At 36.7% G+C, this 72,089-nt stretch overlaps 1 protein-coding gene across 1 annotated transcript; it reads right to left on the bottom strand.

The window, feature by feature from the left end:
• Positions 1-33,427: 33,427 nt before the first annotated feature.
• Positions 33,428-71,696, bottom strand: LOC149153812 (small ribosomal subunit protein eS25x-like). Its single transcript, XM_089437805.1, has 4 exons — positions 71,475-71,696; positions 71,203-71,277; positions 70,847-70,981; positions 33,428-33,835 (listed from the first exon to the last, which is right to left on the bottom strand). Exons 1-4 carry the CDS (start codon positions 71,475-71,477, stop codon positions 33,722-33,724), a joined length of 327 nt encoding a protein of 108 aa, XP_089293931.1. The 5' UTR covers positions 71,478-71,696; the 3' UTR covers positions 33,428-33,721.
• Positions 71,697-72,089: the final 393 nt, after the last annotated feature.

The raw sequence follows: 72,089 nt of genomic DNA, 5'->3' as shown, positions 1-72,089 counted from the left end.
TAACATCCTCCAAATTTAACCAATAACTCGATTTTGATATTCCAAAAAAAATTCAAAACATCTTATAGTTAAACTAAGCGTAATAGAAATAACATCCTCCAAATTTAACCAATATTTAGAAAAAATAAATCTCCCAAAATGCAATTATTATTATTATTATTAATTAAATTTACATTTAAAAAGAATTAATCTATAATAAATATGAAATTGAGATAAACGGGGTTGGAGTATGCCCTAAAACTGTTTATGTTTGGCTAAGAGCTCGTATTCCTCGAACCTAAGGAAACACGTTAACCTCCCATGACCTAGAGGCATCTCAAGCAAGCCCCTTACGGACCACCAACGGGTTATTCCAGGTGGGTTTTCCTTAAATAATAGTGATGATTCCATGTGGGTTTTCCTTAAATAACAATCTGGGTTTTCCTTAAATAATAGTGATGACTCCATGTAGGTTTTCCTTAAATAACAATCTGCCCCTTACGGACCACTAGCCGGTTATTCCGAGTGGGTTTTCCTTAAATAATAGTGATGATTCCATATGGGTTTTCCTTAAATAACAATGACGAGTCAGCCTACATACACAGTTAGGAGCTAAAAATAATTATCCTGACTCCATGTAGGTTTTCCTTAAATAACAATCTGCCCCTTACGGACCACTAGCCGGTTATTCCGAGTGGGTTTTCCTTAAATAATAGTGATGATTCCATATGGGTTTTCCTTAAATAACAATGACGAGTCAGCCTACATACACAGTTAGGAGCTAAAAATAATTATCCTCACCGCTGATTTGACAATTAAATTATGATAAATTTTTCCCATTTACTAAAAAAATGAAATTAAAATAAAACTATACACCGATATATCTAATTATATATAGATCAACATAGACAATCTAGCTATTCCAGTACATACACTTTCGCATTTAAAAAACTCTTAAAATTGACCCATAAAAGTTTTCTTAAATTTATTCCTTTTTGGTCTTTGCGGACCTAGAATGGGCGGTTATATATCTTAGAATAAAGGGTTCCATCGGTGTGAATACGAAATAATGATGATTGACGGATATGAAATTTAAATGTTATAAAAATAGTTACGTGAAATTATAGTTAAGAAAAAGGAATTGTGTAACATTTTTAAAATCCGAAGTATAAAGTATAGGAATATATATGGAAATAAAGTCAATTTTTACGGAGATTCAATCTATTTATTGAGATGAAGTTATTAAAACTTAGTTGTTTTTAGTGTGATTTTTTTAAAGTTTTTCAGGTGGGTTTTTAGGATTTAATTTGTTTGCATACAATTATTGAAATCACAAGTTTAATGGGTAGCTCTTGCACAATCAAAGTGTGGGTTTTCCAAGTGCTGAATCCATATATACACTCAAAAAACCAGTTTAAATAACACAAATCAAGATTTCACCTCAAATTTTTCCGTCGGATCTTTGCACCAGAAAATCCAAAAAATCACACTAAACAACTCCTATTAAAACTATAGTTCACACTTCTATAAACTCTTTTCAGACGATTTGAATATAAATATTATGTATTTCATTTTTATAAATTTTTATGTATTCAACTTGATAATTTATATTAAAATAAATATAGTTATAAAATAATAAAAATATATATATATTATATATATATATATATACATTTTCATGATGTTTAATTGATGAGGAATTGAATTAATAATTTTATATCAAAAAATGTTTTAACAAAAACATCTCATCACAATTTATCCAAAACCCATAAACAATTATATCATTTTCTATTATAAAAATTCAGTGAATTTTATTTTGCCCAATTAAAAAAAATAAAAAGGAAACCATTTTTTGACATTACACTATTTCCTATCCATTTCAAAGGGTGTCGTTTATGGAGGTACTAGCGGAATCCAGGGAAAAAAATTCAAAAAATCTTGTATAGACACTATTTGAATGATGTTTTTAATGGTGGAAATAGATTCAGCACCATTAAAAACTTCCAAAACACATAAAATTATGAAATTTGACAACTTTTACTTAGATTTACAAAAATCCTTGCTAATTTTTTTAAAATATAACTGAAATTTCCATAACTTTCAAAGCAAAAAAACATAATTATTAAAAACAACATTTCAATTTTTTTTATAAAAAGTATTAATTGATGTACATCCCATTATTTTATTTTAACGTGAGAAAAAAATTAGTGTAAGAATTCTTTTATTATTATGTGTATAGCGTGTGAAAATTATGACGGGCTTTAGGTGACCTCATTATACACTCTAAATTGTTAAATCACCAAACTATCATTAATTAAATCATTGTTAATGCATTCACTCCATCACGTGGATGACGATGTCCTCAAATTTGGCTAATATTATTGTAAAATATATTAAGTAGTTTTGAGGTGGGTATTTTTTAAATATGTTTAAATTTTTTTTAAGAAAATAAGTTACTAACCATCCATTAACAACCAGCTCACAGCTCAATAATGTGTAGACTTACAAAGTTGTACATTCACATTAATTTATGTCTTTAAAAAACCATAAATATGCCAATATTAAAATAAAGCAAGGTGCATACCAAAAAATCATGATATTTAAAATTTAAGTGACATAACCACCATGTAACAAAGGAAATGTAACCACCTTATAAAATTTAAAACCTAGTTAGCTACACTTCCTTTATTATAGGGGATTATGTGACTTGAACTCTAAAGTCTATCATTTTTATCATGCAACCTGCTTTAATCTAACAATGACCTACTTAGTGTTTTAAACATATAAATCTATGTGAATGCCATAACTCTGTGAATCTCCACAAGTGTTTTTTTTTCATACTTTGGAATCATTTTCAAGGTAACATTTATTTATATGTGTCAATATTTTGGTTTATTTATATATTTTTTATTATATATTATAATAAAATATATAAGTGAATTAGGTATTTTATATGATAAATTTATATTATGTAAAATTATATGAGTGATGAGTTTTTTTTGTTTACATCTCTACTATTAAAGATAAAATCAATACTAAAAAAATAGTTATAAAAAATTATACATAGCAATAATACACATAAATTATGCACACCATTATTATCTTATGCCTTAAAATCAAGTATGCCTTGATTTAAAAGCAACCAAATCATCCAAATGCAAGAGAAATACATCATAAATAGATAAACAATAAAGCATGGACACATTATTTTTAACCTAGAAACCCTTGTAGTAAAACCAATTGAATGATCATTGGTGGCTCAAAGGCAAATTACAATGAAGTTCACACCTTTAAATATGTTACATTACATGAGGATACCATGAGAAAAACAACGGGTTATCAAAACCTGGAGCCCAAAAACTGCCAATGATAAATTGACTCTATGATTGAGTAAGTTTAAGCTAACTACCCTACCACTCACATTAATTAGGAGTTTCGAAAATGTACACATCATTTAAAAGTGAGTGGGCTACGAATGCCAGGATTAATGACATGGTTAGGCTGGGTGGGACTCTTACTCCCAATCACACAAATCTATTACGTTTCTTCCTATGAAGGTAAGATGGATTGTGGTTGGTTTTGTTATATATATATCTTAAATTTTAATTTAATTTTAATTTTAGTCAATTTGACCTAGTGAATAAAGTGTCAAAATGCTTTATTGATAATTATTATTATTCATTTTTTTATTTTAATTTTAGTTTTAATTTCATTTTGATTGAACAATTATATTACAACATCTCTACCGTAACAATACTTTTAAGTTTTTATTATTTTTTAATTTAGGCCATACGTAACATGTAAATGTTTATAAACATTTATATACAACATATCCTCATACACTTTTGCTTTTAGATATAATTTTAAAAATATTATAAAATAAAATTAAAACAAAATATTTATAAAATGTTTTGATTTTGAAATGGGTTATGGTTTTTGGGCAGGCATGTGGTATTGATAAGCCGTGATATTGACCCATGGTATTGTAACAAAGCCTATTTACAAGTTAATAATACCCTTGGTAAAATGGGTGAATATCCATGATTAATAATCTTGTTATATTGTAAGTATTAAGTTTTTATGTGTTTATTAATTAAATTTAAATATAGTTACCTAATCATTGTTGTAATTTATATGTTAAAATGGATCTTAATTTATAGATTAAGATACAGTTTTTCCTTGATTTAGAAATAGAAAAATAGATCTTAATTTATAATTATTATTTATATGTTATATATTTTAATATGATATGTATATTATGATTTTATTTTATTTAAAAAATTGTTTGTAATTTTATTAATAAAAATAAAATTACAATATAACAAATTGAATTTTATTATTTTTATTACTTTTAACTTTTTGTTGACACTACAACATCTCCCCTATACTAGGTTGTATATTACTTTTACCCTTTTATTATTTTTTAATTGAGTCCACATGTAAATGTTTACAAACATTTACACCACTACAACATCTCCCCCATACCTTTTTTGTTTTAGTTTTAATTTTAAAAATGTTATAAAATTAAATTAAAATAAATATTTATAAAATATTTTGATTTCGAAATGAGTTATGGTTTTTGGGCATGTGGGATTGATAAGCCATGATATTGGCCCACGGTATTGTAACAAAGCCTATTTAGAAGTTAATAACATCCATGGTAAAGTGAGGGCAAATGTTCACGGTTAAAAATCTTGTTATATTGTAAGTTTATTGTAATATTAAAATTTTATGTGCATATTAATTAACTTTAAATATGTTTACATAATCGTTATTTTAATTTATATGGTAAAATAAATCTTAATTTATAACTACTATTTATATGATATATATTTTAATGTGACATGTATATAATTTTATTAATAACCAACCTAGATCCATCTTAACTCTGGATCTACCAATCTCTGAGAGGAATTAAAAATCTCTTGATATACAAACCTCTTTTAGGCTATATTTCACATGAATACCATGGGTTCTAAATACCACGGGTCAATACCATGGGTTCTCAATACTATGGGTCAATACCATGAACTATTTTTATAGGGTTATTTCTATTTTCTTATTTTTAATTTTATTTTGACCAAGTTAAAATGTTTGCATTATATTATATTATATTAATCTTTTTATTTAATTTTAATTTTAATTTTATGTAATTTGACTTAGTCAAAATGTTAAACAATACATTAGAATATCACTCCCATACTCGTTAATCTTTTTTATTATATTTTTAATTTTAGTTTTGTATAAGTTGAGTGAGTCAAAATGTTGTATTGATAATAATAATTATTATTATTATTTTAATTTTAGTTTTAATTTATTTTATTTAGACTGAGACAAAATGCCAACATCTCCCCTATACATGTTTGCTTTCAGATTTAATTTAGAAGATACAAGATACAAATAAAATAAAATATATATAAAATATTTTGATTTTGAAATGAGTTATGATTTTTGGGCATGTGGTATTAATAAGCCATGGTATTGGCCCATGGTATTGTAAAAATACCTATTTGCAAGTTAATAATATAGATTCTAAAACAAGGGTGAATATACATGGTTATGTTTATGGTAGGAATTAAGTTTTTATGTGCTTAATAATTAAAATTAAATTTGACTACAAAGTCATTCATCTCCCTAATACTGGGTTGTAGAGTGTCTCTCACGCAAAAACAAAATTACAATATTTAAAAAATATTTACTTCTAATTTCTAACATCTAACATCTAACACCTACACCTTGTTACCAAAAAAACATCTAACACTTACACATTCCAACATCTCCCCTATACATGTTTGCTTTCAGATTTAATTTAGAAGATACAAGATACAAATAAAATAAAATATATATAAAATATTTTGATTTTGAAATGAGTTATGATTTTTGGGCATGTGGTATTAATAAGCCATGGTATTGTAAAAATACCTATTTGCAAGTTAATAATATAGATTGTAAAACAAGGGTGAATATACATGGTTATATTTATGGTAGGAATTAAGTTTTTATGTGCTTAATAATTAAAATTAAATTTGACTACAAAGTCATTCATCTCCCTAATACTGGGTTGTAGAGTGTCTCTCACGCAAAAACAAAATTACAATATTTAAAAAATATTTACTTCTAATTTCTAACATCTAACATCTAACACCTACACCTTGTTACCAAAAAAACATCTAACACTTACACAACTCCCCTATATTGGGTTGTAGAGTGCCTCTCAATGTAATAAATTGTGCCTCTAACTAGGATTTACATTTCTCTATTACAAGGAGTGAAAATGTTACATTCCCATGGAACTCCACAATATACTTCAAACACTAATAGAGCCATCACTTTTAACTACAAACTTCCCTTGCTACCTTGGCCTTAACAACAACAACAATAATGTGTCATGGAGGGGATGCCTTTAAAAACAAGAGATAGAGCACTAAAGCTATTTTGTCATTAAAACCTAAAGCGTTAATAGTTGAAGAAAGCAAGGAATGCATAAAAGAGCTAAGAGCCACAATTCTTAATATACAAGCCCCTACTAAAATTTAAGTTTGAGATATGTTAACAATTAATGCTAAAGACAATAATTAGGCTTCCCACATTTGGATTCAAATAGTATTAATATCATTTATTAACAATATTATGATAGGAATATTGAAGTAGAAGAAGCAGTGGGAGGATGTGTATATTTTTCTCCCCCCTCTCAAAAGTTTCAATGGGATGAGTAGGATGAATCTCGCCCCACTTCTCTTTTCCTTCTTCTTTATATTCATTATAGGATGATTTTGGAATTTAACATAATTTTGTTACATATCTAAAGTGAAAGTTCACCCTTTCCAAGAGAGACCCATACATTAGCCATAATGCTTGCCTCTACATTGAATAACTGTTTCACTTGGGATAAGTCAAATCCTATAGAATCATTAGGTCAATGCCATTATTTTGTTTTAAATTTTTGTAATTTTAAGCACTTCCATTCATATATTCCAATCAAATCAATGCTATTCATTAATTCTCTTGTGGTGTGGGTAATGAAATGAACGAGGCAATGGGAATGGGGACTTATTCCTCTTTTTCCTTTGAGAAGTTCTAATGTGAGAGATGGGTGGGATGAATACAACCCACCAAATCTCTTTATATTTTTCTTTTTTTCCTTCCTCTTTTTCATCATGAGATGGTTTTGGAGTCTTTCCTAATCCCATTACATACCTAAAGTGAAAGTTCACCCTTCATAAGAGTAGCCCTTACATTGGCCATAATGTCTACCTCTTTGTTAAGCAAGTCATTCACTTGGAATAGCGCAATTCTTTGCAATCATTGGGTCGTTGACATCATTCTATTTTTAATCATTTTGACACTAGGAAAGGAGGGTTCTTTACCTTGCTTCAATGTATTGAGTTTTTCCCCATGTTACCATGCATGGGAAACCCTTATAATTTTCACAATCATCGATAAGTGGTAATCAAGGTAAATCATCATTGTAGACTATGGTATGCAGCTTAACCCAACAATGACATCAATATAACATATTCATAAATCTGGTTCAATTGCTTGACCTGAAGACCTCTTATTTATATTCACAACATCCAACCACTTAAGCTAACCCACCTGGCTATAATGTCTTGATCATAAAATGGGGCCACTAATGATTTTTGAGTTCAACGTGGTCTACTTAGTAAACTATAGGAGGCATTGCTAAGCTATAGGGGCCTCCACCTTAGTATTTGAGGTGTTTCCTATTCCTTAATAAATCCCAATTCTTTTTGTCTTTTAGGACCAAGAATGACACACAAACCTCCCCACTCCTCACCCCTCCCTCGACCACCTACCACCCTTGATTAGATTTCTTCCATATTACTAGTGATGAGTGTACACTAATAATTTCTAAAGGAAATGAATACTTCTCATTTATCATTACTTGTTTATAATTTTATATCAACACATTTAATTCTTTTATCTGCACTTTTAAAGAAATGGAGAACTTGTATCTCAAGCACTTATTTTTTATAATTATTTTGTTTCACATTGTATATGTTCTCTTTGCAAAATCTCTTAATATCATAATGAAAACATGAAACACCAGCACATACAAATAAATTAGTTAAATTCATAATTTATGCACATGATTGCAAATAAAGCATGAAGAATTAACAAAAAATACTTATGATATATAGTAAGAAACACTCATAAGGAAGTGTTGCAGCCGGTACAATAACACCCAAAATTTCTAACTAGTATATCTAAATCTTGGGTCCCCCCTGTGCTTTTCAAGGTCTTAACGAATATCCTTGTTCATCATAACAACCAAAACCTTTGATAACTTGGCCATCAACAAAGCTACAATTGTTGTATGATTCATGGGGAACATTGTCTAAACTTACATGTCTTTCTTCATCTTCAATGCTAGGGTTTAGGGCATTTTGCATTCATTCAATGCCAAGGATATTGCATCAGTATTCCTCCATGTTTATTTATTTAATTGGAAAGTATCTCGTTTCGGTACTTATGTGTTCCTTTTGTATGTCTAGGGTTTTAAACAAAATTGCAATTAGAATACAAGGCTCATTACCATTATAAGAAACTCTTAAGGGGAAGAAAATATCATTATGTCAAGGTTTACAAGATGCAGCATAAGGCATCTATGCTTCAATGTCGGCATATTGTCACAGGGATCAACCGAGCTTCATCCACACTTGAGTCCACATGCAATAATGAATTTGAAATCCCCTCCATTTGGAAGATCCCCGTGCTCCTTTCTCTATGATCTCTTAGGGTGTGATTCCTCATTTGACCTATCTAGTGACTTACAATCTCCTCTAATCACCTCTTACATGAAGTTGCAAGTCGCATTTGGAGTTGGAATTAGTTTCTTGATGCGAAATGTAATCACAACCTGCGACCCCTAATTAGCCCATCATGTGCGATAAATTCAATGCGCGATTCCTAAGTGCGACCTCCTCACTCACAACTAAAATTGTGACTTGCGACTAGCCACTAAAATTGTGATTTACGACTTACTCTGGTTAGCTCATTACATCTAGTCACAAATCACATTTCTATTTCATAGTCATTTGACACTGTCAGCGAAAAGTGCGACCTGTGACTGAACTACCCCTAGTGCATGCGATAAACAATATGCACAAATTTAAATTGCGACTAGCCTATCTAGCCTCTATTGATGTGATTTTCCACTAGTCAGTAGATCTACGACCTACAACTAGTCACTATATTTGCGATTACAACCTCCCTATTCTTGCATCTTGCAATTTCGACATGTTTATGTGTCTCTTCTTATTATTTTGCCTCAACTTACGACTCTTTGTCTTCCCTAAAACTCAACTTTATATGCATATTACCCCTTTGTATTTTACACCTAGACTCTATCCTTCTTCATCCTTTGAATATCCCTTTTGAGCCCTCACTCTCCAAGGTGTCCTTTCCTCGCAATCACTACACCTTTAGTGCAAACTGCAATTGCTTCTCAGACTTGAACCTTCACCCTTTGCCATTACCAGGTGAGATAACGAATTACATTTTGAGCATGAAAAGGACTCTCTAGCCCCTAATTGTTCTTTCCATCACCATTAGTCATTGGCTTCCCTATATCATTGTGACATGTGATTAGACTTGACCTTCTTTCTCCCTCAAGTCGCAAGTCACACTTTTAGTCACCAACATAGTGACTTGAATATGTGACCAACTTTGTGAAGAGGAAATACGACTAACACTGCAAAGAGGAGATGCAATAAACACTGTGAAGAGGATTTGTGACCATCACTATGACTAGCCTCTGCTGATGTGATTTGCGACTAGCCTATGCTGCTATGATTTGAAACTTACTAATTTCCCTCTACAAATGTGACTTGTGACTAAGACTATTCTCATCACATGCAACAAAGCCAAGTCACACTTTGAAACTATGACTGACACTAGAAATTGCGACTGCGACTACAAGGCACCATTGTCACTAGAAATTGTGATTGTGACTACAAAGGTGACTATGACTAGGAAGTGTGACTACAACCACAAGGAATACAAAAGGTCACAAGGAATACGAAAAGTCATAGGGAAGGTGAAAAGACACCTCCCCATTTGTATAAATACACCTTCATGCCTCATTTAGTGGGGGACTTTAGCACTTAATCTAGGGTTAGCGTTAGATAGATGATATGTGCTTAAAGAGTAAGAGGCACTCAACTTTTGGCAGCTAGTAGGTTAAGTTGTGGTGAGGCTAGGGTTTTTCTTTGGAAGATGGTATGAGCAACCCATATTCCAATATCGAGCTTGATGGTTTGCAAGACATGTACTTGTATTTGCAGCAACATTAATAAGAAGTTCTTCACTTTCAACATTGATTCCCATTCTTCTTCATTATGGTTGTATTGGTTGTGCGGTATTTCCATTCCATTTGTATGTTTTATTTCATGTGGGTGATATGTTAACGAAATTATTTGTAGCTTATGGCTTGCATGTTTGCTTTGAATCTTTGATTTCTTATTCCATGCAACACCGGTAACTTATTATGAACTGATTTGAAATTAATCTTTGACACCTTCCTATTCATGTATGTCTGAGATGGTTTTATCTCACTAGCCATTTCTTGAGGGATAATTATTCTTATTGTTTGTTGTTACATTCTTGTATCTTGTTCTACAGGTTATCAATCGTGAGATGATCTCAACCCCATTGTCCGGGAATTTCATTCTCACTCTCGCTCTAACATCTCCACATCTAATAGCCAAGAGCGAAATCTACATGATGGGTGCCTGGAATACATATTGAATGGGGCTCCTATCCCAAACAATGTGAGTTATAATTGGGACTTCACACCGGGGAGACCCCCTAGCTGTTGGTGGGACATTTTCCCTCGTCAACCAATTTTTGGTGCTAAAAGGAGGGCCAAATGACAAGATGAGCCTGCAAAGCCTTTATTTTAATATCATATCTTGAAATGACTCCTTACCAAATATTTATTCCAGGTCGTTTTTCTGAAAGTATAAATCTTTCAATCCTTATGGAAATAATTCATGACTTATCACAGTTTAAGTTTGATGGCTACGGTCGAACAACTGTATTAGGACATATGTGCCAATTTATCCAATTATGTTATTATAATGGAATACATTGTAAATATATTATTGGTAGATTGTTCACCCTCACGATTAAAGGTTGTGTCAAGTAATAGTGCCACATGTTACCAACCACTTCTATCCATTCGTTCGAGCAACTCATTAAGGAATTGCGTCAAGATTTTGACAGGTACGATTATAAAGATGTGTTTAAAATGATACATCAAGCTAGAATGAAACTTGAAGAATCATTAGAGGATTTCGCTGATAGGTTTGTTCATATTTGTTATAAATTTCCTGAAAGAGATGTGGATTGGATGTATTTTGGAAAAATATTCGGACGATTGGTTTTTCTTTCTCTGCAACAATTTCAATCTGAAATAAATCCCGATTTTGCTAATAATCCTAGTAATCTACAATTTATATGTCAGCCGGATCTTAACCCTAATTTGGTCTTGCCAACTTGTGTGAGTTGGGAAAAGTCACAACCTTATGAGGAGGAAATTATTTCCTGTGAAATTCCTCATCCTCCTCCTGCTTCATTACCTAATGAAATTTTTGTCATTAATAATTTAGTTGATGAAAATTATTTGCAGAGAAAGGAACGAAATCGTCTTTCTTTCGAAACTCTTTTACATCCTACGGAAATTGGACAAATTGCAAGTCAAGATGATAAAACACCCCTCTATTGGACAACTTTCCAGAACCTATTCTTGAATCCCTTTATAATATGCTCCCTCATTCACCTGCTTGCAATGACCTTGGTCTTATCTCGAATAATATTGATTTTCCTATCAACTCCATGGAGCATAACATGCATGTTGTTCCGTTGCTTCCTCACATTGATACTAATGTGTAGGATTTGAGTTTTGGATTTGATTTAATTGAAATTGATGCCCCTTCACCCAAGTATTTTAATACACTATACCTAATTTATTTGATAAGTATACTACTCAACCGGTACCTTTAAACCCATTATATTTTCATCTATTTTCAATTTTCAATCCTTAATAGGTTAAGCGCTCGGTCACAATGCTAGAAATATGGTTTTAAATATGTGAGTTTGATGCTAAGGGATATCTATTTGGGAATTGCGCAAGTTTGTGAATTATATGTGGTCATGGGAAACATTAATCATGTTGTTTAAGTTTTAGAACCAATCTGTAGTCCTCACTGAGGGGATTATTAAAATCCCACACAGGTGAGATCAAAGCATGATCAAGGGGGTTTAATTGAATTCAATTTGGGACATCTAGTAATTTGGGCTAAGAGGATGCATTGGCATCACAAGGTGTGCATTCGATGAAGTAGGGCATGCATTCGCTAAGGCAAGGCGTGCATTTCTTCATATAGGGAGTGCATTAATTGATATAAGGCATGCATTTCCTAAGCCAAAACAAACCAGAAAATGGTGTGATCAAACCACATTACATTTGTGAGTATATTGTCTACATTTGTACATTACATTTGTGAGTATCTTGTCTACATGTAGATCTTTTGACTAAGTTTACTTTATCAATGTCATAAAGGTTATAGCCTTGCACCTCTTTCTTAGTTATTTTTTTCTAGACTCGTTGAACTGAGAATTTATCTTTGAAGTTGACCCGACCAAATTTTTGCAACACTCACTTTACACTTGAAGTATCGTAGCACTCATTACACAACACTAATTTTGGACTCCTTCAAATGAGAATTTACCTTCGAAGTATGCCTGCTCGAAGTTCCACAACACTTGCTTTACACCTAAAATCCCATAGCACTCATTTTGCACCACTTTGACACTTATTTATATTTCATATATGATAATAAAAAACCTCCTTCATGTCATCTCATAATTTCAAATTTCTAAAGCTCAACTAATGTATAGTACATATAGTATCAACAAAGATAGTTTCAAACAAATATCCATTTTTATGACGTCTGAGAATGTGCCCTACACATCATCAACCATGTGTCATCCATGTCATTCATCCACATGTCATTTTTTTCATTCATACATGTGCCATCCACATGTCATCCTTATGATTCATCCATGTGTCATCCACATATCATTCTTCTCAACTCAAACCCACCAAAAAGCACATTTTTCCCGAATCATTAAAGTCTCCATTCCATCATATGACATCAGACATTTTTCATTAAGTCTCCATTCCCTCATATCACTCATTGTATTTTTTTATCATAATCTCTTCACTTTCCTTATGATATCCAAGTGGTAGTACGAGTTAATAAAAGGCATGCTATTATATACACTATCAAGGCACGTTTAGTGATTGTGTTATACTCATTAGTCCCCTGATAAATGAAATGTCATTTTATAAACAGTGCAGCCTATTCATTAGGCTTGTAAGAACAAACACGTTGAGTAGACAGAGAAAGCCATACTACATTTACACAATCAACACATTGGGATAGGAAAAAATAACATTTTAGTGGTTGTAAACCTATAGGTGGTATTCCAATCTATCTTTGAGGAGAATATCAATAACCAAGTTTGAATGTCAAGAATTATACATGCGGGATGTATACCTAAATGGTTGGTGATTTAAAAGAATTAGTATCTTGGTGCACAAAGGATTTTAACAACAAACAAAGGAAAAGCTAGAAGAAGTTGGGAGGAAACCAGTTGCTCTTATGCTTCATATCTTCAAAAGCATGTTGTGTCTCCCTATACCAATGCGAACTTTTAAATTTTTTGAAGCCAACTCTTTTCTAGATGTGTAAAATGGATGAATTAATATTTTGAAGTTCTCACATACATCCATAATTGACATAAAGAGAAGGATTGAGGTGTGATCATTGGCCTACCCATATAAAGAGTTTGGTTTCTTATTTGATCAACTTGTTAGACAAGATTAAACTATTGATGGAGAGAAAAGTAAAGTAAGTGCATAGTAGAAACGAGGGAGGATCCGAGATCGACTCCGGAGATGGCCTCGATTGTTCGTGTTTCCTGTTCCTTGGGCTCTCTAGAGGGTTTGTTGGCGCATGGAGGAGCCAGAGCCAACGTCGATCGTCCGCCTCTGCAACCCCCTGTTCAAACGAACCCAGATCTAAACGAACCCCCTGTCCGCCAAGATCTGAAAAATAAGGGTAACACCCAGAAGACGAAGATCGTCGACAATCTTTGGGTTGAAATAAGCGGTTCGAACGGCCATCCGTCAGGCTGCCACCAGACCATAGCTGACAACGAGAACACGCTTGGCGGGGAAGCGGTCTTCAGCAATAATGGACCTCGCAGGATGGAAAATCGTAGACTCTGTCTAAGGTATGGAGGAAAAACTCTTTTCATTGAATATCAGAACGCTGATCTGTTTATTTTTGGTGTAGATCTGGCTTCCCTCCTACCATGGAGCTCTGAATGGGAGTCATTCCCATCGCTCCGCGGCACCCTGTTCAGATCGAGCCCTGGACTATCAGATCTAGACCTTTTTATGGTAAATCGACCCTATTTTATCCCGATCCAGGGGAATAAGCGCAGATCGAGACCTGGGCTCTTCGAACCAGATCCCCACATGGCAGATCGGACCCGTATGACAAATCGGACTCATCCCATGTCAGATCTGGTCGCCCATCCATTGATACGGGACATGCAAAAGCCACAGAACAAAATCTCTGCATCAGATCCATCGAATACAAGAGTTGGAACTCCGGCAAGAGGATTCCAAGTATTTATAAAACTACCTGAAGGAAAATCGAAATTTATCTGGGTAAAAGAATCGGATACTGTTAAGCAAGTGCAGGAAATGATCATGAAACAATTAGGATTCCCCATCAGATCACAAAATCTGATATATGAGGGCAGAGCTCTTCAAGATACAAAATATCTCTGGGAATACCAGATTGAACCCCTGTCAACAATCATACTCAATCTGAGAATGAGAGGGGGAGCATCTGTCAATGGCAGGAATAATAACAGAGCTGAAGGGAGTGGTACAAGCGCAGGGAAAAAACCAAGTAACACCTCCTTCAAAGACATCCTACAAGGGAAAAACAAAGAAGGAACAGCACCAAATCAAACAGGGATGGTCGCCAGGCCATATATTGTGGAACAGCTGGATCATACCCCAGTATATAACATAGACACACCAGAAACAGAGGAGTACTGTAATATCTATGAAAGGCAAGCAATAATATGCAGATTTAACAGCTTTTGGCCCAAACCAGTGGATTTATTCCGCTGGATCTTCACGAACTGGACCATGCAATGCGAAATACACCTCTGTTCCAAAGGATTTTTTATAGTAAATTTCTTATCAGCATCTGACAGGGACACAGTAATACAGGAAGGACCTTGGTTCTGGGGATCCACAGGACTTTTCATCACACCTTGGTTTCCAGAATTTGACGCAAATACAATGGTTGTTACCAAAATGCCAGTTTGGGTGCGACTACACAACCTCCCAATACATCTCTGGACTGATCAAATACTAGCTGGAATTGGAAATACCATCGGACGCTTCATCAAATGGGACACACAGCGGTTGGAGGAAAGAATTTACACATATGCTCGGATATGTGTGGAAGTAGACCTCAGCAAAGGCCTGCCAGACCAGATTCAGCTGAAGCATAGACAGAGGAGCTGGACTCAAGGTTTAGACTTCGAAAATACTGCCTTCAGATGTCGAATATGTAGACAAACAGGACACCTACAAAGCACATGTCCAACAGCCAAAAAAGACAATCGAAGAAAGAAGAAAACAGAAAAACAAGTGAAGGGATGGCAATTTCCCCCACCTGATTCAGATGACGAGGAGGAAGAAGAGATGGAGTTTACAAATCCCAAACAGCCCAGCCAGATGAACAAAGGACCAACAGCGGAAGACAAAATACCACAGGAACAATTAGAAACAACACAGGCAAATTCAACAGATACTATGGACATGGGCAGAAACAAACGACAACACATATCAGATTCGTCAGACTCTGATAAAGAAATTCCACAACCTGTGGCTGAAACTGCACTTGCACTGATAAGTCCAACAGAACCACAGGGGGTTTGGAAAAAAGTTGAGAAGAAAAAGGGGCGAAAACTATGATTTTCCCCCACATGTACATAATCATATCTGCATAACATGATATTTTCTTGTATTCGTACACCCTGCGCGGTGTTGACGGATCACTGCATCTTTTAAAAGCACCATTTTTGACATCTGTTTACAGCATATGCCGAAGGCATCTACAACATGTAATTTTTCAATATTAATGAAAGATTACGATTTTTCCAGTGGAAAAAAGATTAAACTATTGAAGTTCCCAAATGTATTTTATACATACTAGACTATCATGTTCGTGAAAATGTCATTTTTGAATGGGATGACATTATATCAAATGAGATATCATTTTAGTTAAGGAACTATCATAATACCAAGACATTATGCATGTCTTCCCATTTAGTTTATGAAATTGTATATTTTCATATATTTAAGGAATTACCAAGGTCGAAGAATGTCAATTTCAACAAATACCCAATGTATTTATGGTATCCCACCTCGAGGAAGCATAAGGATCCTTTCAATTTCTATTATATTCAAAAAGGATTCTTATGTGTTCTAAAGAATGGTCTTTGGACTGACAAAGGAAAGAATTTCGAAGGAAGCATCTGAATTCTTAAAGGAAAAAGGTGTTCTAGACATAAGAGGTATTTTCTCTTATGTGAGAATATCTGGGTTTCAAGGCAAATATTCCCCCATACCATGTTTTATTTGTGACAAAAAAATTGGTGAAAAAATATGCATACATTGAAAGTATTGGTTCCACTTCTTCATGTTGAATTGTGTAGCTTGAGAGGTACTCCACAAGCCTAGAATGGGGTTTGTGTGAGTTTGGTCACAAAAAGGGTTTGTGGAAAATAACCTAAGTGAAGGGTTTTTAGACCCTTGATGGGGTTTAAAATCCAAAGAAGAAACAAAAATAAAATTAAAAGGAGAAATTAAATTACTAAGTCTAAGAGGATCAAAACCCCTGAGTTCTAGAGCATTCCTAAGAGGCCTAGGAGAATCTATTTAAGAAGGCCTTAGGACAAGGCTAGAATAATCAAATGAGAGGGATCTCGCTTGAACATGGAGGTCTAAGATGTAGTCCTATAGTGCCCTAGTTTGAGGGTCGAGTAGGGCTACTAAAGAAAGGGTCATGAGTGCATTCATCTCAAGAAAAGCATAGCTAGAGAGGTTGAATATCTGTAGCCGAGTTGAACAGGAGCAGGAAGAAGGAAATGCCTTTATCTTTTTGTCTCATGGTTTGCTACAAGTTCAAGGAGGAGATTCGGACAAATTTATGAAGGCATATTCTGAGCAAAGATAAGAGGAGTCTCTCTGCAATAAGGGTCGATAATTTTATGGGTTATTTCAAGTAGATGGAAGCCCCTATTTTGGAGGTCGAGTAGCCTAGTAGGCCTTCCAGAATTGGGCCGCATTCATCTAAAGGAACAAGGCATGGAATTAGGGTCTTCGAGAGAGGTTTCTATGTAGTTTGAGGTTGTTCCAGGGTGCCCTAGACAGGGTCGAAGATCTTAGAGAAAGTATGCTCAGATCAGAAGATAAATAGCGGCCTAGCAGGGCGTCTTTAAGGAGATGAGAATGCAAGTATTGGATTTGTTATGAAGTATTTAGGACAAATATTTATAAGCCATAGATGAGGGCAGACTCGTGGTTATATTATGCCCTAGAAAATTCAAGTGATGGTTGTGTATGTGGGAATTCCTTGATGTCCTAGAACTAACCCATGTGATTGTTCCTATTCATCCTAGCTCGAAGAAAAAGAGACACTCAGATCTGGTGCAAAGTATGTGTAATAGGACTATGTATTAGGTAGAATGCAAATTCATCGAAAGCGTTGTTCATAAAGGTTATGAAAATCAACATTTGTACATCCTAGATTAGGGTCACTCCTAAGCATGATCAGTCCATGTAAAGTGCCATGAAGTCTGCTCTAGACTTATGTAGAAAATAAGGGTCAAGATCCTTAGATGGAGAGTTATCTCCACAACCAAGGCAGGAGATCCTGAAGTTACTTCAAGAGGCACGTGTGAGGATAGAAGATCTTGAAGTTGGCCAGAACCTGAGTAGAAGAAAAGTGTCAGAAGAAGTAAGGACATGATCATGAATGTTGGAATACTTTAGAGGGTTGTTAAGGATTTGAATAGCAGATCTGAAGTGTGTCCTAGATCTATGGTTTGAGGTTCAAACCACTAGTGTGAGGGCAGAGAATTGACATCGTGAAGAGCCTAGATGAGGGAAATTCCATGAATCCTTGATCTGTGCAGTAGAGTAGTATATTGCAGAATATAGGGCAGCTTGAAGTAGCTCTAGATCAGTCAAGGAAATGATTGTGTGAAGGCAGATCTGCAAGCCTTTAGTGAGGGAAATTCTTGTAGCCCTAGATCAATCAAGGAGATGACTATAGATGGGCAGATCTGAAGCAGTGTAGGATTGGAAGGAGTCCAGATTTGGGATAGATGTATGGAAACCTAAGTACAAGATGGAGGACTATTAGAAGGTTGATCATTGTTCCGTAAGTGAAGCACTTATAAAGGAGTGTAAGCTTGCTAGAAGTGCAAAAACTATTGAGCTCAAGGACTGCATCCAAGAGAGCCATATTGATAGCCCTAGTTCATTGTTTGAGAAGGACTTCTACAGTGAAAAGTGGGCAGCCTTCATGCCCTAGACTTGTCTTCGTATAGCAGTAGAGGAAGGAAAAAGTGGGAAAACCCAAGTGGTGTTCACAAACAGATTTGTGAACAACTAATAGAAGTACCTATGTGTTGATTCATTGATGGACTAATGATCATCTAGAGTGAAGACTTATTAGATCCATGTTCAGCAGACAAAAATAGTTGTCATCATTAATAGAGGCAGATTTGGATGTTTGAGATTGGAGGCCAAAGGACCAGTAGATGTGTTCAAGACACGTGGATTGAAAGGGTTGTGTGTGGCCACCATCAGCGAGTAGGTCAAGTGTTGTCTTGTTTAGGGTAGATTGGTAGTCAACGTGATTAACTCCAAGCCCTAGTTTGTATTCTTGTATCAATGATTGTATGAGGGCCATGATCCCGAGTACGAGAGCCCTAGACTATTGTATTATATATTGTTAATATAACAAAGAAGGGTTGAAAAAGACTAAGAATTGTCACATGCGCTAGTTGATTCACTGATGTGTATTATTTCGTTGTGCAAAGTAGGATGGTTGAGGCATTGTAGTGTGTTTGTGGCATAGATTTTAAGACCAAACCTAGATTCTCATGTACCATGGAAAAATCAACACTTCCATTAAAGTATGAAGAAGAAATTTATCTTGTTTCTTATTACAATAGTGGGATCATTGTCAGAAATAATTCCTAATTTGATGAATTCTTTGAATATTTTAACTACTCCCATAGGTAGGAAGCACCAGAGTATCATGGTTTTGACCTAGATGGTTTACTTTCTACACATTTGATCTCTATTGGATACCCCACAATATTGAATAGAGCACTAACACTTGATGAAGGAGAAGAGGATAATAAAAACTCCTAGAATAATGTCCTTGAATTTCATTAGCCAACTTTTCATGATGATAATCATACTTGTGAGCACTAATGATCCATATAAGAAGCAAGGATAGACAAGTAACTATAAGGAAAACATATCTCCTAATTTATCACAAAGAATTACTTTTATTTCAAGAAGTGTGACACATACTTTACTGGTAGTCTTGGGGATGGAGGAGATAATGATTTCCCTGAGAAACCCCTTGAGAAATCACATATGATATCTTTCCATTAGGGAAAAAAAGAGATATATAATTGAAAAGTCTAAATATGAAGCTGAGGTTCACAAAATTTGATTTCAATCTTAGGGGGGCGTATAATTTAAGTTTGAATGTATAAGTCATAAAATCATAATTTTATGTAAAAGGGAACTTGATAGATATGTTTTTTATGTAAAAGGGAACTTGATAGACATGTAACTAATGGAGTAAAACCTAATTAAATTTTACTACATCAACAAAACACCTTATAAGAAGGCAATAGGAAGAGACTAAAGGTTGGGAAGAAGAGGTCCAATAATCTCTCTCTTTGTGATGTATTCAGTTCTTGAATTTTATCAATGTTCTTGTGATTAGTTTCATGGCAGATGTGTATGTTTTCTCTCCTATTTAAGCATTCAACCACTCTGAATCTTTGCCCCTAAGATCCAGAGCATTAGTATCAAAGCAGGCTACCACTCTGTGGGAAACATGGTTTGAAGCACATTTTGGTTTCAAAGTTTTGCAAAAATATCCAACCCCTTTTTGGCATCTCATCACAGACCCCACATTACTCACTAAAGATGCCAAAAAAGAGGTTGGATATTTTTTCAAAACTTTGAAACCAAAATATTCTTCAAGCCATATGTCCCACGGAGTGGTAACCTGCTCTGATATGAATGATCTGGATCTTGGGGGAAAAGATTCAAAATGGTTGAATCCCCAAATAGGAGAGAAAGAAAAATAGAAAAATGAAAGATGATGAAAAAATGAAAAATTTCTTGGGCAAACGAATTTAATGAATTGAAGAAATTCCCAAAATAATAAATTGAAAAATGGATAGTCCACCTTGTGAATAAAAATGAAGAATACAATGAAATGGTGCAAATAATAGGATTTCAAATTAGAAATTTGGAGGATGAACTATTCCAACTCAAAATTTGACAAGAAATGACAATTGCATGCTTACAAGAATATATTGATGAATGGTTAAAGAAATCTCTAGTTATTATAATTGATCTAGATCATTAAGAAGTACAACCATAAAACTACACCAACTTGTGAAGCATAAAAAGCCTTCATCAACAAGTATCTAGGAGAGAAATCCCTTCAGCAATATTTATGAGCAGCGTTTTCCTACATCTTTCATTTTGTTGTTTTTTCCATCTTAGTCCTGCGTCATTTCATTCTTTTGCATTGCAAACTCCATCAATATTTTAGGTTGGATCCCAACTATTTCCCTCTTGTCTTCTAGGTCTTCTCATCTACATTATGGTCGATGAGAACCACAATACTAGCCATTTATTGGTAAGCACATTTTTCATACATTATAAACTATTATTTTTCCTAAAAATATCCCAAAGAACTATATGGTGCACTTAACTAGTGTTATCGCAAACTTTTAATTCAAAGTGAGGATTTCAAGTTGGTGTTCCATATCTCCTCTTTTGGTATAACTGAATCATCATTATAATTTCTCTACCAATGTGGTCCTATTGTGTTCTTCTTGCAAAATGACGTGCTTTAATTTATATTGTTGAAGTTGATGCACTCAAAAAATTCACTCTAACTTTTCTTCAAATGTTGATTTACGTCCATTTAAATTACCTAATCCTTTCTCAAATTGATGTACTATATAGTATATTTCCTTGAATTCGTAAATAAAATAGTTCACTAGTAATAATAGACAAAGGAGTACCACTCTTTAAAAAAGAAAGAGATTTTTCCCTTATCATGTTGTCTCCAAGACCTTGAACAATCTTAGAGATCAACAACATGCTCGCCTTGTGGATGAGGGTTGGAAATATTTTGTTCACAAATTCGAATTATCTCATCACATCCAAGTCAGAGCACCATCCATGCATGATTGATCTTCTTAATCATTCTCGACATACATTTTAAGGATATTTGCCAACTGATATTAGACTCAAACTATTTAGAGCTTATAATGACTAAAACATACAGAAAAATGTTGAGCTTAGGAGATGGAAAGGAATTGGTTTATCACCTCCAACTACCACTCATGGGCGATAAGGGCCAAGCATTATTCTTACAGATACCTTTAAAGACAACATTTTTATTGACCAGATTGCAAGGTGCACTAGGCCAAAAGCATACTTTGTGTTTACAAACTCTTGAGAAAACTTAGTCTCTCTTTTTTATTTGCCAAGATAACTATAAGGCACAAGGAAAAGAGCACACTCAATCAGACTTAGACAAGACTCTCGACTTTGTCCCTTCCAAAACAACCAAGAAGATCAATCACGCATGCATTTTTCAGGCATATTTAAATTATCTAGAAAATGCATATTTCAATCATAAATATAAATGATGACCTAGGAGTCTATGATTGCAAGGTATGTCATACATGGATGTGGTAAGGAGGCAATTAAAACCTTTAAACAAAAGGAACATTCCACCTCAAAACCAAAAAACACCATACTTTTCACTGTTCTCTCTACATATTACCACACAAACCTAATGGATGAGGGTTGCAAATATTTTGATCATATGAGTAAACCTTATAGCATTACACCTATATCGGAATACTATTATTGTATGGTTGACCTCATTGGATAAACAAGGTTCTTCGATGATGCAAAATAAGAAGTAAAGAGGAAGAGTTGTGCCATAAAAGAAAATGGAAGGGGATTTAAAGAAAATGTTATTAAATTTGACGTGCTTATATCTGCGTTTTGATTCAGTCTATTATTGATTATCACATTCCCTAGTATGGAACCCTTTCACCAGTAAAGATAGCTAGTGTTCTTATTTACAGAAAAATCATAAAGTCTTGCTACATATTAATGTTATTCCATTGAATATTAATAGTATATTTATAGTACCAAATCAACCAATGTGAGTTTGTAATAAGGGTATGAATTCAACAGCGGAGATGCCCTTCCTACCAATGTCTATAGGCAATTGTGATGGAAGAATTCTATGATGTGGATATAAGTGGAAACATTTTTTAGGCATGTTCAAACCATCATGTTAACCCAGGCCAACCACAGATCTAACCACCAAGTTCAAATGGCTTAGTGAATGATGGGTTTCCTAGCATTTGGTATAAATCAAATCAATCAACTACTTGTGTTGTTGCCATATCTGAGGCACTTCATCTTAGTTAGAAATATTTGGTTGTAGTAATTGGATTACAAGAACTTACTATAGGTCAAATCCCTAATTAAAGTTGTAATTTTGAAGCGATAAAAGAGAGTAAAATCAAGTGCTTCATTTGTTCCTAGAATGAGCACTATGCATCGTAGCATCTAGAGAATAAGGGGAAGGGGAAGCCATGCAGTATTAGCACAAGTTGATGAGTTTGCAGCCAAATTTGAGGACTTCTTGTTGGTCTCATGTTTTTCTACTAGCGCTACCACTAGGAGTGCATGGTACCTGAACAATGATGCATCATGCCACTTACCAATAGCATGAGAACATTTTAGTAGTTTGATAAAGACTCAGATCTACATGTGGAGCTTGGCAATGATGTCAGGTATACACTGAGGAGTGTTGGGACCATCATGTTCCAACTCGTGTCTAGAGGGTCATTGAAGGCTAAGGAGGTGCTATATGTGCTAGGGTTGAGGAAAAATTTCTCTCAATCTCAACTATGGAAGATTTGTTTTGTAATTTTAGAAGGGAGAGTTACTCATATGTCTATAGGAAGCTAGTCTTGACTCCATGAGAGTCATTGTGATTAGAGAGGGCACTGTCTACCAATTGCAAGGGAGGCCAGTGCACGGTACATAACAGTGACACCCTGTGTGAGTTATTGCACAAGAGGATGGGACACTTGCCCTACAGGGCGTCATCAATTCTGAGAGAGATTGTCACTAGTCTCTTGCAATTCAACATTGAACAATAAGGTAAGTGCAAAGGGTGTGCACTTGACAAGAATGCCAAGATTGCTTTTCCAAGCAGCGAGTAGATCCAAAGGGATCTTAGATCTTATTCATTCATATGTATGTGGACCAATATTAATGGAATCAATACAAGGGTCTCTATATTATGTCACATTCATAGATCATTTTTCCAGGAAAACGTAGATCCTCTTCATAAAGACCAAGGATAATGCCTTAAATCGGTTTAGGGACTTCAAGCACCTTGTGAAGAACAAACATAGAGGAGGATGAAGGACTTGAGGTCAAACAATGGGGGAGAGTACACCTTCAATGACTTCAATGAATTTTGTAAGGAGGCAAGGATTAAGAGGGAGATGGCAGTCTCATATGACCCTCATCAAAACAGTGTTGCCAAGAGGAAAACTCATTCCATTCTAGGAGTTGCCAAGGTGATTATTCATGACTAGGATCTACCTATGTTTATTCATGCAAAGGCATGCAACATGGAAATTTGTGTTTAAAACAAGAGTACTCACAAAATCTTGGTGGACAATACTCCTAATTCAAAAGGGTGAAGCCAAAGATAGGGCACTTTCATATCTTTGGTTGTCCGGTGTATATCCATGCTCCTATAGAGAAGAGGACAAAGTTGCAACCCATAGGAGAGGAGGACATATTTGTGGGATACAATGAGACTTCAAAGGCATATAGGTCATTTTGTCACAACGAAAGACACTTGTAAACGAGAATTTGAAATCCCTTGAACCTAGCATTCAATAAGTCTCATGAGCCACATTCAATGACAGAGGACAAGGAGCAAGAGGCACCAAAGGTTGTGCAATTCACCAGAGACCTCCAATTCAAGGGCTCAAATGTCAAGTGAGGAGGAGTCGGCAACACCTCCTACTAATTCTGTCAGGAGATGTCAATGGTTTAAGCAAACATTAAGTATGTAATGCCCTTAATAATAACAATAATAATAATAATAATAAATAAATAAAATAATACGAATATATAAATAAATAAATAATAAATAAGAAAGAAAAATTAATAATATTAAATAAATAATAAATAATGAAGAAAATATAATAATAGTAAACAAATAAATTGATAAATAATAAATTGGAGTTTTAAATAAATATATATAAAAGTAAACTATAAAAATAGTAAAAAATAAAGTTGACAAAACATAAAAAGGAATAAAATAAGAAAGTTAAATTAAAAGAAATATTGAATCAAGTAAAACTTAAAACAAATAAATAAAAGTTGCATGTTGACACATGGATTGTGTGCATGTGGATCCCTTTCCAATTCTATTCCATTTTTTGAACAATTGCTTATATTTAATGGACGAAGAGGTAATGATATGATCATTCTTCTGAAGAAGAGTGTTGAGAGACAAGAAAACTTGGCAATGGTACGTTGATTGAGAGCTTGGGGGTGGCCAAAGGTAGAAAGATTATGTGCAATTGAGCCTACAATTGGGTGGAGAGTTGTCCCTAAAACTTTGTTGCGGTTAACGAGATTCAAATAGTGTTCAACTCTAAAATCACAAGTAAGTAATATTATTGTTACAGGTAAATTGTCTTTGTTCATGTTTTTTTAATTCTATGCTAATTAGTTGAATGGTTGTGTGTTGATTGTAAAACGCATAATTGATCTAATTAGTTGTATATTTAATTTTGAGTTGTTACAGTGCTCATGAGCATGTGAAGGCTCCTAGAAACACATTCACAGTGAATAGGCCTCCGAGAAAATTTCCAAATTACATGGAACTTGTGAGCAACATTATTGATTTCAAGCCTACCAATTTTCAGGAGGCAACAGAGTAGCAAGTTTGGAGGAATGCCATGATGCAAAAGTATAACTCCATTATGAAGAACAATGTATAGGATATTGTCCTAGGACCATATGACAAGTCAGTGGTGAGTTCTAGATGGGTCTTCAAGATCAAGGATATTGCAGATAATGCATAGAGTACAAGGCGAGGTTTTTGGCGAGAGGGTTCTCCCTAAAAAAAAGGAGTGGACCATGAGGAGACATTTGCTTCAGTGACTAAATATATTTCCATTAGCCCTATTTTATCTATTGATTTAGTTATGAGGTGGACACATCAGATGGATGTCAAGACAACATTATTCAACAAGGTGATTAAGGAGAGTGTATATAAAGCACTCTAAGGGCTTTGAGGTACATGGGAGCAAGTCTCATTTGTGCATATTGAAGGCGACTTTATACAAACTCAAGAAAACACCTAGCGTGTAGTATTCTAAGATTGATGGGTATTTACTAAGCATGGACTTCACTCTTAGTGAAGTGAATCCCAACTTGTACTCCATATTTGTTGTAGATGATCCACTTATCTTGGTATTATATGTGGATGATTTGTTTCTCACAGGGTCAAAGGGCCTCATTGTAAGGTGCAAGGAAAACTTGGCTACAAAGTTCGAGATGAAAGAAAACAAGTTGATTATGCATTACTTCTTGGGGTTGGACGTATGACAAAGGTCAAGTGAAATATTTCTCCATTAGGGGAAGCATGTGATTAAGATCCTAACTAGATTTAGGATAGAGAATTGTATACCTATGGCTACACCTAAGATCAACACTCTAAAGGGTTTGACTTCAAATTCAGAGTTGGTGGATCCCACATTGTATAGATAGTTAAAAGGGTCCTTGATTTTGGTCAACACCAAGCCAAATATTTGTTTTGTTGTGAACACTTTAACCCAGTTCATGATGGAGCAAGGCAAGTGCATTGGATAGCACTGATGCATGTGTTGAGATACTTGAGAGGTACAATAGAGTATGGTTTGCAATACCTTAAAGGAGATGGAGTGAAGCCATTGGGCTATATAGACTTTTATTGGGTGAGTTTAACAGATAGGAAGAACACCTTGGGTTGTTGCTTCAATCTTGGATCAATGATGATTTCTTGGTTCACTAGAAGCAAACATCGATAACATGCAATTCAGTAAAGGCAAAGCATATGATCAAAAGATTACAGACATTCTCAATAAACCCTTGACGAAAGAGAAGTTTGATTTTTACAGGAACAAACAAGTAGTGACGCAAAATACCTTCCTCGCTAAGAGGGTGTTAATGTTTGTAGCTCAGGTAGGTACTTTTTTCACAAGCCTCGCTGCCAAGGCATGTGGAAATCGCCTCATTACCTCTTAACCTTGGTAATTACTTTATTTATTAAAGTAATTTGTTTATGAAAAAAGTGAGCTTAATCTAATGAAACACAAAGATTATGCATTAGTGAATTAGATAACTCACCACTGTTGATCTCAAATGAAGTCAAAATTTAATCTCAACCTTCAATCGCTTTGGAGATTAGAGTTGTTGATTTAATCGTAACTCAGACTTACAAATTATTGAACACTAGACATTGACATAGTGAAGATCTCCATGATTGGGTGGATGAAGAAATTAACTGAAATATGCAAATGTTATGAATAAAAGTTACATAAAAATAACATAAATAATCATAATCATAATTAATGATTATGAAGAGACATGTTCTAAGGACATGTTTGTTAGTGAAAGTGCACTTGCCTGGGTATATAAGCAGGTCTTTGCCCTCATTTATAATCATCTCACCAACTCTTTTATATAATATTCAATATACAATTACTTGTCCTACTATGGATGTTTACATTTTCCAAATCTTTTGAGGATTAATCCGCTACGTATACGAACTTTTTGTTAGATTGGTATCAAATCCACGTTATCTAATCCCAACTATTGGCCATTAAAAACTTTTGCCAACTTTGTTGTCATGTGATTCAAGCGTTTCTCTACATAGTTGGAGATTCTTCATTATGGTCATTTCGCCATTTAGGCCTTTGGCCATTTAAATTATATATATTTAAAAAATTGTTTAAAAAAATGAAGGAAAATATAAAATATGAAAAATAAAATAAATAGAAATTTAAAAAATTAAAATTAATAAACAAAAAAAAGAGTGATAAAAAAAAGCACATAAAAAAATAGAAATATAAAGTCAAAAAAAATCATATAAAAAAATTTATATACAAAACAAAAATAAAGAGTAAAGTGACTTACCTGAGCCTCCATCGTAGTAACACTTACATTGTCGTTGCTTAGACTAGACACCACACTGTTGTAATGATGCTCCTCCCCGCGTCCGCTGTTAATTCTGAAGCCACAATTGCCCGACAACAACCTTTGGTCATCCCTACTCTGGTGACCATACACTCACAACACTGACATACCCGTAACAAAGTCGTTTCAGTCACACGCCTTCGCTACAGCACCAATTGAGCTACTACCACGTTGCCTTCCGCCCCTCGCGCTGCCTTTCGCCCTCAAGCCAATCGTAGCCCCACCACTACCATTCCACCTTGCCACAAAACTCCTTTCCGCCACCACTACCACCAAACACAACCGACCACCGCCTTCTTCTCTAGTGACGATCATTTTCTCTGTCACCCATTGTTACTTCCAATCGCCCTTCCCCGGCTCCACCGCTTGACTCTTGCGTTGTATCCTGGCCATAGTATCGACATATTACCGCTCAACTGTTATGTCGTGCCGCCCACCATTCAACTCTACCATTCACCCTGTCACCTCCTTTCACCGCATCATTTCATCTTTTGGTTATACATATAAATCATAAGTTATACAATCACTATTGCATTGTTTAAAAATTATGATATAATTAAATTATTATATACTATAATATATATATATATATATATAACCCTAAGTTCATCGCCATAGGCCAAATGGAGTCCAATTCGAAAATAATAAAGGAAGTCAAGATGAGTTCCACACAACAATCATTATTTTGGACTAAATCTCCAAGTTGTTTAAACAAAATTGGATATATTCAAAAAAGTTGCAATTTGCGTTGTCTAGCATGTGAAAGACTATTTAATATCGACGAGCATCAAGATAATACATGAGCAGAAATAAAAATATTAGAGGTAGAATTTGTGGAACTTCAACAAAAAAAAACAAGGCTTCGGAAAAGAAATATAAAGATCTCAAAAACACATTTTACAATAAGTCAAATGAAAAGGACGACAAAATTTTGTGCCCAAGGGACCATAATCAAAGATTACTTGAACAGATCAAGAAGTCCAAGGTTAAGAAGCAAAAATTAAAGCAAGAAAATGAAAGTTCTAAGAAAAAATTCAACGAAAATTTATCAAAAAATGAAGAAAATTTGCATTTAAAAGCCCTTAATCAAAGGTCATTAGAACAAATCAAAAAGATAAAAGATAAAAAGAAAGATACTAAGGACAAAGTCAACGACTCAAAAAATGACAAACTTTTACGTCTAAAGAACCATAACCAAACTCTTCTTACGCAAATAAAAGAAGCTTAAAAGTGATGAGAAGTCACTAAATGACAAGTTAGAACAACTTACTCCAGCAAAAAAATATTGTTGTCTCCACTCACAACAGTCCAAGTTAAAGTTAAAGGAACAAATACCAATCCAGTGAATATCATAACTCAAGAAGATAAAAAACCAACAAAAGTTAAAACATATTCAGATGTTGTAGTTCAAACAATGGAAATTTCAAGTGATGATTTCATAATCAACTCAACAACATCAGTGTTTGAAGTGAATCAGGAAATTGCCACACATGATAAGAGAAAATCAAACTGCAAGAACTCTTTATCGACATCTGAATCACAAGATTAGGGAACTAAGTCAATTTACATATTTGAACCATTCAGAACAGAAATAACAGATTTATGTTCCAAGGAATACTGAAGTTTGCAAAATCCAATCCTATGATAACAATTCATTACAAATTTGCAGTGTGATTGGAAGATTCCGTAGAAGGTTAATCTAAGATGGTCTGATCCATTCTTAGTCCGACAATTTTGTTTATCACTCAAAGTATCGTATCATCTTGTACCAACGAGGATGAAAGTTCAAAGACGTGAAGATATTCGAAACAGGAAAAGAGGTCAATCTCTTTCATCAGTAAGTTTTGAGGACAACTTTTTGAAGGCGGCGGCAATATCATGAATAAAAATTGTATAAAAATAATGTAAATAACAAAAGTCATAACTAATGGTTAGCTAACTAATAGTTAGTATTGAAGAGACATGTTCTAAAAACATGTCTGTTAGTGAAGGGGCACCTGCCTATGGTATATAAGCAAGCCCTCACCCTCATTTGTAATCATCTCACCAACTCTTTTCTATAATATTCAATATTAAATTACTTGTCCTACTATGGATGTTTACATCTTCCAAAACTTTTAAAGATTACTCCGCTATGTATACGAACTTTGTTTGTTACAGCTAAGTGGCCAACGAAAAATAGCAAGCAAATTTTTGCAACAAGCATCAATCCTAAAGGTCATCCAACAAATTAGCAAAGCCGAGTCACACATGTAAGAGTAGGAGGGTTCAAAAAAATCCTTATTGTTGCGGTAGCAACTCAACAATACAGGAGGGTCGATCCAGCAATTTCATAGGGCCGTACAAGTGCCCGAAATTTCTGCCGTTATTTTCTGAATATTGATGTAGCTTGTATTTTCTAAGTAGGCAGATTTTTCCAAGTTGGGAAAGCCCCGTAAGCTTGGAAAACTTTCTGAATGAAACACTAAATTTTGAAAGGCAAATTTTATGTGTTTTGAACCAATGAAAATCAAAATTAATATTTAATTATAATCAATTAAAATCTCAGTACTTTTGTTCTACAAGCTGAAAATAAAAACTAAAATCAGCAATGAATTTTCACTACGAAATTATATATTATTTACTGGGGTTGGAAAATTAACATATTGCATCATCCATTATTCAAAAGAAAAAGCCATATCACGATTATGTACAATGTTCACAATTAATATTGATTCCACCCAAAATTAATATGTAATTTATCAATTAAAATCCCAGTAGTACGTTTTGTTCAACAAGCTGAATATAAAAAATAAATTCAGCAATGAATTTTCACTAAAAAATAATATAAATAATATGTAATTTACTGGGGTTAGAAAATTAACATATTGCATCATCCATTGTTCAAAAGAAAGAGCCATATCACGATTATGAACAATGTTCACTGGACATATCCGCATATATACTTAAATTTCACCAATAGAGAATCATTTACTCATGATGATCTTAGCAGCCAGCTCTCTCATAACCTTCACGTGATTCAAAGAAATAGAGAATGCTTCTATCATTTACTCCTATCTATATTTTAAGGGCCAGCTCTAGTGACCTTCACATAATCCAATGTTGATGAATATATCTACAGTTTTTGAATTGATGAACACCATTTTTCCTTTCACCAGCTATCACATGAAAAAGGACATCTACAGCCGCCACTAAAAAGCCTTCAAATTCGATATTATACATATAACAATATCTTTGGAGAGCAGATCAATCCATCTCGTCATGTTTTACATGTCTCAATGCACACATGCTTCTTTTGAAGGCCTTGTGAAGTTCGTGGATTATTGAACAAGGAGAGCAGATCAATCCATCTCGTCATGTTTTACATGTCTCAATGCACACATGCTTCTTTTGAAGGCCTTGTGAAGTTCGTGGATTATTGAACAATTGTTGCTGCTGATCTCTAAAGCCCGGCTGGTGGAAGATGTTCATTGCTTTACATAATACTTCCACCCACTCTATATATAAATCAGATTTTCACCTTGAATATTTTGATCCTTCACAATGCATGATAAATCCTTGGTTAAGAGGGATCTATCCTTCAGCAGAAGGCCTTATAATGCTTGTGGATGATTAAATCATTGTTGCTGTTACTCACGAAGGTTGTTGCTGTAACTCTATAATGCCCAGGTTGGGACGAGATGTTTGTTATTTTGGTTAACACTCCTACCCGCTATATACACACATACAGCTGAGATTCGCAACTTGAATCTTTTGATCCTTCTCAACACACATAACAGATCAGAGGTTAAGATGGATAAGTATAATATAACTTTGAAACCATACATTACATGAAAGCTCCCAGCACACAACTTTGGGGAAAAGAGAAGGCTATATTAACCGAAGTGCTGCTACAATTAGCATTTTTGTTAGCGTTGATAATACATTGCTAAAAGGTGCCCTTTACATATATGCAGAAATTATATTTTCAAGTCCTCCTGAATAGTGTCGAGAGGCTAACTCTTCAGATATGTTCAGAAAATCCACTCTAACCAGAATTTGTGCCAGTTAAATACTCAGCCAGGTTAGAACAGGAGGGATACACAGATGCCCATTAATAACAAAGTGATCAAACTGATTGACCACTACAGTTAACTGTGAATTAACTGTCTATGAGAACCATAATCGAAGAGGTTAAGATGGACCTATACTAGTATCCTAAAGCTTTAGAAGCCCTACCTTCCGTGATGGTTTATCCCACACAACTTTGGGCCAAATAGAAAGGCTACAGCAACGAAAGTGCAGCTACAAAATGGAATTTGTTAGCAATGAAAATTCACTCCTACCCACTATATACACACATACAACTGAGATTCGCACCTTGAATCTTTTTATCCTTCTCAACACATAACAGATCAGAGGTTAAGATGAATAAGTATAATATAACTTTGAAACCACATTACATGAAAGCTCCCAGCAGACAACTTTGGGGAAAAGAGAAGGCTATACTAACCAAAGTGCTGCTACAATTAGCATTTTTGTTGGGGTTGATAGTACATTGCTAAAAGGTGCCCTTAAAATGTATGCAGAAATTATATTTTCAAGTCCTGAATAGTGTTGAGAGGCTAACTCTTCAGATATGTTCAGAAAATCCACTCTAACCAGAATTTGTGCCAGTTAAATACTCAGCTAGGTTAGAACAGGAGGGATACACAGATGCTCATTAATAACAAAGTGATCAAACTGATTGACCTCTACAGTTAACTGTGAATTAACTGTTTATAACTGTTTATGAGAACCATAATCGAAGGTTAAGATGGACCTATACTAATATACTAAAACTTTGAAGCCCTACCTTCCATTAAAGTTTATCCCACACAATTTTGGGCAAAATAGAAAGGCTACAGCAACCAAAGTGCAGCTACAAATTGGAATTTGTTACCAATGAAAATACATTGCTGCCCATTTCATGTGCACTGAAGTGAAATTTCCCATTTCTTCTGATTTAAGTCGAGCTAACTCTCCAGATATAATTGGAAAATCTACTCCATTGTGCAAGTTAAGGTCTCACCCAGATTAGAACAAAAGGGATGCATAGATGCTCACTAACAACAAAGTGATCAAACTGATTGGCATCTGCACTTATCTGTGAATTAACTATTTATAGGAATCGCAATAGGACTATTCAATTCTTGGCCTCCACAATGCTTGATAAATCCCTGGTTACAATGGAACTATACCTGTCTACGGAGACTTTGAAGCCCTACATGACATAATAGTTTGTCCAACACAACTTTGGACAAAATATAAAGGTTATGGCAACTAAAGTACTGCTACAAATTATAATTTGTTGGAATGAAAAATGCATTGCTAAAAGTTGCCCTTCACATGTGCACAGAAATGAGATTTCCAAGTGCCTCCAATTAACATTCAAGGCTAACTCTGCAGGAGGAATGTACAGAAAAGCCACTCCAACCAGCATCGTGCCAGTTAGATTCTCACTCAAGTTACCGCAAGAGATGCAAAGATCCACACACATGACAAAGTGATCAACCCGATTAATATCTGTAGTTAACTGTAAATATCTGTTTATAACTGCATACAGGAAAGACAGTAGGACTGTTCTATTCTTGAAGAACAATAGCATTGTAAAACCATAAGAAAGGAGAATAAATAGAGATCATTATAAATATCATTCTCGCACTCGTATAATAAAACTAGCATGAATTTAAAAAAGAGAAAAAAAAACAGATGATGGAACATTGTACTGCCATCAATACAATAGAGCCGCGCAATAAAATCCTCAAATGTTAAAGGGCAAATTTATAAGATGTGATTAAACTGCCATGCTTAAATATTTTCTATTTTGTCCAACTGTTTAATAAATTAATTGGAGTTACCCACAAGGAAAGTACAGCATTTGTACATTCTCTTCTTAACTACCAAATATCCTCTACATACATCAAACTTTTCAGAATCCAGATCTGACAAAAATGTGCCAGTTCAGGTGTTCGTCGCTCTAGTGTAGATTTGCTGACTGGAGTGAGCAGAAATCATCCTGATCGAACCTTTCGCCATCAAATAATTGATAGCCTTTCGAGCAAGTGAGCCATTAATCTGGAAAAAAGAATCATGGCAATTGCTTATAGAGCATTAGAATGCACTGAGGAAACAAACAATTTAGAACATTCTAGACGCAAAAACTTGCCAAAAGCTTAAAACAGGGTAGCACCATTGCTCACTCGAAATATTTTTAGAGTGCATCGTAAAATAAGTATAAAATAAGGAAACCACAGAAGTAATTAATCATTGTTCATTTGCAAACATTTCACTTTCTAAAAGGATATGTTGCGCAAATTTCCAAGACAGATTGATTTTGGGGATGGCTGAAAGGTAACACAATTTCCAGGGAATGGGGCAACAAAAATAAATATTTAAAGAAAACAAAAATCCTCAGATATTCAAAAAAAATGTTCTGAACTCTCAAAATATAATACCCAGAAATTTAAAAAAATTTAAATGATACATGGTATGTACATGATAAAATTACCATAACCTGAATTATTGAACAAATTCCAGTACATGATACCATTCTTCATTCTATGAAAACCTAAAACTATATAGAAAGCTGTAAAATGATAAACAAACTACACCATTTTTGTTACATAAATAACTAAATATTGAACTATAAAATGATAAATTATAAAAATGAACTAGTACAGTTCAGAATGGCAAAATGCCCAAAACATGTAATCACCACTCAATATACATGCTAAATAGTAAATAGCATAAAGCTGCAGATAAATTACATCTTCTGGTTCAATGCTACCAAAAATAACTGGGCCTTGTTGAACATGCATCTTTGGAACCCCATATCTAATAATGTTCTTCTTAACACACTGTAGCCTAGTGTATAAATCTTGTCCCAGAAACTACAATTTCCTCACCATTACCTTGTAGAAGGTAAAATATATGACATTAAATACAGTCCATTAGCCCTGAGAAATTCAACAATTGCATCCTCTGGCTGCTCCCTCCGTTGCATATTGTACATTTGTATCAAATTTTGATTTAATCTCCCCTCAAATGTAAAAGAACCACTGAATATATGACATTCAATGCAATCCCTTAGCCCTGAGAAATTCAACAATTGCATCCTCTGCCTGCTCCCTATGTTGCACACTGCACATTTCTAGCAAATTTTGATTTACTACAAAGCTCCCCTCAAAGGTAAAAGATCCCCTGAAATCTAAATAGGTTGACAAAGTAGATTCACATCATTCTCATTCATTATACATCTCTGTCAAATTTTGATGTACTGCAAAGCCCCCCAACTAAAGTAAAATAAAGTTGAGAAACCCTGCGATCTCAATAGACTGACGAGGGAGATCCGCATTGTCCTCATTCTTTTGGGAGGATTGTCCATGTTTAAGTCTATAGTTGAAAAACAACTGAAATGACGGCTTCACATGGCTGTAACAGGTGCAACTATAGACTTAAGCATGGACAATCCTACAATCTAAGAAATTTAGACTTGATTTCAGCTGTTTTTTCAAGTGAACAAGTACATGCCTTCACTCAAATCCCAGGTATGTGCAAATGATTATGCTCTAGTGTAGCTACCCTTAAAAGGATAGCTACGAAGACTGCATAATTTATCATAGGAACCACCAGTTGAAAATTGTAACTAGGTTCAGTCTTCATTATGATGTAATTGTAATCATTACATTGTATATTTTCTTTATAAAGAAAGAAAGAGAGAAAAACCAATTATATTTTATTTTTTGAGTATGGGTTCCATACTAAAGTTTGAGTCAAAAGCATGTTCTTCGTGCTTTTAGGTCTTCTAGGTCTTTCCAGGATAAAGAATAATATCGGTCATGTCTCATAGTTCCATTTGGACTCATTGTAATGAAGAAAAATATTTATTTTATCGAGAAAAATCCATGGATAAGCCCAAGACCAAGTCAACCCAAGAGCAAGATCAAGTCAGCCTGAGGAGGGCTATTCCACCCTCAAGAAAGGCTATAAATACAAGGGAGTTCAACCTCATTTGGACACTCAATTCAAGCAAGTTCGATCTACAATAACGAAGGTGAAGAAGAGTAGCTTGGAGGACGAAGAAGAGTAAGTCAAAGTCTATCTCTCTATTGGATCGCTAGGGTTTGTTCAAACTCCCAATTGTAGGGAGCCGAAATTCTTAAGCAGTTACTGGAGGACGAATTGCAAGGCCTAAATTTTGAAGTAGTTGTAGGAGGCCGAGATTCTAGGACCAAAATTTTGTTGCAGGGGCCAAAGTTGCAGCATCAAGGAAGCAGTATCAAAGTTGTGAAGTTGTCTCAAGGAAGATCTTGCTAGGGGCTTGGAGGGTTTGTTGGCTTTAGTCTCTTTTGTAAGCAAATTATAAAAAAGAAGAAAAGCATTTTCAGGGTTTTTCCCTTGGAGCTAAGTCACCTGACACGGGGACACGAGGATTCGAGTGTCCGACACGGGCACGTTGACCCGCCGGAACAGGACACGTTATATGTGTGTGTGTGTGTGTGTGTGTGTGTGTGTGTGCGTGTGTGTGTATATATATATATATCTTAGAAATGCGGACGAATGGCAAGGCCGAAATTCTAAAGTAGTTGTAGGAGGCCGAGATTCTAGGACCAAAATTTTGTTGCAGGGGCCAAAGTTGCAGCATCAAGGAAGCACTGTTGAAGTTGTGAAGTTGTCTCAAGGAAGATCTTGCTAGGGGCAGACTAGGGGCTTGGAGGGTTTGTTGGCTTTAGTATCTTTTATAAGCAAATTATAAAAAAGAAGAAAATCATTTTCAGGGTTTTTCCCTTGGAACTAAGTCACCTGACACGGGGACACGAGGATTCGAGTGTCCGACACGGGCACGTTGACCCGCCGAAACAGGACACGTTATGTGTGTGTGTGTGTGTATCTTAGAAATGTCCACCGCACGCGCCACTGTTGTACTCATTGACGACCCGTCTTGCCTCTTCATGAGTTAGGCACTGGCGTAAAATGGTTCTGACCCCTAAACAGGATAGAACCAGCTTTTGGATAGGGATTAGTCACTTGCTGCTTTGAGTACTACAGCTTGAATCCTTGGAGATCCATCACTGCAAACCTTCCCCCATGAGGTTGGAATAATGGCATGATCTATTGACAGAGTTGGGCTTCGACCCGCCTCAAGAAGACCAGCGAATTCATTATATCCAGTTGCAGGAAGCTTATAAATATGCATCTACCGACCGATATCACGAGGGTTTATATTCTCCATCTTCGGCATGCACTTACAAGACAAGACAACAACAATAGCTACCACAACCACTTAGTCAGCAAGGTCCATTTCAGACTGATTAATTTCATCATCATTTTCTTCCAGCAACGGCTTGTTCAGCAGGAAGATGGTTTTTACAACCTCTATCCTTGGAATTAGGTCAGGATAGCAGGAATGGAATCGAATTCGAGTTTGAGGATGATCTAGAGAGAGTCTGAGTCTCCCTCTGAAATACTAGTGAACACATCCCTCATTCCCGTCATATGGCTAGATACTCCACTGTCCACAAACCATGCATCATTGTCCTCATACCAAGCACTCCTAGTGCTAGAAAGACAAGAAGCCAATGAGTACTGACAACAAGTCAGAGTCTCCCTCTGAAATTTAGGGAAATTCGGGGGTCAAGGACATTGGGGTGCCTCACATAGGGGTCTCCATCTCGAAAAGTATAAAAATGGAAGTAATAACAATAAAATCCCAATAGTAACGACTCATCCCATGCAAATTCATCATTATGCAATCTACTGGAAATGCTACAAACCTGCCAATCCTAAAATCCTAAAAATTGTTAAGTCCCTTAAACTCTAAATGGGATATGAAATTCTACTTTCTTTGTATAAAGTTTGATGAGATTGAAACCACTCTCAAACATCCTAAAACAATTAATGGTAATGTTAAAAATTTAAGTAGAAGGATAGAAAAGGTAAGATAACGAAGAATGTCAATTGGATAAAAAAAGTAAGATGAGAATGTTAACTTTTACTTTATAAATTAAATATTAACATTAATTATCAACGTCACAAACTCCTCAAAGCTCTATCCCCTATCTACATTCTCTCTTAAAGGGATGTTGGACAAAAAAATCAACAAGGTAGGGGGGAAACACACCTTTTTGGGGAAAGGATTCCCCATGCATATCCCAACATTTCCACAAAACAGGGCATGGAGAAACATGTTGGGTCCCTGGGTCCCTATAATACAATAGTAATGGGGTAATCGCTAGTATTATAGGGACCCAACAAAACATTTCCCCATGCACCCACGCTCCCTTTTGGGGAAAGGATTCCCCATGCATTTCTACGAGTTTCCACAAAATAGGGGAATGGAGAAACATTTCCCTAGGCACCCCCCCCCCCCACAAAGCATGGGAAATGTGGTGGGCACCCTAGGGGACACCTTCCCGTGGAACACTGCTAAATTTAGTAGGATACATAGAGCTCTTAAAGCCATTTCTATAAGCAATACCTATCTTTAGAAATTGGAACACCAAAAGGGGTCCTCAAGCAATTACATATAGGTTGATGTCATTTGGTCACTCCTTGTTGTTTATATGTTTTACAAATTCTCTTAAGAAAAGAAAAAGCATATCATCGCCACAATGAAACAAAGAAATCAAATCAAAATACAATAGATGGCCAAGACATAAAGATTAGCACGTGGCAAAAACCTAGCATGAGCTCTACCTACCTCATATGGCCATCACCCAATTCTTGAACACATGATGCTTCATTACATCAAAGAAGGAACCCTTGCATGTTCCAACCCAATGAGCAATAAATTGACTCATTCTAAACAGGAAAATAAAACTGCTACATCATACAAAGCAAGCTCTAACCCTTGAGCTATAAGTGGTAATACAAGGAATAATCAAGAAGAAGTAAAAGGTGCACAAGAGGGGTGGAAAAATTAGGCCAAGCTGGTAACTCATGCATCCACAAATGCTCCCTCCTCACATCTATACACTTAGGATGTAGACACCCCCATCCACTGGTCCCTTTGACCATGGCACTTGGCCATCAAGTCTTCTCCCCTCCATTACCACATTAGTACACTATTAATTTTAGGATAACAATGGTATGTTCTATGCTTAGAGCAATTTTACTTCAATTTTCTTTATTAGCCCAATATCATATCCAGTATAGCAATCACATCAACATGATAGTAAAATGCAGATAGAACATAAACAATAATAGTAGAAGACAAGCCAACACAAGAGGACACAAGATATGGCATCAGCGAGGGACAAACCCCAATGTGGGGAAACCCTTTGATCAATTCTTCTTATAATTCTTCAAAAGTTTAGCACAGAGAGAAAGTACAATTTACAATATTCACTTGCCCAAATTGATCAGTCAAAACAGCAGAAACAAAAAAGCCCTAACCAAAAAGTCAACGATGATCAACGGGGCTGAGATTGACCTCCAAAAAATCTCGTTCAACCTTGGTCAACTCGGTTCCCAACAGCAAGATAATGTAGCCCAAAACAATCCGAAAATAACCAATCAAACATGGTCAACAAAAGTCAATGAAGCAACCTGAATTAGGGTAGTCAACGTTGGTCAACACAGGGGTCAAACTGCCTCGATTTTTGTGCCCAAAACAGTCATCTGCCCAAACAGAAGTCTCCCTCACAAAACCGAAGTCAAACAGGGTCAACGCTAGTCAAAGTCAGCCTCCTGAAATTTCAGTCAAATCTGGTGAATGCAGCAGCTAGAAAAGACAGTCTTCCTTTTGCACATGTGGAGAGAGAGAGTCCCAAAACTCCGTACCCAATCAAGATGAGAGAGAGAAAGATGAATGAGATGAAATGCCAAACTGAGGAGGAGGCACCTTGTATTTATATGCAACATTGAACGCTGGAGGAGGCTAATTTGATGGCTAGTTGACCCTGACAATCCATTATCAAAATAAATTCGTAACTTCATTTGTACATGTCAGAATGGGATGATCTTTAGATCAAAATCCTACTCCTCTCAGAAAGAGGAATCCAAGAAAAATATCCGCTGCCTCAAAGAGTTGTCCAAAGTGATGTTTGGCCCTAGTTGCCAAATTTAACACGCCCTCTCAACTAGGGAGAACATCACCTGCCAAACTGTCTGACAATCTGTACCATCCCTGTAACTACACTTTTTGCTTTGTTGAACCATGAAGAAAGAAGAAAGAAGAAATGTTCAAATTTAAGCTTCAAACTAATTCAAAACAAACTAATTTAAATATTTTAAATTAATTAAAAATGTTTTATCAATTTAAAAATATATTCTTTCTTTGTTTTCCTCACCCAGTCAAATATAGTCGCTTTTATAACCGTTGCCTTTTAGCTGTTAGAAGGCCCATCTCCCTATTTAACTTATAGCTATGATCTGATTCTTCATCTTGCCCTGATGATGAACCACATAGGTTGGTTCGAAATGCATCGACCAAATTCTTCTGATGTGATTTCTTTCAAAAATGTTTCTATTAAATAAGAAATGATCAAGAATGTATACACCATTCTCCACTGACCCGAAGTCAGTCTCCAACAACATAGAGTGTGTCATACCACTCTTAATTGACCCGTAGTCAGTTTCCATTGATCCCAAATCAATATCAACATCCTAGCATAGGGAGTACAGTAGTACACGATGCGTCCAGCGGTAGTACTATGGTCCCTATCCTCATTTCCCTACTCATTGGCCAGATGAGAGGTACTTCACATGAGTTCCAGACTGCAATTGCCAAATTTAACACTCCCTCTCAACTAGGGAGAACATCACCTGCCAAACTATCTGACAATTTGTACCATCCTTGTAACTACGCTGCTTTGCTCTTTTAAACCATGAAGAAAGAAGAAATGATCGAGAATGTATCATACCATTCTCCACTGACCCGCAGTCAATTTCCATTGATCCCAGATCAATATCAACATCCTAGCATAAGGGAGTACGATAGTACACGATGCGTCCAACGGTAGTACTATGGTCCCTATCCTCATTTCCCTACTCATTGGCCAGATGAGAGGTACTTCACATGAGTCCCAGACTGCATGGGTAGGATGTGCCAGCAGGAGAAGGTGAACCATTCATCTTGCTCATATGCCATAGGGGAGGGTGAACCACTCAGCCTATGCATATGCCACCATGGGGTATCACAGGGGAGGGTAAGTCACCCTATGGTTGCTCATCGCTCCAAGAAGTACCCCAAGCCCCTCGGAGCTCCTAGAGCTCACTATCCATCCTATACAGGACCCTCATAAGAGGGTCTCTCCACGACCCCAAGTTGTACGAAAGGTCAAGAATTTGACCTTCCTGAGGGGCTTCGTAAGAATATCGACAACATGCTCATCGGTCCCAATATGATGGAACCTTATTGCTCCCCGTTGTATCGTATCCCAGATAAAGAGGTACCTAATATCGATATGCTTGGAGCGATCATGAAACACGGGATTCTCAGTAAGGCGAATCCCACTCTGGTTGTCACAGAAGATCGCGATGGTATCCAGCACATGTCCAAACAGCTCACTAAAGAGCTTCTTCAACAAGACAGCTTCACAAGAGGCCAAACTAGCAGCAATGTATTCAGCCTCAACGGTGCTTAAAGCAACCGACTTTTACTTCTTGCTCATCCATGATATTGAAGCATAACCTAGAGAGAAGCAACATCCTGATGTGGTTTTGCGATCCACCACACTATCAGCCCAGCCTGCATCAGAGTAACCATGAAGCCTCACACTCCCCACAGTGTATCTCAGTCCATAAGTGATTGTGCCCCGGAGATATCTCAAGAGATTCTTGGGAGCAATCCAATGTATATAATGAGGCTCGACCATAAACTAACTCAATATGTTCACTGCAAAACATATGTCCGAACGAGGGTTCACCAAGAACATCAGCGCCCCTATGAGTTGCCGATACTCAAAAGGATTTCCCAAATCGGGCCCAGCAGCACTTCCTCATAACTTCTTGAACTTAAATTCCATCGGAGTAGTCACAAAATTGCAGTCCACCATCCCAAATCTTTCAAATAGCTTCACGATATATTTTCCTTAAAAAAGGAAAATCTCACCTAGCTTTTGCCAGACCTCCAACCCTAGGAAGTAATGGATCAGTCCTAGGTCCTTCATGTCAAATTCAAAAGCCAACTCCCTCTTACATTGATGAATAAGAGGGTCTGCACCTGTCAAAAACAGATCGTCCACATAGAGTACCAAGATGAGAGATCTATCATTCTCAACCTTAAAGTAAAGGTTCGGATCAGCTTCACTTCTCGTAAATCCCAGCTTCATCAGATAGTTATCAATCCTCTCATACCAATCCCGAGGTGCTTGCTTCAATCCATAGAGGGCTTTCTTCAACCTGCATACATGTGTCTGACGATCTTGAACTTCGAACCCCTCAGGTTGTTCCACATAGACTTCCTCCCTAAGTGAACCATGCAAGAAGGCAATGTTAACATCCATCTGGTGTAGATTCCATCATTGCAAGGCCGCAAGGGCTATAATCGAACGGATGGTGGTGTAGCGAGCAACGGGTGCAAATATCTCATCGTAATCTACACCTTCCATTTGACAGAGGCCTCAAGCAACAAATCTGGCCTTGAACTTCTCAACACTTCCATCAGCACCATGCTTGACCTTGTAGAGCCATTTAGAGGAGACAACAAATTTGTCCTGGGGTCTAAGAACCACATCCCAAACATCATTCTTCATAATCGACTTGTACTCTTCGTTCATAGCATCCTTCCATACTTGTTGCTTCACAGCTTCTTCGAATGAGCAAGGTTTAGACTGAATAATGGTGCTCATAGCAATTGAGTACCCTTGGTACCTATTAGGCTTCTTGCTTTCACGAAATGTCCCCCTTGGTGCAACATGTCTCTCAGCATCTTTGAGAGTTTCCCTCAACCATGAAGGTCTCCTTTTGGAGGAGGAGGGCTCATGAGGAGGAGGATCAATGGGATCCATCGATTATTCAACATCGAGCATTAGCTCATCCTGCAAATCTCCCTGATTTCCTGCATCTGCTTCTTTGTCCTTCCTTGGAATAGGAAGATTGTTAATCTTCCTTAGGGTAGCATCCTCATCGAAGGTGGCATCATGACTCAACTCCACTTCTCTTTGACCCGACACATAGATTCTATATGCCTTAGAAGTTTCATCGTAGCCCTCCAATTTACTTTTCTTTTCTTTCGGCACATGAAAGTATACAGGACTACCAAAAATTCTAAAATGAAAAACATCAAGTTTCTTACCGGTGAAAACTTCTTCAAGAGTTTTGGAGTCCAATGCTTGATGAGGGCATCGATTTTGAACATACACAACAGTGTTGACAGCGTCTCCCCATAGGAACTTTGGAAGTCCTTGATCATGAAGCATGGCACGAGTGGCTTCTATAATGGAATGATTCTTCCTTTCAGCAACACCATTTTGCTCCGGAGTATATGCAACAGTAGTCTCCCTCTTAATGCCAGCTTCCCTGCAATAGTCATTGAATTCATTTGACTCATATCCAAGTTTTGTGAGAGAAGTCATCCACAAAGACAGCATAATATAAATATCCTCCTAATGATGTCACCGGCAACATACCAGATAGATCAAAATGAACCAATTGAAAAATGTTCGTGGTCTTGCTATCAATTGGGGGGAATGGTTCCCTTGTATGTTTTCCCTCGGCACATCCCTGACATACATCTTCACTGTCTATTTTAAATTCGGGCATACCTATAACCATCTTCCTTGCATCGATTAGAGCCTTATAGTGAAGATGAGCAAACCTTTGGTGCCATAGTTCGGATTGAAGAGATGTATCACAAGACATAGATCCCAGTGGACTTCCTCCAACTTGATATAAACTGTCAACCCTAAATCCAAGAGTAAATGCTTCTTTGAAATTTCTTTTCCATTCACGTACCTTTCCATCGATGAATGCCACTTTGAATCCTTTGTCTTCCATTACGAAGATAGACACTAGATTCTTCTTTAGATCAGTACATATAGTACTTCTTGAGGATGAAAGGTGTTACCTTGATTCAATTGAAGGGTAACATTCCCAACTCCCTTACAGGATAGGTGTCATTGTCTCCAAGGATAATTTCCAAATTTGTATCCTTCTCTATCGGATTTGAAACAGCTTCCTTATACCCGGTGAAGTGCCTTGAGGCACCACTATCAATCAACCAATTTTCCAAAGTATCTGAAGGAGATGTAGTAGAGAGGGCAGATATAAGATAAAATTCCTTTTGCTTAGAACTTACAACATTAGACTCATCATACCTGGAGTTTCTTGTTCTTTTAGAAGCTCGATCATTTCCAAGTTGAGTAGCAGAAGCATTTCTTTTCCCTTTGTTGTTGAACCTGCCATTCCTTTGATTATTGTTGTTGCCCCTGGAATGATTGTGATCATCATCATGAGATGTGTCCCTTCTATTTGGACACTCCCTGGCATAGTGACCAAACTTGTTGCAAATGAAGCATCTTCCCTTCGTTCCATTTTTGAATCCCAGTCTTCCTTCTTTGCTTCTTTGAACCTGCATTATTCTTCTTCTTGGCATGAGTAGAGAGTATGGTAGGATTATTCCTATTCGAAGGCATCTCCAATTCCATCATCCTCGTTTCTGCTTGAGAACATCTAGTCAGCAATTTTTCAAAACATGGAATTCTGTCGTTATTGAGAATAGTAGTGTTGAACACATGCCATTCGGGAGGAAGACCTCCAAGGGCAATGAGACTGAGCTCCCTGTCAGCAAAAGCTTCACCAATCAAAAGAAGATCATTTTTATCTCGGTAATCCTCATGAAGTAGGATTGAATATCCTCACCTTTTCCCTTCTTTATATCCTTCAGCTTGTTCTTGAGGAAAAGAATTTGATTTGCATTGCTAGATTTGAACATGCCAACCAACCTGTCATATATCTCCTTTGATGTATTCAAATCGGAGATGTAAGCAACTAAGTGCTTATGAATAGAATCCTTGATGATCTTCTTGGCTTTGACTTCACCCTTCTTGTACTTTGTCTTAGCAGCAGCCGGTGCATTTGAAGGAGGTTCTGGAATCTTTCCCTGCACATAATCCATGACATCTTGCTCTTCTAAAGTCAAATCAAGAGACATCTTCCATGCATGATAATCAGACTTATCATGAAGCTTATCATCAGACTTGAAGTAGGATGTGGAGGCCATTGAGACTTGTTCTTGATCAATGATTGCTCCTCTTAGTGATTGCTCTTCACTCTTGCTTGGGCTTTGTCTTCACCTTAGCTCTAATACCATGTTAATTTTAGGATAACAATGGTATGTTCTATGCTTAGAGCAATTTTACTTCAATTTTCTTTATTAGCCCAATATCATATCCAGTATAGCAATCACATCAACATGATAGTAAAATGCAGATAGAACATAAACAATAATAGGAGAAGACAAATCAACAAGGCTGAAATTGACCTCCAAAACAGCTCAGTCAACCTTCATCAACTCAATCTCCAACAGCGAGATAATGCAACCCAAAATAGTTTGAAAATAACCAGTCAAACCTAGTCAACTAAAGTCAACGCAGCAACCCGAATTAGGGCAGTCAATGCTAGTCAACGCAAAGGTCAAATTGCCTCAATTTTTGTGCCCAGAATAGTGGCCTGCCCAAACACAAGTCTCCCTCACAAAACCAAAGTCAAACAAGGTCATCGATGGTCAAAGTCAACATCCTGAAATTTCTGTCTCCTGAAATTTCAGCCTCCAAAAATTTCGGTCAAATCTGGTCAACCCAGCGGCAAGAAAAGACAGTCTTCTTTTCGCACGTGTGGAGAGAGAGAGGCCCAGAAATCCGTACCCAATCAAGATGAAAGAGAGAAAGATGAATGAGATGAGATGCCAAAATGAGGAGGAGGCACCTTGTATTTATATGCAACGTTGAAGGTTGGAGGAGGCTAATTTGATCGCTGGCCGACCTTGACAATTTGTCCATAATCAAAATAAATTCATAATTTCATTTGTACATGTCAAAATGGGATAATCTTTAGAGCAATCCTACACCTCTCGGAAAGAGGAATCCAAGAAAAATATCAGCTGCCTCATAAGAGTTGTCCAAAGTGATGTTTGGCCCTAGTTGCCAAATTTAACATATACACTAACACTTATCAATTAAAGGGTGGAACTGGGAAATGTTACTTCCCCTCAGTGGCTAGAAACACCTAATAGGGTTAACCGTTAGTCGCCCCTACCAATGGAGAAAACACCTTTGCACCTTGATTTTGGAAAGGGACCTTTATTTGAAGTATTTACTATTGATATGCCCTTAGCATTCAAGTTTGGGTCTTGGTCTTTGATGGATGGTTGCTTTCACTAGAATCCATGTTGTTTTTTCAAGTAGGTCTATTAATTTTAGGTAACAATGGTATGTTCTATGCTTTAGAGCAATTTTACTTCAATTTCTTTATTAGCCCAATATCAATATCTAGTTTAGTAATCACATCATGATAGTAAAACGCAGACAGAACATAAACATAAACAGTAGAAGACAAGCCAAGACAAGAGGACACAATATATGGCACCAGCCAGGGACAAACACCAATGTGGGGAAACCCTTGATCAATTCTTCTTATATTCTTCAATAGTTTAGCAGAGAGAGATGGTACAATTTACAAATCCGATAATTTATGATAGCAGCAAAAAGCCCTAACCAAAAAAGTCAACGTTGGTCAACAGGGAAGATTCCTTCCTCAATTCAGCTTGGTCAAACCCAGTCAACTTCAACCTCCAACAGCAAGTCTAATCAGTGCAAAATAGTCCAAAAAGTACAATCAAAACTGGTCAACAAAAGTCAACTTTGTGGCCAACCCTAGTGCAGTCAACGCCAGTGAAAGGAGAGGTCAGATTGCCTCAATTTTAGTGCCCAGATCTACGGTCTGCCAGCACAAAGATACCTCACCCAAACTGAAGTCAAAACAAGTCAACGCAATCAAACAGCGTCCAGCAACTTGGTCAACGTTGGTCAACGCAGTCAACAGAAATTTGTCCTCCTTTCCTTTGCACGTGTGAGAGAGAAGAATGCCCAGAAATTCATACCCAATCACAAGAGGAGAGAGAGAGAGAGATGTGAGATGAGATGATGGTGAAAATGACTTGAGGTTTCCTTTTATATGCAACGTTGAGGATGAGTTGGGGGTTTAAATGCATGTTTTGCTTGTTGGTCGACCTTCACAGTTTGTCCATAATATAAATAAATTCATATCTTCATTTGTACATGTCAGAATCGGATGATCTTTAGATCAATCCTACACCTCTCGGAGAGAGGAATCCAAGAAAAATATCAGTGGTCATAAATAAGATGACCCATGTGGAGTTTGGCCCTAGTTGCCAATTTTAACACTCCCTCTCAACTAGGGAGAACTCCATCTGCTAATCCATCTGCCAATCTGTACTATCTTTGCCATCAATGCACTACTCTGCTCTACTCTACTAAACTATGAAGAAGAAGTGATCAAGAATGTATCATACCATTCTCTACTGACCCGAAGTGAGTCCAGATAAAAGAGAGTGTCTCATACCACTCTTACTGACCCGAAGTCAGTTCCAATTGATCCCAGATCAATATCGATCATCCTAGCTTAGGGAGTACAGTAATACACAATGCGTCCATCAATAGTACTATGGTCCCTATCCTCATTTCCCTACTCATTATCCAGATGAGAGGTATTTCCCATGAGTCCCAGACTACATGGGTAGGATGTCTCAGCAGGAGAAAAATGAACCACTCATCCTGTCTACACGTTGCCACGAGGTATCATAGGGGAAGGTTGAACCACTCACCCTGTACACAACAAACCACTAGGGAAAGGTTGAACCACTCACCCTATGGTTGCTCATCGCTCCAAGAAGTACCCCAAGCCCCCCGAGCTCGCAGAACTCAATGTCCATATCATACAAGACCCTCATAAGAGGGTCTCTCCACGACTTAGTCATTCTCGGAAGGCCAAGAACTTGACCTTCCCCAGGGGCTTTGTTAGAATATCGGCGACCTGCTCATCAGTCCCAGATAAAGTGGTACACGATATCTATATGCTTGGAGCGATCATGAAATATGGGATTCTCTGATAATCGGATCCCACTCTGGTTGTCACAGAGGATCACAGTGGTATCCAGCACATGTCCAAACAGCTCACTGAAGAGCTTCCTCAACCAGACAGCTTCACAGGAGGCCATACTAGCAGCTATGTATTCGGCCTCAGTGATGCTCAAGGCAACTGATTTTTGCTTCTTGCTCATCCAGGATATCGAAGCAAAACCCAAAGAAAAACAGCATCCAGAAGTACTCTTGCAATCCACCACACTGCCAGCCCAATCAACATCAGAATAACCATGCAACCTCCCATCTCTAGCAGTGTATTTTAGTTTATGAGTGATTGTGCCCCGAAGATATCTCAGAAGATTCTTGGCACCAATCCAATGTATATGATGAGGCTCAACCATATATTGGCTCAGCGTGTTAACTGCAAAACATATGTCCGAACGAGAGTTCACCAAGAACATCAGTGCTCCTATGAGTTGACACTACTCAGAGGAATTTCCCAATTCAAGTCCGGCAGCACTACCACATAACTTCTTGAAGTTAAGTTCCATCAAGGTAGTCACAGGCTTGCAGTCCACCATCCCAAATCTTTCCATCTCAAATTCATAAGCCAGCTCCCTCTTACATTTGTGAATGAGAGGGTTTGGACCTGTCAGAAAGAGGTCGTCCACATAAAGTACCAATATGAGATGTTTATCATTTTCAGCCTTAAAGTAAAGGTTCGGATCGGCTTCACTTCTAGTGGATCTCAGCTTTCATCAAATAGCTATCAATCCTCTCATACCAAGCCCGGGGTGCTTGCTTCAAACCATAGAGAGCTTTCTTCAACCTGCATACATGAGATTCCTGATCATGAACCTCAAACACCTCGGGTTGTTCCACATAGACTTCCTCTTTGATCGAACCATGCAAGAAAGCGGTCTTGACATCCATCTGATGTAGGTTCCATCCTTGTGAGGCAGCAAGGGCTATGATCGAGCAGATGGTGGTGTATCGGGCAACAGGTGCAAATATCATAATCTACTCCTTCCTTTTGAGAGAAACCTCAAGCAACAAAGTGAGCCTTGAACTTTTTTGCACTTCCATCAGCTCCATGCTTGATTTCGTAGAGCCACTTAGAGGTAACAACCGATTTGTCCTATGGTCTAGGGGCCACATCCCAAACATCATTCTTCATAATTGACTCGTATTCTTCATTCATAGCATCCTTCCATACTTGTTGCTTCACGGCTTCTTCAAATGATGAAGGCTCATTTTGAATGATAGTGCTCATGACGGTCAAGTATCCTTGATACCTGTTCGGCTTCTTACTTTCACAGAAAGTCCCTCTTGGTGCAATATGTCTCTCGGCATTTTCGAGAGTCTCCCTAAGCCATGAGGGTCTCCTCTTGGAGGAGGAGGGCACTTGAGGAGGAGGATCAATAGGATCCATAGGTTCATCAATATCTGGCATTGTTGCATCTTCTTTTGCACCCTGTTTTCCAGTGTCGGCTTCTTTGTCCTTCCTTGGGATAGGAAGGTTGATGATCTTGTTGAGGGCTATATCTTCGTCGAAGGTGACATCATGACTTATCTCAACTTCCCTTTGACCAGCCACATAAATTCTATAACCCTTAGAATTTTCACTATATCCTACAAAGATTCCTTTCTTCCCAGATGGCCCAATTTGCTTCTTTTCTCTTTCGACACATGAAAATATACGGGACTTCCAAAAAATTCAAAAATGAGAGACATCGGGTTTCTTACCAGTGAACATTTCTTCAGGAGTCTTGGAGTCCAATGCTTGATGAAGGCATCAGTTTTGAACATACCCGGCGGTATTTGCAGCGTCAACCCATAGAAGCATGGCATGAACAGCTTCTACAATAGTGCGATTCTTCCTTTCAGCCACACCATTTTGCTTTGGGTTGTATGGCATTGTAGTCTCCCTCTTAATGCCAACTTCTCTACAATAGTCATGGAATTCATTTGATTTGTACTCGGTCCCATTATCACTCCTTAATATCTTGATTTTCTTCTCGAATTGGTTTTCAATCAAGGCTTTGAAGTGACAAAACCAAGTGAGCACTTCATCCTTCTTTTTCAAGAAGTAGATCCAGGTCTTGCGAGAATAATCATCTGTTAAGGTGAGATAATATAAGTATCCTCCCAAAGAGTTTACAGGGCATCATACCAGATATGTCGAAGTGGATCAATTGTAATATATCTGTGGTCTTGCTATTACTTAAAGGAAATGCTCCCCTTGTAAGCTTTCCTTCGACACATCCCGGACATACACCTTCATGCTCTACTTTGAACTCGGGCATACCTGTCACCATCTGTCTCACATCGAGTAGGGCGTTATAAAGAAGATGGGCAAACCTCCAGTGGCATAGTTCAGATTGTAGAGATGTGTCGCAAGACATGGCTCCCAATGGACTTCCTCCAACTTGACACAAAGTGTCAACCCTGAACCCAAGAGTAAAAGCATCTTTAAAATTTCTTTTCCAAACAAGTACCTTTCCATCGATGAATGCCACATTGAATCCTTTGTCTTCCATTGCCAAAATGGACACTAGGTTCTTCTTGAGATCAAGTACATATAGTACTTCTTGTAAATGAAAAGTGTTACCTTGATTAAATTGAAGGGTAACTTTCCCTACTCCCTTCACGGGATAGGTGGCATCATCTCCAAGGATAATCTCAAAGTTTGTCTCCTTCTCTATCAGATTAGAGAGAGCTTCCTTGTATGCAGTGAAGTGCCTTGAGGCACCACTATCAATTAGCCAATTCCCCAAAGTGTCCGGTGGAAAGGTAGTGGAGAGGGTCGATATAAGATAGTACTCCTTTTGCTTATTGTTAACAACATTTGATTATTCACACCTGGAGTTCCTTGCTTTCTTGGAGGGTCAACCATTTCCTTGATGTCCCGCATTCCTTTTTCCCTTGCCATAGGACCTGCCATTCCTTTGATCGTTGTTGTTGAAGTTGTGCCCCTGGAATGATTATGATCATCATCATGCAATGTGTCCCTTCTATTTGGACACTCCCTTGCATAGTGGCCAAACTTCTTGCAAACAAAGCATCTGCCCTTCCTTCCTCCCTTAGATCCAGGCTTTCCATTGAAATGACCTTCAAACCCTGCATTATTTCTCCTTTTGGCATTAAGCAGAGAATGTAGTGGGGTTGCTTCTATTTGAAGGCATTTCTTGCTCCACCATTCTTGTTTCTTCTTAAATGCATCTCGACATCAATTCTTCAAACCTTGGAATTCGATCATTGTTGAGTATAGTGGTTCTAAATATATACCACTCAAGTGGGAGTCCTCCAAGGGTAGTGATAGTAAGTTCCCTGTCAAGAATGACCTCTCCAATCAAAAGTAGATCATTCTTGATCTCAATGATCATTAAGAAGTAGGATTGAATATCCTCGTCCTTGCCCTTCTTAATATCTTTCAACTTACTTTTGAGAAATAAAATTTGATTGGCATCACTAACCTTGAACATGTTGATCAGCCTATCATAGATCTCCTTGGAGGTCTTCAATTCGGATATGTAGTCCACCAGACACTTGTCAATGGAATCTCTAATAATCTTCTTTGCTTTGACTTCAGCCCTATTGTACTTGGTCTTCGCAGCAGCGGATGCATTTGAAGGAGGCCTCAGGGATTTTACCCGTCACATAATCCAACACTTCTTGTTCTTCCAAGGTCAAATCAAGGGACATCTTCCATCCATGAGAGTCAACTTTTTCACGGACCTTGTCTTCAACCAGGAAGTGGGATGAGGAACCCATTGAGCCTTTTGTCCTTGTCCAACTGTCTTTGGTGATTGCTCTTTCACTCTTGCTTGGGTTTTGTCTTCACCTCACCTCTGATACCATGTTAATTTTAGGTAACAATGGTATGTTCTATGCTTTAGAGCAATTTTACTTCAATTTCTTTATTAGCCCAATATCAATATCCAGTTTAGCAATCACATCAACATGATAGTAAAATGCAAATAGAACATAAACATAAATAGTAGAAGACAAGCCAAGACAAGAGGACACAAGATGTGGCACCAACCAAGGACAAACCCCAATGTGGGGAAACCCTTGATCAATTCTTCTTATATTCTTCAATAGTTCAGCAGAGAGAGAGAGATAGTACAATTTACAAATCTGATAATTTATGACAGCAACAAAAAGCACTAACCAAAAAAGTCAACGCTGGTCAACAGGGCAGATTCCTTCCTCAATTCAACTCAGTCAAACCCAGTCAACTTCAGCCTCCAACAGCGAATCTAATCAGCCCAAAACAATCTTAAAAAGTCCAGTCAAAGTTGGTCAATGAAAGTCAACTCTACAGCTAGCCCTAGGATAGTCAACACTAGTCAAAGGAGAGATCAAATTGCCTCAATTTTAGTGCCCAGATCTACGGCCTGCTAAGACAGAGATACCTCACCCAAACTGAAGTCAAAATAGGTCAATGCTTCAAGTCAATGCAGTCAAACAACCTCCCTGCGACTCGGTCAATGCTAATCAATGCAATGAAAGAAATTTGTCCTCCTTTCCTTCGCACGTGTGAAAGAGAAGAATGCCCAGAAATGCATACCTAATCACAAGAGGAGAGAGAGAGACGTGAGATGAGATGATGGTGAAAATGACTTGAGGTCTCCTTCTTTTATATGCGACATTGAGGATGAGTTGGGGTTTGAATGCATGTTTTGCTTACTGGTCGACCTTGACAATTTGTCCATAATATAAATAAATTCATATCTTCATTTGTACATGTCGAAATCGGATGATCTTTAGGATCAATCTTACACCTCTCAGAGAGAGGAATCCAAGAAAAATATCAGTGGTCATAAATAAGATGACCCATGTGGAGTTTGGCCCTAGTTGCAAATTTTAACAAGGTCACTGCATCCCAGACCTTGTGCACTCACTCCATAGGTACCCAGGCCCTTTGATAGAAGTACATTGGCCTAAGCAGGTGCGGTGTTGACAAACTACAGCCTCTTGATAGCACTAGCAAATGGCACATATCCCAGAGTACCTTCAGGACCTAAGACATTGGTCAACTTTGAACTAGTTTTGGGGATTCTTCGTGATGACACCATTAGACTCATTGTGCCCCCAGGCTAGCCTTAACACAACCTAATGGTCAAGAGTTGATTCAGATCCCAACTTGGGATGGTCTCCAATTAGGAGACTAGGGAGGGCTTGTTGCACCAAAGGAAGCCCTAACACTAGAAAGGAGGAGGCCTTATTTCACAGTTGGAGAACCATGAAGACCACTTGATGGCACCCCAACTGTATCTTGGGACCCCATAGGAGATATTGAGGTGGATTTGAGGGCCAACCCTCAAAATTTGGATCACCCAAGCATCTACACACATTTGGATACATCATCACACTTTGGCATGACATTTGGAGCCTCAATTAGGCATGACATCAACTATTTAGGAAGCTAAAACTCACATGTGTGGGCTATTATGTCTACTTTCTCATTGGCTAATGGGTTGTCTTGTAACCCAAGTGCATTTAATGATCAAACTTGTTTCTAGAGGGTTTCTCAGGCTAAATTAAGAGACCTAAACCTCATATATATAGAGGATAGGTTCATTTCATTATCATCATCATTTGTGATCTAATTTGGCCTTCTTAGAGAATTCAGACTAGCTAACTTTGAACCTTGTACCTTGTGGAGATGTGATATGTTGAGGAATTTTGCTTATGGAGCTATTCTTTGGCTTTGGAGATGTCATTTTGGCGCAATAGTTCATGCATTTTATCTTGTAAGTGTACCTTGTATTTGATAAATCTTTGTATTTTGTGGCTATTGTATGGAATGGTTAGTTATCTAGGGTTTCTAGGTGCTAGTTATTGTTGAAAATTATTCTATGGAATCTTAGTAATGTTATTGCATGCATTACCCACTTAAAGAATTTGTATGACAATCCCCAGGGTGAATCTTTCAACTAGCTCTCCCCTTTGACTTTTCTCCCTCACAAAAGTGATTGCTAGGGTTTGAAACCTAGGGTTTCTTAATTCCCTTACTCCTTGATATAATTTAGTTGTTTTCTCCTAAGTTAATCATCCCATAGACTCCATCACCCAAGGTCAAGGCACTGGCCTTGGTCACATTGTTGATCACCTTGAAAACTCACATTAAATCTCATTCTTCTTCTCCTAAACCTAAATTCAGCCTCTTAAGGGAAGTCGCTAGCTAGGGCTAGGGCATTTAAATTCTACTAGGGTTTCAACACTTGGTTGTGAGGTCATTACCTCAAAATCAACCTCTTCCCATGGTTATTTCTCCATCTTAGCACTAAAGTCCTTTGCCCTAGGTAACTTTTACCTTAGTTAAGCCCTAGTCTTGCCCTAGACTTCAACTTGGGGCTTGTTGAAGGCTTCCTAAGCCATAAATTGAGAATATACATTGTAAACTTTTTCTTAGCCTTGTGATCCTAAATGAGCCTATTACCCTTTCTTGTTCTCAAACCCTAGGCCAAGTTGTGCCCTATTTATGCATTTTGGAGGATGTGAATTGCCTTATTTTGCTAGTTAAGCCATGTTCATAAGAAGAGCAACCCTCCTTGGCCTATCTTTGTCACCTTTATCCCTAGTACTTAATAAATCCTTTAGGTAAACCTAATATAAGGAAGCCTCCCTTGTTGTGAAAGTCCACTAAACCTTAAAGCGCAGGAGGTAGTGGTTGTGGTGACAATGGGCCACACCTCGTATTGTTGTCCCTTGGTCTAGTTCTTGTCTTATGAGCTACCCTCACAAGACCTGCTAGATTTTGAGGCAACGGAAACTTCCAAAAAGGATTAAATGTGTAAGAGAAAAACAGGAGTTAAGATAGTGTGAAAAGGGAGATTATTATTAACGTAGATTTGGGGTGGGGGGGGGGGTTTATTTTTCAACAACAACTCCTAATGAAAGGAAAAACATGTTAATACAACAATATATGGGCTTATGTGGGAAGTAGACAATTTGTATCAAGAGGGTCCTATGAGTTTTTATAAGAAAGGGAAAATTTTCATTAGAAGGAGCATTGAAAACGCTATGGAACAATGGGATATATGACCCAAGACTTTATCCTTTCATCATTGATGATCAAAGCCCCAATCTTACTCACATAAGCCACACAACCTTTTTATGATCAATGAGATTTACCACATTAATGAGCTTAGGTGGGGAAGAGAAATCTTATCACAGAATCAGAGTATTATGAGTTTTCAAAAGAAAAGAAATATTCTCATTATTAAGGTCACAAAAAGGCTATGGAACAATGGGATATGACCTAATATTTAAGCCTTTTATCATTGATGATCAAAGTCACAATATTGATCCATAAGATGTTGGAAAATGCAATATGGCAGTTATTAATTCAGATTCTCCTTAACCTTAATAATTGCTTGTGATCTTTATTTATCTTCTTGAGTTTTCTTTATTAGTTCTTCTTCATCAAACAACTATTAAGAACAAAATAGTAAAAGTAGAGGACACAGAAATTAAATCCAAGCCCGAGCAAAACCCCCCTAGGGAAAAACCCAAAAAAAAATCTTCTCTTCTTGTAGAATCTGCTTCAAATGAGACAACCAAGACCCTAACCCTAGACCAAGACCTTCCCCATGTACCAAGTCAACCCTTCAAGAAACCTTTAAAATAGGATTAGATCAACAAGACTCAATCCTGCATCAGCTAGCTTCAAACTACAACTTCGATCGCCAGCTTCAACCTTGCAACTTCGACTTTGTAGTTGCTTCAAAAACCCTAGGACAATTCTTCAAGAGATCCTCCTTTGAGCAAGACAATACTTCCCAAGGTCAACAAAGTCAAATCAAGGTATTCGCTCTTCCAGCAACTTAATCTCCTGCAATTCCGACCTTCCTGGAAGCTGCAAAAACCCTATATTTCGCATGTGTGAGAGAGATAGAGCCCAAAAGCAGACTTTCCTTCTTCTTCTTGGATTCTTCTTGCCTTCTAGACCTTCGCTCTTCCTTTCTTGATTCTTCCATCTTCAAATCAAACTTGTTCTTGAGAGAACAAACTTGTGTGAGTGAGTGTGTCAAATGAGATTGAAGCCGCCTATTTTTATAGCCTTTCCAAGGGGTCGAATTTCCTCCTTTAGGCCGACTTGTACTTTGGAGGTTTCTAGGGCATTCTAGACTAAAAAATATATATTTTACAAGGTACATCTTGCCTAGAAGGGTCTTATAATCATGATGTTGACTCTCTTGACTCGTGACAATATATCCTATGACTTAACAAACCCTATAAACATGAAGGAAATGCTTTTACCTAGAAGACCATCAATAAGAAGCATGAAACCCATGCTTTAAAATAATAACTTTTCTTTCTTCTTTAGTTTGTTACATAAGATATACATATTGAAATGAGTGAAATAACAATTATGAAGACCAAAACTAGTCACATTTCCAACACTCCCTCTTAACTAGGGAGGTATTCATAATTGTACAACTAGTACACCATCATTCTCAAACTGAAGAGTTATCATAAAAAGAGTTGAATTGATAAGCCCATTGTAAGCATCAACATTATAACCAGCATTGTCTTTGAGGCCTAACTAGGCAAGCTCAACTTTATTCGAAAGCATTATGTTGGGAGGCTTTACATGTGATACCGCACTACCTCTAAGGCACATGCCCCATTTGGATGTTCACTAGGTATGTCCTTTTAGGACTATTCTTATCTTGGATTCCCAATCCTCAGAATATCGATTCTCTTCGACCCCTTTTATCTTGGATACTTGTCTACCCTCAAAGACTGTCGGTACCTTTCCTTTCTTGGATTATCTATCCTCAAGGAAACCACAGATGATTATTCAATCCTTCACCATTCTCTCTTTATGGCCTTCACTTAGACTTGCATCTATTAGTCCTGGTCAATTGCATGACACATGAAAAAGGGAATGCACATGTGATGTTCACCATCACTCCCTCTCAACCAGAGAGGATATCCCTATTCCCTCTTGATTAGGGAATAGATCCTTACTCTTGTTCAAGGAGACTCCTTTGCTCCCTCTCAAATATAGAGGAGATCCTTGACTTCTTTCTAATATGAGAAGTCATAACCACAAGCTCTCTAGCTTGTTTCCATAAGAATATCAACTACATGTTCTTCTTGAAGATAGTTGCATGGCTCCCTCTTTCCTTCGTATCTCATTATATCAAGCTTTCTTCTTTCCTGGGTATCATGGAGCCATCTTCTTCCTTTAATCTTGTGACAGGGTCAATATTGCACATCACTTTCATCTTGTCATTATCAATGAAGGCATTATATTGAGCCTTATCGATCTTCAAGCTAATCATAGCTTCCTCATGAAAGTGATCTTCTTGTACTTCAGGTTATCTTTTTTCACTGCTACATTTTACTTTAAAAACATCTTGACTTCATAATTGCCAAAATCATATGTTGAGCTTGTCTCAACATTCTTCATGTATTCCTACAATATCCTTCCAGGTAGCAAAACAATATGTTAACCAGATAACCAACAAAAAATATTAATATTAGACTTACCTCATCATGATGACCTTCTCATCAAAACATCAACATCCTCATGGTCCATCTTCACAAGAATCTTCCTTCATGTATCAGAGTGCCCAAGGATCGAAATTGATTACCAAGTTACAATATTCTTTCGAAGACTATACTAGATGTTGATTACCATTCTCTATATTCTAGTGAGAAAGTCTTAATCCTTTTATCCATTCTAGAGTAAGTCAAATTCATCTTTTAAGCATCATACAACCAAATGAAAGATTCACCAGGCATATTTTATGACTGACTTCTTTTACAGGGTATTGTACATATGAATCCTATCATATGAATCCTTCCAAGAGGAAAGTTACTTCAAACATGCATTCTTTACTTTCGTACAATCATCTAGCTATTTGTTCTTCAACTTGACCAACTGCATTCCTTCATCCTTCAAGAGTATTGTTTCCACACTATATGGAATATATACTAACCTTGTCATAATGCTTCTTCCAAGAACCTTCCAAAATGATGGTTCTTATAGGATCATGATGATCCACCTTAGCAAAATGACTACCTCTAACATTATGTTAGAAAATGCCTGGATGAGCTATAATATGCAAAATGGTCCAATCTTCTCAATTTTGAAAGACTAGATGATTCCTACAAAGCAACTCAATCAAGTAGACTCTAAATCTTCTACTATCACATGCTACTATCTATGATGCCATGCTTTTACAATAAAACTCTTCTAGAGTAAACAACAATGCATGTTATTCTAAATGAAAGACAATCTTCATAAAGAACCTGACAGAGAGGATGCCTTCTTCAATAGTAAAGATCTTTGACATCTTCTTTCCTCGACTTCTTCTCAGGTTCTCCTATCTCCTCAGTTGTGTGAGCTTCGCTTCTTTCTTTTCTTTTGTTCTTCTGCTTGTTTGGACAGTCCCCCTTAAAGTGTCCAAATTCATTGCATCCAAAGCATTGAACCTTGGACATATCTAGCTTCTCCTTGGACTTTCCAAACTTTCCCTTCTTCAGCTTCTTGGTTCTTGCAATAAAGGCTAGAGATTGTTCATTTGATTCAATATCATCCTTCGCCTTGCTCCTAATATCTTCCAAGAAGCATTGAGCCAAAGGAGTAGAGTCCTTAGAGTAGAAGCTAGTTGCAAAACTACTCCATTCTGGTGGCAAGGCATTTAGTACACAAATGGTCATTTCAGAGTCAGAAATTGCCTCCCCAAGTCCATGCAACTAATCTCTTATATGTGAAATCTTCATCAGGTAGGAAGCCATGTCTTCATTCTTTGATTTCTTTATTTTGTATAGTTGGTTTCTCAAAGAAATCTTTTGACTTGATGTGCTTATAGAGTACAGATTTACTAGCTTGTCATACATAGCCTTAGAAGTCTTCAAATTAGCAACAAATGGAACAAGATGATCCTTAATGGATTCCACAATGATCCTTTGTGCCCTTACTTCTCCTTTCTTGTATTTTGCTAGCTCTTGAGTCTTGTCTTTGCTAGGTTCAGCAACTTCACCGGGACATATTCCATTACTTAATGTTTTGTCAACTAAGAGTCTTTTCCTTCTTTGATGATGTCTCCAATTATCATGATGCTTTCAAGATCTTCAAAGAGACGTTAATAATGTCCTACTTTTCCTTCTTTGATGATGTCTCCAATTATCATGATGCTTTCAAGATCTTCAAAGAGACTTTAATGATGTCCTATAAAGATGTCTTTTAGGATCCCTTCAACAACAACTTCAAAAAGTAATGGGTGATTCCTTGATGCTCCCTTCAAAAATGACTTCCAATGAGCCTTCTTGTTATCTTCCTTCTCAAGCCTTCCTTTGATGAGAGCTTGATGTAGTTTTTTTTTTTTGCAAGTGATTTCCCCTTGGCAAATCCTTCTTTGTGTCCACAAGGTGATCTTCTCAGTTGCCTTCTCTTGGTCACCTTAGCTCTGATATCATGTTGGAAAATTCAATATGGCAGCTATTAATTCAGATTTTCCTTAACCTTTATAATTGCTTGTGAACTTGTCTCACTGGGGTAGCTCAAGTGGCAATGGCCAGGGAAATGAAGTCTCACCAAACCGGAAGTCTTGGGTTCAAATCTTGTGCTACCCTCCCCCCGTAGTGGGGTGAATAACGAACGTGTAAACACGAAAATCGAAGTCCTACCAAGCTTACAAAAAAAAAAATGCTTGTGAACTTTATTTATCTGCCTGAGTTTTCTTTATTAGTTCTTCTTCATCAAACAACTATCAAGAATAAAACAGAAAAAACAGTGGACACAAAAATTAAATCCAAGCCAAGGCAAAACCCTTCCAAGGGGAAAACCTGGAAAAAATCTCCTCTTTTTATAGAATCTGCTTCAAATGAGAGAACCAAGACCCAAACTCTAGACCAAGTCCTTCCTCCAAGTACCAAGTCAGCCCTTCAAGAAACCCTTCCAATAGGATTAGATCAACAAGGCTCATTCCTGCATCAACCAACTTCAAACTGCAACTTTGATCTCAAACTTCGACTCTGCAACTTTGACTTTGTAGCTGCTGCAGAAACCGTAGGACAATTCTTCAAGAGATCCTCCTTTGAGCAAGACAATACTTCTCAAGGTCAATAAAGTCAAACCAAAGTATTCGCTCTTCCAACAACTCGGTCCAGAAACTTAATCTCCTGCAATTTCGACCTTTCTAGAAGCTGTAGAAACCCTATATTTCGCACGTGTGAGAGAGATAGAGCCCAAAAACAGACTTTCCTTCTTCTTCGATTCTTCTTGCCTTCCAGAGCTTTGCTCTTCCTTTCTTGCTTCTTCTAGCTTCAGCTCAATCTTATTCTTGAGAGATCGAACTTGTGCGAGTAAGTGTGTCATATGAAGTTGAAGCTGCCTGTATTTATAGCCTTTCTAGGGGGTCGAATTCCCTCCTTTAGGTTGACTTGTAGCTGCCAGGGCTAACTTGTACTTTGGAGGTTTCTAGGACTTTCTAGACAAAATCAATTCTTTTACAAGGTACATTTTGCCCAGAAGGGTCTTATAATCATGATGTTGACTCTCTTGACTCATAACAATAAATCTTATGACCTAAAAAACCCTAGAAGCATGAAGAACATGCTTTTACCTAGAAGACCATCAATAAGAAGCATGAAACCCATGCCTTTAAAATAATAACTTTTCTTTTTTCTTTTGTTTGTTACATAAGATATACATATTGAAATGAGTATAATAACAATTATGAAGATCAAAACTAGTCACATTCCCAACATAAGACACATAACCTTTTATTGTTAATGATCAAAAGCAGAAGATTTACACATGGGACATACAATCCAAGAAAAAATTCATAGGGCTAAATAAATGTAGCAACTAGTGATCAAAGGATATAGTGTCCAAAATGTTGAAGTATAGCATGACAATTTTGTAAAAGGAAAATTAGATTATCAAATATTGGCAAAAAGCTCCTTTCATGTCAAACTATTTTCAAAAATGTTTGGGTGATCAACCTAATTTTTGCATGCAAGAACCTCTGGTTGGAATGAAACAAGAGGTCCTTCAAAAGAAAGTAAACAAAATAACAAGCCAAATACAGCTAGCAGTTATGACAGCGATAAAAGAAGCAATGTCTTCAAGAAGAGTAGAGAGAAAAGATGCAACATATGGAGAAATGCTTTGGGTGATGATGATGTTTGTGAAGGAAAAGACACAAGTAGTCTAGACTCTAAATTGCAATAAAGTGAAAGATACCAACAATTTAGTTATGGTGTAGATTGAAGACAGCGAGATTGAGTTCCGATGTAGAACACGTACTTGCAAGGTTGGGTGGCAATGCAACTAGAGGATCGTGAGGTTGATTTCAGTCCTCTGTGTTGAAAATGTGACTAGTGTCGGTCTTCATAATGTAAATTTTCATATTTAATAAATTGATTATTTTTACTAGCATGCTCTTTTTCATGCTAAGATTTAATTATTTCTCAAGCATGGGTTTCATGTTCAAGTCAAATTATTATTTTAGTCAATCATGTTCTTCATGCTCCTTATTATTTGGATTGGTCAAAGTCAAAGGCTTATTCATAACCTAGAAAGAGAATTTTTCAAAGATGTAATTTGGGTCAAATTCACCCCGAGAAGCCAAGTCGGCCCTGCTCATTTGGAGACATGAATTCGCATCATTTGATCATTTATTCCTTTGCAACAAAGCGAAAAAGGAGAGTGAATTCAAGGAAAGAAAGGGGAGGTCGTGACTCGTAATCTGATTTGTGCTCGCACATGAGGAAATTCTGCTATGACAATTCTCTTGTTGAATTTTTGTTCTTGTTGTTGTACATGTTGTTGGTCTTGTTATTGTTGATGGACTTGTTGTTGAAAGAATATTTGGAAGGAGAGTTTAACTTGGCATCTTCGAGGTTGGAGCCTTGTCTCGGTCTTGGGTCCTGGATATCTCACTTTGATCTGATTCTATAAGAGGAGGATTTTTTCTAGGTTTTCCCCCTTGTGGGGTTTTTGCCCTGGCTTGGAGCCTACATCTTTGTGTCCTTTGTTTCTTGTGATCTTCATGTATTATATATTTTGATAAATGCTAGATGAAGATAACATAATAAAAAGAATAAGAAGCCAACAAACATTCACAAGTAATTATCATGCAACAGAAATCAACCCTAATATGAAATCAACATGATTTCTCAATAAGGAATTATAGCTCATGTTAAAGGATGGCATTTTGAAGATCACATTTTGTTGGCATTTTTGAAGCAGACTCATCATCGATGTAGTAGCCATCACTCTCTTTAAACAAGAACATTATCATGTCTAAGATCCAAAGTCTACAACATCATAATAGTTCGAAACTTATATTGCTCGTAGGTCTATTCCGTGTTTGGAATCTGAGCTCAAGAAAAAGGATGACATATGCACTCGCTCTAGTATATATGCACTCACTAGTATGAAAAGAAGGACAAAACTCTAAAAACAATGATATGTGAAGTATCCAAAAAGACTCTATGGTAACCCTAGACAAAAGATACGAACCTGTTGAAGCCTACTTTTGAAAGATACGAACCTAAGCAAAAATAGTTGTGATAGAGAACAACATTCAGTACATTTCCTTCTTGTTGGTCGTTTGAAGATCAACTCCTTGAGAGATTACACTATATTCAAATCATTTGGGTTTTAAGGCTACACACACAAAAACAAATTTCAAGGGCATCTTCTATCTATATGATTCAAGTGACTAAGATACATATCTCTCTGTAATAAGAGCTACAGCATAAGGACCTGTAACAGTGTCTCTATGTAATGCGAACTCGTGATGTACCTATGTTAAATGAGTTATAACCAAACAAGAAACATGATATGCGAGGATCCTAGCATATTGTGACATTATTCTTCTGCCACCCGAATCAAGATCAAAAATACTTTTCTAGGTCAATACAAGTTAAGAAACAAGCATCTATACCTTACTATGACATTATATTGCCTTCTGTGGCACTATGATTCTAAGGTTATAAACCTTAGGGACAAAAAGGACCGAAAAATTGAGGTACATAATAATCAAAAGGCATATCCTTGTGAACTCGGAGAAACAAATTATCAATGCTATATCTCTTTGTAGAAGAAATCTATATTCAAAGTTTGTTGAAGCCTACCTCTGTGATATGAAGCAGCCATACTTTTGAGTCCTTCTCCTATAAATTAAGAAAGGAAGCAATGCAAATGTTGATGTGATTTCCGCTGATACATCTTCCTACAATAAAGTATATTCTTAATGGCACCTATATCTCTGTGATGTGGCAAACTATCTCTTTGGACAAATTTATGATGACAAAAATCTCTATGGCAAACACTTCTCTAAGGCATTGTATACGAGGACGTGAGGGATAGTATAAAGACATCATTGTGTGATCCAAGATATCTTTATTGATGCAAAGTCTTGAGCTATGAGTTTAGCTTGACTACCACATAGTAGAAGGGATCAAGACCATAGAAGTTGTAATCTTAAGAACTACTAGGGAAAGAGCTATGAAGCAACCATATTATACAGGGACATTGCAGAGTTTGTCATATTGCTGGACAACACTTTAAGACATGCATAAAGGCTTGATGCCCAGTGAGAACCAAAAACAACCTTGCAGAAGATAGACATAAGACCTATTACATTCTTGAACGCCGAAACTGGAAGAATTGTGACAAGTATGTGTAGTGGCCATGAGACTTCTTTCCTATACATAAAACAAGGATGAATTTCACCATAAAGTCGACCTGTTTGATTATGAAGCATGAAAGACAAGAGACTTTATCTTTGTAGTTCGATAGTTGAAGGTCTAAGATATCTTTGTTGAAGGAATGACAATTGAAGAAATATCAAAAGATCAGATTCTTGCAAAGGACTAGGTAAGATCAAAAGAGTAACAAGATCTATGAAGATATGTTAAGAGTCTGTCAATATAGTATTAGAAGGAATAGAGTCTACTTGGGATTCTAGAAGGAACACTCTTTACAAAAGAGTTGAAAGCAGTCACCATATCATCTAGCAAATTTGGATTGTTCATAAAATGTTCTATAGTCACTTTAACAAGAATATTTAGAAGCAATCCTTTAGTAAGAAAGGACTTAAAGGATTTTCAATGGACACAGAACCATAGCAGAGTCTCCAACATGATATTCCATTTCAAGAATCAACCTAGCAGAATCTAGCATTTGAAGAATCAAAGGAAAATAGAAAAAGTCTAATGTACAAAAGAGCAAGCAGCCTATCAATATGCATTGAAAAGCAGTCAAGGAGCAACATGGAAGAGGTTACTCTCATCATAAGAAGGAATCTCATCATTTTACATTTCATGGACATCATCTTCAACGAAGACTAAAAGAAGCAGTTTTGGAAGTCACTTGGCAGTTCGAAAAGTAGTAGTATACTAAAAGGACTCACCTTCAAAAGGAGTTGAAAGAAAGAACATGATTCAGAAACGTACTTGCAAAAGCATGATATGTTTTGGTCAAAAGATAATAGGAAGAATCGAGACTCCTCTAGATGAATGCTTTGACTTATGGCAGCATAACACATTATTGATAGGACTTTTTATTGATTGTTATTTTTTGAAGAATGTGAGGAAGGAAACAATGTCGACTTCAAAGGGACAAGGAGCATAAATTGATTTAAAAGATCTTACTACCTGAAATTGGGAGCAACATCGATTGTTTTGGTAACTTTATAATGTTCAGGATATGGTATGGCTTCCAGGAAGAATTCATAACAGAAATATAAGGGCAGGAAAAGCAGCAAATTGATACAAGAAGTCATGAGATAGTTTGTTGATCACTTGATGATATGATGGGTCCAAAATTGGTCAAGAAGAAGTTCACCCTCCTCCGTTGAAAAGAGGGAGCTATAATTGGCTCTACATTGATTGGTTTGACAGGTACTATTGCTAACAGAGATACTACTAATGATTAGTGGAAGATGATATAATTTCTTGAAAAGGGGATCAAGGCAAAACCCTGTCACGAAGAAAGAGTGTGTGAAGGCTTGTGTGATCAACGTTGAAAGAGTTTGGCTCCATAAGATGTTTAACGAACTATTTGATGACATGAAAGGTTTAGGAAGGTCAAAGCTTGTTATGATATGATGCAAGATAAAAGCCCAACAGCTACAGTAGATCTCCCCACAAAAGAACATGTAGTTGATGCTTTGATGAGTATTTTTTAGACAAGCTTAAGATGGCGGTTGTTCCTCCCTTTTTGAGAGGGAGTGAGGTTGGACACTGTATTCTCCATGTGTCACGAATTATGGCCAAGACTAACAATCGTAAGCCTAATGAAGGCACTAGTAGGGAGATTGGTAGATTGGATAAGCATTTGGGGTCGATGCTCCTTGAGAAATGGTATTCAAGATAGGAGTAGTCCCGAGGACCGATACTCTTTGAGGATTGGGAATCCAAGATAAGATTAATCCTAAGGATCGATATTCTGAGGATGGGATGATATCCAAGATAAGAATAGTCCTGTAAGGACATATCTAGTGAACATCTGGATGGGGTATGTGCTTTGAGAGGAGGTGGTGGTGTCCAAATGTATGCCCATCATTATGCTCTGACCTGGTGGAGAGATAGAGCTTGTCAATCAAGGCCTTGCTATTTTGTAATTGACAATGTTGGTTATGATGATGCTTGATGATGCTTATCAATCCGGACTCTTCTTATGAGAATATTTCAATTTGAGAGCATCCTGGTATCATGTTTGTGTCGTTATGAATACCACCCTAGTTAAGAGGGAGTGTTGAAAATGTAACTAGTGTCGGTCTTCATAATGTAAATTTTCATAATTAATAAATTGATTATTTTTACTAGCATGGTCTTTTTCATGCTAAGATTTATTTATTTTTCAAGCATGGGTTTCATGCTCAAGTCAAATTATTATTTTATTCAAGCATGTTCTTCATGCTCATTATTATTTGTATTGGTCAAAGTCAAAGGCTTATTCATAGCCTAGAAAAAGAATTTTTAAAAGATGTAATTTGGGTCAAATTCACCTCAAGAAGACAAGTCGACCTTGCTTGTCAAACCATCCCTACCCAGAAAGAGACATATATTCAAACCCCTTTAAGCAAGTATAAATAAACGATAAGTTGAGCTCATTTGGAGACATGAATTCGCATCATTTGATCATCTATTCCTCTACAACAGAGCAAAGAAGGAGAGTGAAATCAAGGAAAGAAAGGGAAGGTCGAAATTTGATCTGTCTAAAGCTCGCACGTGTAGAGGAGAAGGTTTTCTTATGCTCGCACATGTGGAAATTCTACTATGACAAGTCTCTTGTTGAATTTTTGTTCTTGTTGTTGTACATGTTGTTGGCCTTATTGTTGTTGATGGACTTGTTGCTGAAAATTCAAAAAATATCTAGAAGGAGGGTTTGACTTGGCATCTTGGAGGTTGGAGTCTTGTCTTGGTCTTGGGTTTTGGATATCTCACTTTGATCTAATTCTATAAGAAGAGGATCTTTTCTAGGTTTTCCCCCTTGTGGGGTTTTTTCCATGGCTTGGAGCCTACATCTTTGTGTCCTTTGATTCTTGTGATCTTCATGTTTTATATATTTTGATAATTGTTTGATGAAGTGAACATGATAAAAAGAATAAGAAGCCAACAAACATTCAGAAGTAATTATCATTTAAGAGAAATCAACCCTAATATGCAATCAACATGATTTCTCAACACTTTGGAATGTTCTTTTACCAAAAGAGAGAATTACAATACCTACATAATAGTAAGAAAACATTGTTTAGCAATGAGGAATTGCAAAGACATGTTGCAATCAAGGAACAGACCGTAATGAGATAGAATTCTAGAGAAGAAAAAGTTCCTTAGAAGCCAGACAAATAGAAAATATAGAAAATACATAATTATGAAACTTGCATTGTAAATGTATATAATTACCATAGTTACCCAAATCCATTTGTAGTAAACAAGAACAACATTTAGCTCCATTGTGAAATTACCCCTATTAAAAATCATAATTGATGTTGCAATCTGGATGAGGATAAATATTAAAAAGTGGCAAGCATTCGAGCTCAAGTCAATAGGTACTACATAGATGTATAGAATAAGAAAGCATACAGGAGTTTAAAATAAAAATCAAAGAAATTATGGAAAAGTTATATAAATAAGTACTAAAAATATTTATTCTGTGCATTTAATTTCTTCTATACATTGTAAGGAAATATCCAAATTTTATATATTTATCTAACTCCTACACATTTTTATATACATTAGGTTTATTTTGTGCATTTAATTTCTTCTATGTATTATAAGAAAATATCCAAATTTTAAATGTTTATTTAACTCCTACACATTTTTGTCTTTTTCCATTTGTGATAGTTTCTTTCACAAGTGTGGTGAACTAAGAATAACTACTTCGAGGGCAATGTTTTGCTCCCTCATGAAATTACCCCCATTACAAAACATAGTTGATGTTACAATTTGAATAATGATGAATATTAAAAAATCGTAACGGAAATTTGGGTTTGAGTCCCTACCTAGTGAGATAAAAATTAAAAAAAACCAAACATAAGTCAAATAGGAATTAAAAAAGGAAACAAATAAAGGATGGAAAGGTTTAAGTATTTAAAAGGTTTATTCAATGCATTTAATTTCAACTTCTATATACTGTAAGCAGATTATAAATATACAAATTTTAAGTGTTTAACTAATTCCTACACATTTTAAGCTGCAGAATTTTCAATGCATAACAGTGTCCTTCCTTTACACTACAAAAGATCAACAAATAAATATACTCTAAAAATTACTAAATGTATTTCCACCTAAAGAACTTGAATGAAAGTCCCTTCCCCATCACTCTACTTCACGATTTTGCCATATACAGTTTTCTGCTATGTGTTCATATTTTCCAAAAAAAATCCTATGACAAATGGTGACACTATTACAAATCATTTTCTATTAACCTACTTCACATGATCATTTAAAATTTAGCCAATGATGTATCTATAACCTATGACCCATAATCAAAGAACTAATGTTTGGGAATATCCAACCACTCAGCCCGAGGATGGAAGATTATGAAATCACTCAAAACACATCCCAGTTACAGCCATTAAAACCTTTATGATACTTCGCAATGTCCTCAAGTCTTGTAATGTTGGTCTTTTTATGGTGCTAAGCAATGGTCCCAAATTTGTAGTTTTGCTCTTCTTCTAGTACTCAACAATGATCTCAATTTTGTAATTTGGAACCTTGGGTTGTGCATAGGAGGATGCTCCAGATTCTCCTTTTCAAGGTACAATACCTTGTGGGGTTTGTGTATTCTAAGCATTATGTGTTGAGAAATCTAGGGTAGTAGAGTAAGGATGATTTCTCTTATAATGACCATCGATAACTGATAACTGCTTGTGAAGACTTTTTACTTTTCTTGATTAGGTTCTTCTTTAGCTTGATTAATATTGTATTTTCTTCATCAAACAGCTACCAAAACATAAATAACAGTGAGACAAAGGGCACAAGATATAGACAATCAACCAGGGCCAAAACCTGTCCAATCTTGAGAGGAAAACCCACAAAATTCTTCTTCTTATAGAATCTTCAATTTGACAAAATTCCAAGACCTAGACCCTTGATCAATAACTTCTCTAATACCAAGTCAATTTGCCTCAAGTCAAAGTTAACCCTTTCTTGATTCAACTGCAATTTCATCTTCAACTTCAACCTTCGACCCTACAACAATAGTCTGAAATTCTCGGCCTTCTTGACTGCAACTCTCAGACTCCTGCAATGGACTGTACTTTTCTCACGTGTGACAGACTTAGGGCATTTCAGCACTTTTCCTCCTCCACTTGACTAGAGTTAGTCTTCTTGAAAGATAGATTATTTCCTTATCTTGATTCGGATTACTTAAGGTCTGCAATTCAGTCTTTCTGCAATAAGCAATGTTTTTAAAACCGGAACCGGTGACCGGACCGGTCCACCTAATGAACCGGTTTACCGACCGGAACCGGTCTAACCGGGACTGGTTTGGTCTAAACGAACCGGTTTTAGAAAAATACATTAAATAATTATTTTTTAATGAAAAAAACTATTTTTAAGATTTAAAACCATGATTCCAAGCCAATAGAGACAAAATATGCAAAGATAGCTCATTTATATACCATGTGAAGGTGAATATATCAAAATGGCACCGAGTGCAATACATATCATCGACAAAATACAAAAGCAATGAGGCTCTAAATGGCCTCTAGAGTGCAAAAACAAAGCCTACAAACTATGGGGCCAGTGGCCTACTACAAGACTTCGGTCTAGACTCTACATATATGATAATAGTAATACTATAATAGTGATCAACATTATCACTTGAAGTTGAAACTTCTCATGAGTCTCAGTCATCATGATCAAACTCAGTTGGTTGAGTCTCGACTCCCAAACTTTGCAGTCACAAACTTCTCTATTGGTTCAGTGACTTGAGTCTCAAACTTCTGAAGGTATTTTGCCCTAATATGCCCTATTATTTCATTTGGTGCTCCACATGGCTTTACATGGCCTCCTATCCCAGCCAAGTGTTGCTTGAACCTGTTAATACCCCCTCCTTGAATGGATTTTTGGCAATATTTGCATATCATTTTGCCATCAATCATATCACAATGAGCCCATGCAGTATCTCTGGCTTTTGGAGGCATGATGACTCCTTGGATGGTAGATCATAGAAGTGAGAAGTTTATAACACATAAAAAAAAAAATCAATTCATGGACAACAGTCAAATAAGGAATTTTCAAGTGCAAATCCTTACCTGGAAATGCAAACTAGCTTCCTTAGCCTCCTCTTGAAGATGGCAACTCCACTGACAGCTACACACTATCTCCAATATAGCTCCAACTCCAACTCCAAGATGACTACTTCAGCAAAAACTCAACACTCTCCAAGCTCACAAACAAACTCACAAACACTCCAAATTAGTTGTGTGAGACAAATGAGAGTGAGAGGGGCCTCTTATAGCTTGGAGAGGGTGTTTTTGGAGGAAAAACACCCTTAGTTCCCCCCCAAAACCCCTAAACCATAGTCAGAAATCCACTTTTTGCAAGTTATGGTGGGCATGCCTAAAACCGACCGGTTTAGGACGGAACCGGCTGGTTTGATACAAACCGGCCGGCCGGTTCCGTCCTAAACCGGCCGGTTTTCACCGGTGAGGGCCAAAAATTGGAGAAATTGCCTTTCCAACCGGGTTTTTTGGCCGGTTTAGACCGGCGGCCTTGCTAACCGACCAGTTAGACCAGTAACCGGTTTTTAAAAACGGTTTTAAAAACACTCGCAATAAGTGGACGCCCTAATTCTTCCTCACACATGTGACAGATTTAAGCCTTAGAAACAGATACAAACTTCTGATTTCTTGTGTTGGAGATTATCTCTTCCTTCGCTGCCCCTTTTCGGTCACTTCTTCTTGCTTAGGTCAAACTTGATGATCATGAATAAATACTTCCTTAAGTGAGGCTGAGTCCTCCTATATATAAACTCCTCCATGCTTTTAGGCCGACTTGTTATTTGCATTATGACTTGGTCGAGCTCACAAAGGAAGCTTGACCTAAAAATAAATTTCCCTTGAGCATTAAACCCATGACTCAAGAACAATAATAATAAATTTATTTTTCTCTTTTCATTAGACACATAAAAGCATTAAACCCATGACTCAAGAACAATAATAATAAATTTATTTTTCTTTTCATTAGACACATAAAACCGTGATTACATATGTCATTATAAAGACCGAACCTAGTTACATATTTCAACACTGGCCACTGATGTGGGTTTGCTGTTAATATTCATTTAAATCAGTGGGCTTGCTGTCAATATTCATTTAATTGAACAGAAACTACTGTAGCTCTGCAGAATTTTGACGGTAGCTCCTCGCACAGTGTTTGTGATCTAAGCAACAGAAATTGAGCTAAAAAATAAAAGAATACACTACGATCAGGAATCAACAATACCTTTCTTAAAGCAAGAGTTGCAGCTAACAACTACGCCATGAAACTGCAATTTATATGAAATTATTCTAGAAAAAGCATACGCATGGAGAATGCTTACCCTCAACCTATCTGATAAAATTGAGGGTGTAATAAGCTTGTACTTGGGCACTTCTGAGAGAAGCTTATCGTGAGTTGCTTGGTCAAAAAGAACCATGTTGTTCACCTTCTCCTTCTGCTTTCCTTTGCTCCATTTCTGTACAATTTAAAATGAGAAAACAAAAGAGTTGAGAAAGAACAGTTCAAAAAACAATAGTCACAAGCTGATAATTGTCTGTATACATTTTGTATAACCCGGTTTTCTGTCGATTAACAGAAATAATAAAACTAAAAGCACAAATTTTGGAATCGGCACGCGAAATTCTGCAAGAAAATAATTAAAAGAAAAAAGAGGAAGAAAGGCATACTAAACCTTACCTTCTTCTTCTGCTTTCCACCACCTGAAGACTTCACTGGCTTAGAAGAGGGCGCCGCCTTTTCCTTTTTGGGGGCCTGTCCATTTCCAAAAACAAGTACGTACGCAAATAAATAACAGACTTCTGAAGAAAATAAAACCTTGTAATCCAGAATTCCCTGATACAATCTTAAAAGTATTCACGAATTGCGTCGCAGAAAGAACCGTGACATGACAATTTTTGCATAGTTATCACTTGAATTGAAAGCAGTGACGAAGAGATCACAAAACTCACCATTGTTTACAGAGGATGTCTAGACTCGCGAGCAATTCCTGTACCCTCAAAGCTCCCGGGTTCCAAAATACTCAGAAAATACTATGGATCAGAGTTTTAGAAAAGCTCTAGTCCTTTCACAAAACCCTAGCGTCTCTATCAAAACCCTGAGTGACGCCAAGATCGAGGCCTTTGACTAGACAGAACACGACTACCACTTCCGAGGATGGTCACAGTGGGCAATAAGGCGTCTTTATTCCATTAGGGTTTAAATGTCACTCTCTTATGTTAAGAAAATATCGAACCATCAAACTATAGTAATTAGATATATCAAAATTGGAAAGTGGAATTGAAAGAGTAGTTAGATATATCAAAATTGTCTAATGGGATATTCTTGCAAAGATCTTTCAGGGAAGGAGGTTTCTTTTTTGGTTTCTTAATTTGATAAGGGAATTTTCTTTTAGGCTTTTTAACTTTTTGAAGTTGAAGTGTAGGTAGATGTGCATCTTCATTAACCATTGAAGTCTTAATATTGTTGTGAAAGTCCAATTTTAGCATTCAACAATTTAATGTTTATTGTTATTTTTCATAATATTATTCTTTGTGATTTTAGGTGGTGGGTGCAAGAGAGGTTAT

This window comes from Pinus tabuliformis, chromosome 9, assembly GCF_031772625.1.
Source record: "Pinus tabuliformis cultivar Carrire ecotype Pingquan chromosome 9, CPIR1, whole genome shotgun sequence".
NCBI lineage: Eukaryota > Viridiplantae > Streptophyta > Pinopsida > Pinales > Pinaceae > Pinus > Pinus tabuliformis.
The sequence above is the reverse complement of the archived record's forward strand: the minus strand, read 5'-3'. Positions and strand labels throughout refer to the sequence as shown.

Excerpts from the sequence above, each read along its gene's own strand:
- LOC149153812 (XM_089437805.1), bottom strand. Across the intron at positions 70,982-71,202 it reads GTGGAAAGCAGAAGAAGAAG|AAATGGAGCAAAGGAAAGCA; the intron begins GTAAGGTTTAGT and ends TAAATTGTACAG. Across the intron at positions 33,836-70,846 it reads TTTTATCAGATAGGTTGAGG|ATTAATGGCTCACTTGCTCG; the intron begins GTAAGCATTCTC and ends TCTTTTTTCCAG.